The 62413-nt window shown below is 50.3% G+C and overlaps 1 protein-coding gene across 1 annotated transcript; it reads right to left on the bottom strand.

Annotated features, from left to right (window-relative positions):
* Positions 1 to 19503: 19503 nt before the first annotated feature.
* On the bottom strand, positions 19504 to 59878 carry LOC138814504 (BOS complex subunit NOMO1). The gene is made up of 31 exons (XM_070003403.1): positions 59599 to 59878; positions 55184 to 55273; positions 54032 to 54077; positions 53022 to 53122; positions 51583 to 51689; positions 49511 to 49583; positions 48215 to 48367; positions 46919 to 47056; positions 45897 to 45986; positions 44750 to 44855; positions 44452 to 44602; positions 41316 to 41490; positions 39997 to 40138; positions 38725 to 38856; positions 37719 to 37855; positions 36566 to 36653; positions 34945 to 35008; positions 34367 to 34462; positions 31240 to 31458; positions 31077 to 31159; positions 30588 to 30747; positions 30339 to 30465; positions 30000 to 30113; positions 29181 to 29308; positions 28338 to 28479; positions 25893 to 25976; positions 24648 to 24758; positions 22984 to 23085; positions 22171 to 22290; positions 20381 to 20473; positions 19504 to 20101 (listed from the first exon to the last, which is right to left on the bottom strand). Exons 1-31 carry the CDS (start codon positions 59773 to 59775, stop codon positions 19970 to 19972), a joined length of 3681 nt encoding a protein of 1226 aa, XP_069859504.1. The 5' UTR covers positions 59776 to 59878; the 3' UTR covers positions 19504 to 19969.
* Between the last annotated feature and the right edge of the window lie 2535 nt (positions 59879 to 62413).

Consider the following 62413-nt stretch of genomic DNA (forward strand, 5'->3'; position numbering starts at 1 on the left):
CAGAGTGAAGTAAACCCATAGCACACAGCCTGGGAGTCATAAACACAGCATGGAGAGCATCACGGATGGAGGAGGAGACCCAGAGACAGGCAGCCGGAGAGCAGTGGGTCCTGGATGTACATTAATCCAGAGCCACACGGAAGCCACAGGGACACACAGTTCCATAAAAGCATCTTGTGTCAGGCAATGGTGGCTCACTCCTATAATCCTAGCTACCCAGAAGTCTGAGATCTGAGGATCATGGTTCAAAGGATCTCAGGCAGGAAAGTCCCTGAGATGCCAATAAACTTCTCAGAAAAAGTCAGACATGGCACTGTAGCTCAAGTAGAGGAGTGTAGAGTGCTAGCCTTGGGCAAAAATAAGCTCAGGGACAGAGCTCAGGCACACACACACACACACACACACACACACACACACACACACACACACACACACACACCATCCTGTTTGCAAGGTATAGCCCAGGCACACACACACACACACACACACACACACACACACACACACACACACACACGCACACACACACACACACACCATCCTGTTTGCAAGGTATAGCCCACATTTAAATCATAGCAAGACGCTTTATCTAACCTCAGTCAGCAACTGCAGTTAGAAAATGGCACACTGTCATCAATCTGCTTTGATTTAGGGCAGAGATGGAGGTGAAAAGAGAGACGAGACACTTCACTCACTTTTTAATAAATGTGTCGTGGGGAGACAGTTGGCCTGCGCTGACCGTCCCCCCTAGGTCTAAGCTGTGCACTAGGAGTGGCTGCGAGAACAGGACTCAGAATAACAAGCAAAATAACAAGTCACATCTCAACAAGCCACAGGAGTTATTTTTTCCTTCCTTGTTGACTCGGGCCCTGGAGAAATGCCACAATGATTTATGGAAAGAGCAGTTTGAAGTAGACAGAGCCTAGATATTATTTCTGCCAGCTCCTTTTACTTTGTGTGGTGAGCGCTTTGCATTGGCAAACCGACACCATTTAATAACAACTGTCGATGTCAATAAGAAACACTGTGGTGATGGTACAAATGCCCTTCTGGCTTAGGGGTAGGGGTAGGCTGGGGCTAGATGCCCCCCCCACCATATCTCCTGTCAGTCATTATTAATGATCAGGGTAATCGCTCACCTTTGTAGAGCTCTGTGATTTCAGAGCTTTCAGCTTTACAATAGCTGTATCTACATAGAAGTGTTTCTGTCCCTCTGAGGGGCCAAAAGGTTTGTAAGGTCAGGAAAGGCCACATAGTTCTGGGGTCTTTATAAAACAGGAGCCCACAGAATACAGGCAAGCCACAGAAATGAAGAAAGGATAGGTAAGAAATAACAGAGATGGTAGGGTCTGTAGCAAATTGAATGTATGCCTACTGAAGGGTTGAGGCTAACAAGCTTACTTTTGAAGGTTTGGAGTAACAGGATAAAATCACAATGGGAAAAAAACTAAACTTAACACTTGAAATCTTATATTCTTATATAAGAATTGATATATACCTCTGTGTGTGTGTGTGTGTGTGTATGTATATAAACACATGTTCAGTCTGTAGCAGGAGCCAAAACTTGGAAGAATGGGTCCAGGCTACCACGAGAAAAAAATAGTAGAGGTCTTAGAGACTTAAGAGACCACAGGGTTGAAGGGAGGGAGTCTTGGGTTCAAATTCCCAGCATACCGTTAATTGTCCACGATATGGCCTTGAGTAAGTTCTCTGACATCAGTTTCTTCAGGTGAAGAAAGTATATGAGCCAGGTACTGGTGGCTCACACCTGTAATCCTAGCTACTCAGGAGGTTAAGATCTGAGGAGCGTAGGTCAAAGCTAGCCCCCCACACCTACCCCCCACAGGAAAGTCTGTGAGACTCTTATCTCCAATTAACCACCAGAAAACTGGAAGTGGCGCTGTGGCTCAAGAGGTAGAGTGCTCACTTTGAGCTGAAGAGCTCAAGGACAGCACCTAGGCCCAGAGTTCAAGCACCACAACTGACAACAAAAAAAAAAAAAAAATGTAGATAATAATGAAAGAACCACTTAGAGTGAATTGAAGCCTCTTCCCTTAACATTGTGGAGCTGTAAAAGTTGGTCTTGCTTACACCTCACAAAATACTGCTTTTTCTCATAACCTCACATGCTACTAAAGCACCAGCTACAGGCTAATTAAGAGCCAGCAGGTTAAAAATAATGAGCCAGGTGCTGGTTGCTCACACCTGTTAACCTACTCAGAAGGCTGAGATCTGAGGATTGTGGTTCAAAGCCAGCCTGGGCAGGAAAGTCCGTGACACTCTTATCTCCAATAAACCGCCAGAAAACTGGAAGTGGTGCTGTGGCTCAAGTGGTAGAGCACTAGCCTTGAGCTGAAGAGCTGAGAGACAGCACCCAGGCCCAGAGTTCAAGTCCCACAACTAACAAAAAATAATAATAATTATTATTATTATAAATAATTATAAAATTATAAAATATTTATATAAAATTATTGTAATTATAAAATATAAAACAACACATAAAATATGTATTATAAAATTATAATATAACTATTATAAAATTATAAATAATTATAGATCATAAAATATATTATTATAAAATAATTACTAATCATTGAAAGTCACCCCTGTTCCCAGGAAACAACTTGTTTGAGTTGCCTGGAGGTCAAGACTCCAGAGCCCAGGACTTCTCTTTGGCTGATGCCAGGCTTTGTCTCTTAGGGAAAACAGTTTGCTACAAGAAAGAACTATCAGTATCTTTTCCACGGGCCACTTGTGTGTTTCCACAAAGAACAGAGCAATGGAGAGTTGTGAGAAATGTCCTCACTTGTTAGTTCATCTGTTCACAAGTGAGCAGACTCAGGTCCATGTGTGGTGTATACCTATAAAATGCCAGCTGTATGTGAGGCAGAGGTAGGAGGATTACAGCCTAGGAAAAAGCATGAGATCCTATTTGAGAGGACCGGGTATGTGGCTCCCATGGCAAAATGCCTGCCTACCCACCAAGTGTGAGGCCCTGAATTTAGTTCCAGTACTGCCAACAGACAAATTAGAAGAAAAGCTAAAAGAGAAGGAAGTAAACAAGTGATAAGAAAGAGTAATAGAAGAGGTATGATCATAGCACATTAATGTATATATAGGAAGACCACAGTAAAACTCTCACTTGGTATAATTAATATATACTAATAAAGTGATTTTTTTAAACTAGTTTGAGTTGGATACTAGTAGCTCATGCCTATAATCCTAGCTACTCAGGACACTGAGATCTGTAGGATTGTGATTCAAAGCCAGGTGGAGAGAAAAGTATTTGAGACTCTATCTCCAAAGTAACTAGCAAAAAGCCAGGCTGTAGACATGGCTCAAGTGGTAAAGCACCATCTATGAGTGAGCAAGCTGAGCAAGCATAAGGTACCTGAGTTTAAGTCTCAGTACCAGTGTGGGGGAGTGGAAGAGAACCAAATCGGAGTGTTAATTTTCTTCATGTAAGCAGAGCATTCAGTCTTTCTCAGGACATGATAGACACCTGATGGCTGAGGAAGGACCTAGGACTATGTTCAGGGCAGGTATTCCCTGCTCCCCCGGCCCTGGACCACTGCTAACAATAACAACTGGCACTTGTCAGATACTCAGCAATCCCAGAAACTATCTTCACCTATATCATCTCATCTGCTCAAGAAACACAGGTGAAGGCTGGGCACTGGTGGCTCACACCTGTAATCCTACTTACTCAGGAAGCTGAGATTTGAGGATTGTAGTTCAAAGCCAGCCAAGGCAGGAAAGTTCATGAAACTCTTATGTCCAATTAACCACCAGAAAACCAGAAGTGGCACTGTGGCTCAAAGTGGTAAAGTGTTAGCCTTAAGTAAAAAGAGCTCAGGGACAGCGCCCAGGCCCTGAGTTCAAACCCCACGACCGACCAAAAAAAAAAAGAAAGAAAGAAAGAAAAAAGAAATGCCAGTGAAGTGGCTGGCCCAGGCTCACACAGCCTGTAAGTACAAAGACAGGATCTAACTCAGACACGTGCTCAAGAACCCACACGTGTGATTTGTACATGGTAAGGTCAGGCTAACAGAAGGCAAGCCAGGTCCTAACCCTACATCAGGGGCTAACTCTAACTCTAACGTGCCCTTGCTGTTCTCTTACCCTATCATGCAACTTAAAAAAAGAGGTGAGAACATGGCGTCCACTTCCCCAAGCTTGCCAGCTCCGGCTGGTCAGCCAGAGCGAAGCAGGTGTAAGCATGGAGGGAAGCATTTGAAGACCATTTCCACATGTGAACTATCAGACTGTGCCCTGGAGAGCCAGTGCTACCACAGGACCTTGTGTAAGAGCCCATGCTGGCTCTGCCTGTCACAGGCCGCAGCCCTGCCACTTGCCAGCTCCCATGCCTGGCTGAGCTCCCCATTCCCACCCACCCCCACTTCCAGGTGTCTAAGGGAGGCTCTGTTTGCCTTGTCCCTCTGGAGGGCAGGCAGAGGCAGAGGAACGGGCAGCAACGCCAGAGCCATCAGCACTGCTGGCTGAAACCAAACATGACAGATTTACCATTGGGCAGGCTGTTCCATTTATTATTTAACACTCGTGATAAATATTTGCATGACCCGGTGCTGGAGGGAAAACTGTGATAACTCACCACGATTCCCTGCCAAACAAACTCGTGACTGGATCCGAAGGCTGCGGCAGAGAATATTTTCTGCCACTCTCAGGACCTACGTGAACAGCTCTTGGGTTGAAAACCGCTTCTCGTCCATCCTCAAAGTGGCAGCTAGAGGAGAAAGAGAGGGGGAAGATGACGCTGACTAATGTCTACCTTGTCATTACCTACTAGGTACCAGCATCTATGCCCAGGGCTCCCCTGAAGGGCCACCTGGGGAGCGGAGGAACCCATGGCAGGAGGAAGCTATACACAATTCATGGTCATAATAAAGAATCCAGATGTTATTATATGTTGAAGAGAAGCCATTGGTGAAGGGGGATCTGTCCTGCTGCACTGATTTCTGGATCCAGACATTGACACTGACACTGGGAGAAGAAGAAAGGGAGAACAAGAAAGTAAGAAATTGCATCAGAAGAGAACTGGCCAGGAGTCATCAGAAAGTTCACACAAAAACAAAGCAATGCCTGCAATAGAAATGCACACGTTCTCCCCACGCCGTCCCCAGCCAGCCTGACAGCCAGGCAGAGGGAGTGGGCTGCAGCAGCAACTCTATCAATTTCTGCTTTGCTCTTGCCAAGTACAGCAAAGGACACGTCAAAGACATTTAAAAGTAACTTCTAGCCAGACGCTGGTGGCTCAGGCCTGTCATCCTAAATACTCAGGAAACAGATCTGAGGATCACGGTTCCAAGCCAGCCAGAGCAGGAAAGTCCCTGAGACTCTGAGACTCTTATCGCCAATTCACTAACCAGAAAACTGGAAGTAGAGCTGTGACTCAAAGTGGTAGACCACTACCCTTGAGCAAAAGAGCTCAAGGACAATGCCTAAGCTTCTAGTTCCGGCCCCATGCTAAAAAAAAAAAAAAGTAAAAGTAACTTCCAAACAATTCATGGATGGGAAAACAAAGAGAAGTTGTGATCAGCATGCCAAGAACCATGAAGACAATTAGTAATACTATACTAATGGCCTCACTGTGTATCTACACAATCATTAGTTCATCCAGGCCCTGGGAAGGAGGTAGGGTGAAGTATGGCAACCCCATAGTGCAGCAAGATGACAGGTTACCCTGCCTGGTGTTGTAGGTTCTTCTTGGACTTTTAAAATTCATTGTACTTTATTTACTCACCTACTCTCTGAGAGCTTAGAGTAGACTCCAAGAAGTACATATGACAATATTTTAAACTGGGACTAGAGAAAAGTAATTTAGAATAAGAGGTAAAAACTGAAGGACAGAGAAGAATTACAGATTAAAAAAAAAAAAAAAAAAAAAAAAAAAACAGATAAGCCTGGGCTGGCTGTGACAATTGATGCCTATAATATCTTGTGGTCCAAGGCTGGCCTAGGCAAAAGCCAGAGATGGTATCTGAAAAACAAATTAAAGGTAAATGAGAGTGTAGTTTAAGTGGTAGGCCACTTGGTTAGCAAGCAAAAGTCCTGAATTCAAACCCCAGTACTTCCAAGATATAGATAGATAGATAGATAGACAGACAGACCAACAGACAGAGAGACAAACAGATGAGAGTCTGAATACATGAGTTTCTGAAAACCCTGGTAGCCAAGTCAAAAAGGGCAGCAAAGATATTCTCATGGTCCAACAGGAGAAAAACTTAACTTTCTAGTACCAGCAATGCTATGCCACATGAAGCACCACTACCACCACCCCCCCAAAAAAATAAACGATTTAGTCTCCAAAAGGGATAAGAAACCATTGAATCTTTGTGGTTACCACTTTAGATTTTAAATTGTTACAAAAGTCAGACACCAATGGCTCATGCCTGTAATCCTAGCTACTCAGGAGGAGGTATGAGGATTGCGGTTCAAAGCCAGTGGGACAGCAAAGTCTGTGAGACTATTTTCTCCAATTAACCACCAGAAAAATGGAAGTGGACCTGTGGCTCAAAGTGACAGAGCACTAGCTTTGAGCAAAAACAGTTCAGGGACAGCACTCAAGCAAAATCCAACAGAAAACTAGTCTTCTAGCGTGGACTGAAATAAGAATCCCAACCTAAGGAATGTGTACAGGCACCAGTCAGTAAAAATGAGGAAGAAGTGGGTGTGAGGCATGGAGAGTAGTGCAGAGGGTGGCAAACTGCAGAACCACGCTCTGTCTTACAGGGGGCAGCAGCGGCTTCTTGCCCAAAAGGAACATGGGTAAATTTACCCATCTTCTGATTTTTAAGAGGAGCTAAATGTAGGATTTTTAATGTGAACTCTTCTAAGTCTAAACACTGGATTTTTGTTCACATTTACTTAAAATAATGTGTATGTTCAGCATGGTCCCACCTGTAGTTTAATTTCAGGAAGAAATAGCAAATCTCTGTAGCAGCCTTTCACTGCAGTCCCCTGTTCCCGTGTATTCCACATCCACGGATTCAACCAACCCATATATAACATATATAATTCAGCTGGGCACCAGTGGCTCATGCCTATAATCCCAGCTACTTGGTGGGGGGGGGGGGGGGGGTTAGGACTGGGAAGACCAGCCCAGGCAGAGAAGATCACAAGACTCCTCTTTAACCCCATAGCTGGATACAATGGTGTTCTTCCAGCTATTATTTGAAGCTTAATAAGTGGATCTTGGCCCAAGTGCATGCCAGAGCAGGAAGTGAGACAGTAAGGCTGGACATCAGTGGCTCACACTCATAATCCTAGCTACTTTGGGAGGCTGAGAGCAGAAGGATCAAGGATCAAGGCTATCCCAAGCAGAAAAGTTCATGAAATCCTATCTCAAAAGTAAGCAGGGCTAAAGGCATAGCTCAAGTAATAGAGCACCAGCCTACCAAGCAAGGCGCCTTGAGTTAAATTAATATCCAGCACCAAAAGTCGGGAGAAGGGCTTGGATGTATAAAGTGGTGAGCACAAGAGCCAGAGTCTCAAACCCCCATACCACCCAAAACAAAACTATGTCTATACTGTGCGTGCGCAGTTTTTCTTTGTTGATGCTCTCTGAAGACAGCATTGTATGTAATTTCATGGTATTTCTGCAGCATACAGTGCAGAAGTAAGATAGACAAGATGTAAAGTAGGCAGAAAGGGGTATTTATACAAACTCCACACCACCTTTTTTTTTTTTTTCCATCTGAGACCAGTACTCAAATTCATTACCTGGTGCTTTTGCTCAATGGCTAGTGCTCCACCAATTGAACCACACTTCCAGCCCCATCCACATTCCCTTATATAAGAGGCTTGAGCATGTGTAGATTTGGTATCCTTGGGGAGAAGGGTCCCCCAAACCCAGGTCCTGTGCTAAGTAAGACCTGGGGGCATGGAGGGAATGTACATGCAGAGCACTATTAAATCCAAGATGTGACTGACTACTGTACTGACCCAAGAGAGGGGTTTTTTTTTGAAGGGGGGGGTTTGTTGGTCATGGGGCTTGAACTCAGGGCCTGGGCACTGTCACTGAGCAACTTTTTGCTCAAGGCTAGCATTCTATCACTTTGAGCCACAGCTCAACTTCCAGTTTTCTGGTTGCAAACTGGAGATAAAGAGTCTCACAGACTTTCCTTCCCCTGGCTGGCTTTGAACTATGATCCTCAGATCTCAGCCTCCTGAGTAGCTAAGATTATAGGTGTGAGCTACCAGTGAGTGAGTGCCCAGCTCTCAGAAGGTTTTAATTCAGAGGGCTAAGTCAGATGACAGAGAATGCATTAACTGGACTCATCTAGCTCAAGTGAGAGTTCTCCCACCCAATAGCTGTGTAACCTTGGGCAACTCACTCGCCCTCTCTGTGCCCATCCACTCATCTATAGAAAAAAAGTGGGACTATAACAACACCATCTAACTTGCCATTTGTTGGGAACAGGACTGACCTGTGGGATGCGGGGATGCTGTTGAAACAGATTGTAATGTAAATGGTTACCCTAGAGTTAGACAGTTCCCAACGTGGGCAGTTGAACAGGGCAGCACTGGATGCCACATATGACAGAAATAAACAGAGTACATGCCTGTGAGTGTTCAAATGAAACTTGCTAGTACAGAAAGTCACTGGAGAATAAAACCAGTTGGTCTTCTTACCTCGTTTTCCTCCATCTTCTCAAGGAGAACCTTGCTAAATAAAGCAAAGCACTCAGGGTCCCTCAGATTCAACCAAGCCTTCTCATCCATCAGTCCTGGATTGCACCCCGTTCCTGCCTCCAAGGAAACTCCTGCCAGCCCTGGGGCCTTGATTTATAGCCCTGCCAACTCCTGCCTGTCAGTCTGCAGGAGCTGCCCTCCTTCCATGCCTGGCCCAGCCCTGCCTCTGCATGGAGGCTGCCAATGCAGCTCGGCAGTCCACCCTCTGCCTTGGATCCAGAAAGACCCTGAGGGCAACAAGTGCTCTGTGACTTTTCCTTCCAAGCCTCAAACGGATTACCCCTTCCAGGTTTAAATATAACTGGCCACCTAGCTCTCCCCGATTATTTTGCAGATGCCATTGACCAGATCTCTTGCTGTCAAAATAAAAACAAAATTAAACGAATAGTGAATTCATTAGTTCACCTACCTAAAGAATCCAAGAGCAGATGTCGTTCGGGTCGGGCAGGATTTGGGCGTGCAAGTCTGGAATCAATTCCCCCTCTCTGGAGTCTTCTATCCTCCCTGCCGATGCTGCCACCGAAGCAGCTCTACTTTGGATGGCTGTTGCAAGCAGGCAAAGGCGGCTTCCTCAGGGTTGGTGGCTCTGGGCCCTGACAGGACCAAGGACCCATGGCTGGACTGACGCCCCAGGGCCCTGTGGCTCCAACCTGCACACTAGGCCTCTCTGGGCCTTGACTGTCGGTGGCCCTGTGCCCGCTTGGCAATTCACCACTCATAGCAGCCAGGCTCTCAAGCCTTGGGTGCCAGGAGCCCTTAAGCTCACTCTATGGGTGGCACAGGTGAAATAACCACTGAGGAAAAACACCACCACTATTGGGGCCTGACTGTCCAACACGTTCACGTCCCTCCTGAGGAGCTCCCGGCGGTCTGCGGAGACCTGAGGTGGCCGCTTGGTGTTTATAGCCAGAAAAAGCGCGAGATGGGTGTGGTATGCAAATGAGCTTGTCCCTCCCACCAGTCACAGACCTGCTTCCAGTATTCAGACCAATCGCAGCCAATCACAGCACGACACTCCCACCTGTCGATCACAAGCTTTCCACTCTTTTTTTTGCTGAGTCACTAAGGGGCGTGCTCTTCCTCCTGAGGCCGGTGAGCTGTGAGGGAAAGAAAGTGGAAACTGGCGCCCATGGCGTCCGCTGAGGATCAGGGTTCAAAGCCAGCCCGAAGTAGAAAAGTTCAAAGACTCCATCTCCAATTAACAGGCAAAAAGCTGAGCTGGAGGCGTGACTTGAGTGATAAGGGAGCCAATCATAAGCAACCAAGCCAGGTGAGAGGTTATGAGGCCCTGAGTTCAAGCCTGGGTATCCCCCCCCCCAAAAAAAAATATTCTGAAGTCAGCCCCCTCCCTCAGTTTCCCAGTCACACCTGGAGAAGCACTGGTAACTGCTATCCATCCCCCCAATACCCTAAGTTCTATCTATCCTCCTTGTGGGTAACTTGTGGTCCCCCTGGGCAGCGAACCTTGTGTGTGTGTGTGTGTGTGTCCTTAGCTTGACTTTTCCAGAAAAAAATAATAACTTATTAATTAAGGCTTCATGCATCTGGGTCACACCTCACACAGAAGATTATTCTGCACCTGGGCCGATCCCGTCACAAAATACCTGCGACTTCCACATCCCTGTTTCCCTAGAGCCAGCCCACTCCCATTACCACAGACTCCTCCCGAATTCTCTGTTACATTCCTTGTGTTGCTGCCTTCCTTTTGTGTGTCCCCATTCAGTTCCCTATTGGAACTTCTAGGATCTTCCCTTTGAAAACCACCCACAGGTAACAGTCCTTTGGATCTGATTGAGGCCTGGATCTGTACCAGGCCTGGAGCTCTCTGGAGTAACTAGCTGCAGGCAGGTTCATCTCATGCTCCCTAGGCTGGAGCCTACAAGGGGCCTGAAGCAACCATGGTTGGAGCAGGGTGTCTGGGGGTGGAGAGGGGCAGTCAGCCTGGCTTCACTTGTGGGGGCCTCCTACTAGTCTAAGGGTTCCTCAGAGTGGTGGTGGAGAACTCCCCACCAGAGATATGAACCCAGGATGCCGTCTGAATTCAGGCTTGCATCCTGCACTGTAGATCAGGATGGTCTTCCCCTTGCCTATAGTCTCTGGACGCAAACCAAAGGACATGTGATCAGAAGAGCTGAAGTAGAAAACTGTCACCAAAGTACTTGAATCTCAACAGGACTTTATTCTGCATTTCTGCTTCTGTCAGCTTTTTCCTTCCCTCTTAATGGAGGAGAGGCGGCTCCCGACAGCCCCCAGCCTTGTATTTCTCATAACCTCCACTTTACAGAAGGACTGGTTTGTAGACTCTCGGACTCATAAGCTCAAAACTTCCAAAGAAGGATGCTGATTGGTTTTCCTTGGGTCATATGACCTAAGTCTGAGCCAATCACCAGTGGCCAAAGAACCAAGGCCCAGGGAACCATAGCTTCAGAGCTCAACACATAGCAAGTGGAGTCAGGACTTCACTATGGGCTCAAAATGGCAGGGAAAGAGAATGCAAGCAAAGGCAGTTCCTGTAAGAAGGCAAGCCAACTGGAGGTGTAGCATTGATTACACTTGATAGTGGAGGAAACTTGCCAGGAGGCATCACTGAAGAAGCCTGTTGGCTGAGGATGAAGGGCCCTCCCAACTGTGGCCTTCGGACATCTGGTCCAGATGCGGGAAGAACACATGCAGCTTTAATAAGGGACCAAAGCCAGCGGTCTGCCAGGGCTCCTGCGAGGGATATTAGCATGCATTAGCATGTGGCTCAGCCTGCCTGGATGAAATATGAGGCGGACTTTGAAGACACATCCAAAGTGTTTAACAAATGCTCTGGAACCACTAGTCTGAAAACATTCCACGCTCAGGACACAGGTCTTGTGTCATCTGTCACATTTCCCAGTCACAGCTTTGGCAGGAGGTGGGCTAAATCCACATTTATTTCCATTTCATCCTGTTTGTCAACTTTGCTACTTTCTCTCTCCACCCCTCCATCCTAATTTATACCTCACAATTCCTCCACAGTAGGGCGGGGGGCAAGGAAAGACAGCAAGTTCTGAGACCAGTCAGAACTGGGTATGAATCTTAGATTTGCTCTTTCCAAGCTGGGTGCCCTTGGGGAAGTTATTGCCCCTCTCTGAAGCTTGCAATTTGCACCTCAGTGGAAATACACATACTTACATTAGAAGGTAGTGAAGAACATTCCAGACAATACTAGCAAAGTTCTCCATCACTCAGGATGGGATGACATATCACATGCTCAAACTTCTATGGCTTTGTGCAAGACCATTTCTTCCTCTCTCTTTCTCTCTCTCTTTTTCTCTCTCTCTCTTTCCTAGTTCCCTGTCACCTGCAAGTAGCTGTTCTGTAGATCAAAATGAAGCCAAGTCACCAAGAGGCTGGCATTAACAGAGGTGACAGATGGAAACCCACATACATATCTTGGTATGGGGTTCAGTTAGGTCCCACAAAGCAACTCCCTTCATTCCATTAGCAACTAAGTCAGCCTTAGTTTACAGGTGTTTGACGTGGAAGGACATCAGGTCTGCTTTGGCATATGAAGTACTTGACCCAAAAGGAATCAATTGCCTCAATCAGCTTAGCGGAAGGACAAATGCTCCCTACAGACAAGGTACTGTCAAGCTTGTTTTCCAAGCACATCCAGGGTGCTGTGTTGGGTATTTTCATTAGACCCAGTCTCTATTCAGGATCACTGATGCATTTCCAATGTGCCAGGTTCAACCAACATCTCCCCAACAGGCTGCTGTGGGACCCCAGCTATAAGACAGACAACACAGGCTCCCAGAAGACAGACAGACATGAGGCAAGGATTTGAGGACAAGGATTCAAATTCACATAGTTTAGTTGGGAGGGACAGAAAATAGTTCTGGAGAAATGGAATGGGAGAGTAGAGAGAGAAGGTATCTCATACAGCCTGCCCTCTGGGTGGCTAGGAGCCAGCCTGAGACCTCCTAGCCCAGTGATAATCAGCATCTCTGATTAAGGCCAGAGGCCCAGGGTGCTAGAAAATATTGAGGATGCTGAACCTTGCTTTTGACTTGTAATGTTTGCTGATTCCGATGGTGTAACTACAATCCAGGTGGTATGGGCGGAACAACCATATCTGCTCCCTGGCCCAGGATTTCATGGCTATTGAGTAGGGTCCCTCAACACAGTGGGCCAGGAGTCTGAACTCCAAGGTCTAGAGCAGGAGAAAGGAAGGACCGTGCAGGGCAGGAGAAAGGGGAAACAGAAGAGGGGTAGATGTGGATATTGAGAGAAACCTTCAGAATCTTCCAGCGGGAGGCCAGGTTGAATGCCAGCCTCCTCCTGGGGCATCCCCATCAAATGCACATGCCAGCCTCTCCTTGCACACACCCGTGACAAGGAGCTCACACTCTCTTACCCTCAGCATACCAATTCTCTAAGTGTCTCACCTCGCTGGGCCCACATGGGACCTAAACAGCCGACTGCCTAGAAGGAGGAGTCATTTCACTGTGTGCCCCAGCAATGGATGGCTTCGGCGCGGGAGGCAGGCACTTGAGGAATGAGCGAGCCTCTGCATCGGACATGTACGACGGATGAAGTGTCTGGTCCCCGACCAACTGAAGCAATGGCTCCTTTTGTCAAAGCCACTCACCAAAAGCGAGAGGATGACATGATAAATGCTCGGCTGCGTCAGGCCGATGAAGCATCATCGCACACGAGGCTCTCTCCCTCGCAGGGATCGGTGACTTCCCCCTCCCCTACCCCGGGGCTGAAGGACTAGGACAGAGAGAGCTGAACTCTGCCTCTCATCCCACCCCTCCAATTTCCAAAGCCCCGCAATGGGGAGCTAAAGTCAGGCCTGAGAGTCTGCTGACCAAAGCAGGACCAGCTTGGAGGACACAGGCCATGCACGGTCGTAGTACATCCTGTGTGTTATATTCTCAATGTGTCAGCAAGAGGCACTGCTTTTGCATTTTGCATTTTGCAAAGTCCTCATCTGATCTGGTCAGTCGTGAAGCAATGGGGGGAAGAAGAAGCAGGTAAGAATGATCTTACACAGCCAAGCTTCTCACACACCTCAAATCCTTCACCTTTCATTTGCTGAGTACCTGGTGTGCCCCACATGGAACCAGCCACTGGAGGAATAGAATACAACAGTCCAACAGCTGCCATCCAGGAGTTCAGGGGCAAATGGAAGGCCATCCAGTTTGTGTGCTTAGTCCCTCCAGCCTGCCTGGCAGCGTGCTAGAGCTCTGTTCCCGGAAAGCAGGAAGGCTCAGAGAAGATTCTCGTACCACCTCCCCGAAGTGGGATGGGAAGGGGAATCAAAAGGTAGCAATAGCAATACCAGCGGAATGCCTCGGGGATCACAGCAAAGATATTCCTGAACTTGGAGAGAGGTTCTCTAAGATGGAAGGGAAGAAGATGAAACTGTAGGCAGGAAGGTTGGACCACTCTAAAGAGAGGCAATGCTGAAGGATTCTTCACATGGAGCCCCAGCTCTCTGTTGACTCCAGATTCCAGATGAGGAGGAAACTGAGGCTCCGAGACAGCAGATTCCTGTCTCTGAGCACACAGCCAGGAAGTGGTGGAGTTCAAGGTTGTCGCTCCTCTAAACCCACTCTGTCACTACTAAGCCTTGTTTTAATATCAGGAGATATCTTGAGAAAGAAGGAGGAGGAGATTCCTACCATGTACCACCACATCCAGCTATTGATTGATATGAGGTCTCATGAGTTCTTGTGAAGGTTTTTTGGGCCAGGACTAGTTTGCAACTGCTTCTCAGGTTTACTTCCCAAGGAACTGGGATTACAAGTATGAGCTACTGCATCCGGCCTATGTTTCTAACTTGCAAGCAAGAATGTTAATGTAACAATGCTCCAAACATTAGTATCTTCCTCCTAACCCATCACCCAGGCAGCAGTGGTCTAGCCTGGGCAAACCCCCTGGGGAGGGAAAAGAGGAGGGGGCAAAGTCTAGCTCTCACCAGAGGCTAGTAACTGACTCAGTATTCTGCACATCTCAATGGCAAAAACAAGGTCCAGGAGCCAACTTGACCCCACAGCCCATCTTTCCCAAGAGATATGGTGTACCTCATCGTGGCATCCACACAAGGCGGGTCAGGCTGGACCAATATGTCACAGAGCAATAGGCAATGGTCGAAGGGTGGGAGGTGGTGCCCAGGCTGAGACATTCCCAGATTGGATGGTGCTGCTGGAAGACTTTCAAAGCCAGCAGAGGCCAGGAGGCCCAGTAATGGCGGGGACAGGCCAGCGTCCTGATGCATAAGCCTCCCAGAGGCTCTCTTCATCTGCAGCAGTCAGCTGCCTGAAGGGTCCTGAGCAGCAGGAGGGAGACGTGAGCTCAGGTGAGGCCACAGAACCAGAGGTGCAGCTTGTGGTCTCCTCTTACACACACACACAGTCTCACACACTCTGCTGATCATACCACAGCCTACAGGGTCCCATGGAGCATGCAGGCGCCTGGAGTCTATGTGCATCCTGTTGGTGTGTGTCAGAGAAAAAACGTGTGTGACAAAGTCCTTGGGTCACCTGCCTGCAGACCCCACAGAGAGTGACCACAGTCTGAGATGTCGCAGGAAGATGACATTCTATAAATCAGACACTGGTGGTCTTGAGCACCCTTCCCAGGGGCAAAGCTAGAACTGGGGACTTGAGAGACGATGTAACGTTGAAGGATGGCGTCTAAGAGAAGTGAGGAAGGCAGGCCAATGAAAATATGGTCCCTCATGTCCAGCCTCAGCCTGATCCAGGAGGAGCTGTGAAGTATGGGCTGCACCATCCATCCATCCGTCCATCCATCCTGGCTGGTCATGCTGGACTGGTCATTCCATAGGACCACATAAATGAGTCATTGAGATAATGGCTCCCTTCCTTCCAGGTGAGGTGGCTTCCCCCGTGGGTGATTCCCAGAGAAGGGGACAGCTGGGAGCTGTTAGCCAGCCAGCACTTACAGCAGCTAGGACAGGTGTGGACAAGCTGGGGACAGCTGGCCAAATAGAAGGATCCAGGCAGGGCTGTGGTGATGACCTGTCATCTAGCTTTCCCTGGGGATGATTTTCAAAATACCGAACACCTGACATGACACAAGTACTGTCCAATCTGACCTGGGCCCACTGCCCACAAGAGCCATTCACTAATTCTCATGCTGGCCCTGTAGAGCTGCTATTGTCCCCTATTGTTGCTGCTGGTCAGCCCGAGGCTGAGGAACACTAGACAGCTCCCCCGTGAAGGCAGGGCTCGAACTCACATCTGACTGGTTCCTAGGCCAGGAAATGTATTTCCCATTCTGCCTTACCCACTGACCTGAAAGAGCTGAAAAAGGAAACCAAGTCAGAGATGTTCCGCTTCCAAGAGACGCAGGGGTTCCTGGGTGACGCCAGGTCACAGTTTTATCATGTTCACCAGATGGAAAGGAACAGAAAACAAGCAATGTGTGATCTCTCCTGTCACGTCAGGGAATGCTCTTTTCAGAAAGATGAACATCTCACAGAATCAATACACTCCGGGGCTTCAGAAAACAGAAAGACCTTCAGCCTCGACCCTTGAACGTAGACGTCCGTGACCAGAGACAGTAGAAATTAAATTGAATCAACTGGAGCGAGCGAGTTGTAAACATTCAATATTAATGATCCGTTTAGGTCCCAAAGAAGTGCACCTTGGGCTGTGTCCAGCCAGGCTCTGTTGGGAAAAAGACTGACATGGCCCTCACAATGGGGGCGCCTCCTACATCCTGCTGCCATGGGGGCAACAGAACCTCTCTCTGCCCTGTGCCAGGACTTGGCAAACCTTGGTCAGTAACAAACCAGACAGTGAATATTTTGTGGGCCATACAATCTCCATGGCAACTTCTCAACTCTGCTATTGTCCATCCAAAGTAGCTATCAGTGACACATAATGAATAACGTGTTGCAATAAAACTTTATTGACAAAAATTCTTTGGTCACAGTCTGAATGCTGGGCTATTTTATGTTCATAGAGGAGCAGGGAAGGGATGGGGTGGGGAACATAGTAAAACAATCTTGCTGTGTAGCCCAAGCTAACCTCAAACTCACAATCCTCCTGCCTTGGTCTCCTGAGTGCTGAGATTACAGGCATGATCTGCTGTACCCAGCTCTTGGATGGTCACAGGCACTGTGTGTCATAGGTCATAGATCATGGGTGTGGGCAGCTTGTCCAATGGTCCTTCGCCTTTGCTGGGGTTGACCTAGGGTATTACAAGCTGGAAGTTCTTTTGTAGGGTCTACAAACTGTGGTGATTCAGGCACTTCCTCAGGCAGAACAAATTGGCAAAAGCCACTTTCCCAAGACTTCTCTCAGCTGCCTGTCGCCTGCACTTTGGGCCCTGCCACTAGTGGTGATGGAGCCCCGCATGTTGCACCTGCACTAAAGGATGTGCTCGGCCGGTGCTGGCAGAGTGGTCTCTCGGAGCCTCGAGGGCAGGCAGTACAACGTCCACACACAGGAAGCAGAGCCAGAATGACGGAAACCCTGGACCCGACTGCTCATGAATGCTGACACTCCTGCGCTGCTCCACTGAATAAAGGAAAATGCCCCATTTTGCTCAAGCTAGTTGGAGCTGGGTTTCTGAAACCAAGAGTCTTTCTGTTGGAAGTCTCCTCTCCACTGTCTATTTGTGTGCTGGGTATTTGCTGAGCAGTGTCCGAGTTAACATTGCATCATTTACTCCAAATTAAAGAGTGCAATCATATATCCTTGTTACAGATTCCTTAGGTAAAGAATTAGGGGAGAAGCCAGTCACTGGTAGTTCACGCCAAGATCTCAGGATCATGGTTCACAGCCAGCCCGGGCAAGAAAGTCTGTTAGACTCTTATCTCCAACTAACTGCTTTAAAAAAAAAGTTGGAAGTATAGCTCAAGTGGTAAAGAACTAGCTTTAGGGGGTGGGGATTTTGCTCAGTGGAAAAGTACTTGCTGGCAAGTGTAAGGCCCTGACTTCAGTCCTCAGCTCTGCAAAAGAAAAAAGAAGAAAAAAAAAAGAGCTAGCCTTGAGCAAAAAACCTTAGGGACAGCACCCAGACACTGAGTTCAAACTCCAGGACCAGCATTTAAAAAAAAAAAATAGGGAAGAGCCAGATGTGGTGGTGATCATGTCATCCTAGCCAAAAGGGAGGCCTAAGTAGGAGATGCCTGCCTAGGCAAAAGATCCTAAGCAAAGAAAAAAAAAATATGCAAGGCAACAAGGGCTGGAGTGCGCTCAAGTGGTAGAGCTTCTGCCTAGCAAGTGTGAGGCCCTGAATCCAAACCCCAGGACTACCAAGAAACAAGAAAGTGGCAGCCATCAGATGTCAACCAGAGCTGTGTTCTCTGCCTGGGCTGCAGACACCACTTGCAAGCTGGGCTGGCTGCTTCCAGAGCCTGTCCCTCCCAACAGGCCATCCTGTGTCCCCTTGGCAACCACACCCCACACTGAGAGCCGGTTGGGGTCAGAAGGCCGTAGAGAAGCATGGGGAAGCCGCTGCCTGGTAATGACTGCCTTGAAGCCCCTTGGGGTGTCCACGTTAAAGTTTGTGGGTAGTTCTGTTTTGGGTTTACAGTCCTGAAGAGTGAACTCAGACTCAGCAATGGCTACCAGTGGGGCCACACCCTCAGGCTCTTTGCCTTTAGTTTAGTTTCCAGATGGGATTTTGCACCTTTGCCCAGGCTGGTCTTAAAACCATCAAGCTTTTTACCTATGCTTATTAACTGAGTAGATGGGATCACAGGTGTACACTACTTTGGGCCATTTTTATGGCCATTTTAATAAGCAGAAGTGTAATACAAGATGTTCCAGTAAGTTGCCACTTCCAGAGTCTCCGGGACAGTTGATCTTTATAACCTCTGCTCCTTTCTTAAGAATTCTGTCCAGAGAGTGCCAGAAAATGCAAGAAAAACTACACAACGGGCAAAGCCCAGCTTGCAGATGGATGCAGAAACGCTGCCGGAAGTCCCCGCTGGACACAGTGGAGGACGTGTCCCACAGCAATGGGGACAAGCTACTGCTTCATGACAGCACTAGGAACTGGCCGGAGCATGGTGACATTTGCTTGTCTTTCACAAGCTTTTAACCTTTATACAGCATTGATAAAAAGCATCATTAACATTTAAAGGGATGGTTCGGGCTGTCCACTAGGAATAGGAAGTAGACACATGATATGGATTCTGTCTCACATCTGTCCCCAACTGCACACAGTTCCCCTTCCTCATGCAGTAACAAAGCAAACCATGAAAGAGGCCAGGGCTGAGCTGCCAGACACACAGCAGCTCCTTGGGCGGCTCAGGAGCCAGGGCTTCTCCCAGGGAGCCTGTGTACTGGCCTGTCCACCTAGGCCTCTGTGCACAGGTGTTAGCTTGCTCTTCCTGCCACAGGCACCAGTCCACGAGGCTGTCAGCGCACACTGGGCAGAGGGCCTGGCCCTCCCTCCTCGCCCTTACTTTTTCTTTCTTACCAGGACTTCCTACCCACTGCCAGGATCAATGGATACCCGCAGATCTTACACAAAGCAGAGCCTTTCCCAGTCACCCACTCTACACAATCGTGCTACATGTCCTTAAAATTTGGGGGACTCACCCCAAACTTCATCTTTCTGGCCTCTCTGGCCAACAGAGTGCATGCTCCTGTAGGGTGATGGTGCACCTGAGCTAAGCCATGTGCCTCCTTTAGATGCGGAGCCCTTTGATTTGCGACATCCCACGGTCTGCTGTCCCCATCCCTAGGGCCACAGGGGTCACAGTCCCACCTGCTCCACGCAGGGCTCCACCTGTGCACCTGTGTGTGTCACACCCATGTCACCCGAGAAACAAGCTACCACACAAATGAATGGGACTTTATTGATCTGCCCTCCTCACAGTGCCTCCTGGCGGTGGGCGGAGGCTGCTGCGTTTCTTGCAAAGGGGAGGGAGGTGGGGAAGCTGGGGGGGGGGGGAGGGGCCCTCCACAGAGCCGCAGCCCACCCTGGCCGGAGCGCCTCCCACCAACGAGTACGCACGGGGAAGAATTACATTCTCACGCCACAAGCATGGCTTAAATACTTCTCTGACAAAAATAATAATAATAAATTATCTTCAACTCAGAAAATAAATTGTGCTCAGCAGAGTGACAGGAGGGTCCATTCATTGCATTGCACCACGGGAGCCACACAAGGAAAGGGTGTTTTCCGGTCACCGTGTCCACAGAAGGGACACAGGGGACAGGAGGGACAAGGGGCCACAGGAGGGACAGGGTCACAGGAGGGACGTGGGCAGGACTCAGGCTACATGGGCTTCTTCTCCTCACGTGCGCCTGGTCTTCTGTTTCTTGGCCTGTCTCTTTACGTCCTCCAGGCCACTGCTGTCTGAGGCTGTCTGGCCCAGGGCTCGGACGCCCTGCAGCCGACTGCTCAGCTGCAGCAGCAAGGGGATGAGCTGGAAAGAGAGGGGGTGTGAGAGAGGCCAGGACAGGGCCCTTCTGTGGCAGTGCCTGGTCTCCAGACGCAGTCAGTATCCCAGGGAGGCTGGCCTTCCCATCCTACGAGCAACATAACCCTCCACACGTTCTGGCTTGAGAAGTCACTAGAGGCTGTGCCTGTGGATGGGGACTGGGGACAGCGATGAGGACTTTATGGTCTCCAACACGCTGTCACTTCTGGGCTGCTGCATCCTCCCCCAGGTCCCCTGGCCACCTGGAGGCCTCTGCCCTCCTACCTTATCGTGGTTGTAACCGGCCAGCAAAACCAGCAGCGTCAGTGGCAGGGCAATATATGATCCTTGTGCAACATCCTGCTCCGGCAGCTTCCTCTGCAAACACAGGAGCACTGGTTCTCCTCGGGAGGGAGGCCTCGCGCTTCCCTCTTGCCTGCCATTGTCCACTCCCACAGCCCGCCCAGCCATCCACACCGACTCCCCACAGGCACTCAGATCCTGCCAGAACCAAACTCTTGTATCCAGTGGAGAAATGCAAGCATGTGGACCAGCGCTCATGGGTCCTTCACCATGGTGACCTCCATGAAGAATATCTGCAGCTCAGCCACAGAGGCCCCATCAAGGGTACACTTCCTCCACCCGTCCACTGCCCCTGAGGAAGCCAGACTCAGACAATAAAAATCCTTGCAGCTAAGAAGTAAACAGGTCCTAGCTATATTCAGGTCTTTGTGTAGCAAGGACACAATGGGAGCCACTATTCTAGGCCCAGTGATACTAAAAAGGCTGGTCCCAGACACTGCAGCCTAAAGAGGAAATAAAATCAAGACGATTGCATCTTTTCCAGGGGCTGTTCTCTTTCTTCTAATTGTTATCTGGGTCAGTAGAATAGATCTTGCTTCCCAGATTCTCTTGCAGCTAGGTGCAGCCACAGGACCCAATGCCAGCCAAGAGCACACGGATGGAAGTGGCCAACACCTTGTGAAAAATGCCGAGCCCTCCCTCTGCCTGGCCAGTCAGCATTTGGCCAGGTGCTCCATACTAGAGAAGAGCGATGTTTAGAACAGAGCAACTAGAGAGAAAGAGCAAGGACCCCCACACCATGGGGTAATGGGGCAATCGCAGACTGCTTCTGGACACTGACGTGACACAAGAAGTACCATCCTGCTACAGCCCCAGAAATCTCATGTCACATGCACAAACCTCCCAAGAAGCCCTCATACTGCAAAGGAAACAAAAGCTATTGGACAACTATGAAAACAGGCTCATGAACCAGGGTGGAGGGTATCAAAGCAGTACAGGGAGGTTCACGAGGCCAAAACCATTCTCAGAACAAGACTGAGGAGTCTCTGCTTTTCCACTGTCATTCTCTCACAGGACAGTGGCTTTTCCTGAGACCACTGAACACTGAACTGCTAAGGGCTGCCAGCTGATGGATTCTCAAGTTTCCGAATTCTGTGGTTTTTCAGCCACATGACATAGAGACAGGTACAGCCCATATACACCCAGGTTCTTGGAGCTCCTCAACCATCTTAAAGTGTAGAGGCATCCTGAGACCAAAACATCTGATGACCATGAGGCTACAGCGTGCCTAGGTCCACTATTTAATAAAGAGGAGAATGAGCAGATTTCCACCATGCAACTGACTCAACTGCTGACCAAGTGTGTTTTCACCCAGAGTACTCTGTCCATCTGTTTGCACTTATTGTTTGTCAAATAGAGCATGTTCCACACTGTTGTCCTGTACCTTAGAGGCATTTACAATGCTCTTGTGTCCTCTGTAGTTCCTGGAAGGTGGCAGTTGTTTTACAGGTTTGGGTGAGTCAGGTACTAGGTGCCTCATTAGCCACAGGAGTTGGGAGGGTAGTGGTTCCAGAGCCCCTGATATGAGCAATTCTACCCTGGTTACTATTTCCCAACAGTACCCAGCAGTATCAGGAAGGAGAAAGGCATTCTGGGAAATCCAGATGTGGAATACAGAACCCAGGTTGGAGAGACTCGGTGCTGAGGGTCTGAGAGGGGAGGACTGTCCTCTCACCACCATCAAGTTGTTCTCAGCTCCCTGCTCTACTTACCGTGGGATTAAAAATCAAGGTGATGTGCTTATGGTAGCCCACAGCGGTGAAAGACACTTGAGGCAGGACATAGTCGTACTGGGACCGGGGGAGCGTGGAGTCCAGAAGCACAACGTAATTCTGTGCACATGGAAGGAAATGACGGCTTTGAGACAAGTTTACTGGAAAACACAGGCTACAAAATGATGTACAAAGTAACCCCAGCTTTGAGTTACTGCAGAAGTAACTTTTTAATATTCACACACACACACACAAAGCCTAAAAAGGCCCAAGCAATGGCAATCAACGTATTAGTAGAAGAAATTTCTGGATGATGGATTGTTTGTTTTGTTCTTTTTTCCAAACTCTCCTCCATGAATATGTACTAATTTTATAAAGCAACAGTGCTTAAAACGTAACTATGTAGAGCCGATTCCTTTGACCAGAGACCAACCCTTTTAATCAGCAGTATATCAAGAGGACAAGAAGCAGCCTGCGGCTCTTGCCTATAATCCCAGCTACTCAAGAGGTTGAGATCTGAGAACTGTGATTTGAAGCCAACCTGGGAAGACAAACCCAAGAGATTTCTCTCCATTTAGGCAGCAAAAGGCAGGAAGTAGAGGTATGACTCAAGTGGCAGAATGCCAGCCTTGTGCAGAAAAAAAAAAAAACCAAGCCAGAGTGCCAGGCTCTCAGTTCAAGTCCCAGGACCAGCACAAAAACAAACAAAAGAGGAGGATGAGAGAAGAGCTCTTCCCAAACTGAACAGTCCAGTGGGTCACTGAAAGGAAAGGAGCAGCCGCCCTTCCCGCCTTCCCTCACCCCCAGTGTTACCTCCCCATCTCTGAGCAGTGGCGGGAAGTGGAAGAAGAGAGACTGGCCGAGCGACACTGTCTGGATGGGGTTGTCCAGGTTCTCGCTTTTGTACAGCTTCACCTGAGGAGGAGAAATGACGAGGCCAGAGCTAGGAAAGTGAAATGCTGCAAATACTCAGTGCAGGTATCGCAGAACAGCTGCTCCTGGGAGAGGATCTCTGCAAGGACAGACTAGGGAGGAGCCTCCTCTCGCAGCAGGCTGTGGGTGCATGCCGCGCAGAGATGTGAGGTTCTGGAATAACCAGGATGACCTTTGTTGCTCAAAATAGCAAACCACAGCCTAATTATGGAGAACAGTGCAAAGCAGTTTCTAACCTTTCCCAAATGTCTCTAATGCGCCGAGCATGCAACAGGCGCTTTAAAAGTCATCAATACTGACAACAAAATAGGCCCCTGGGGAGAGTTGGAGAGCTTGCCCCATAAAACACACAGCCTACACGCGGGGAGTCAGGGCTTTGGCCTCATCACAAGGGGTCTTGCCAGCCTCCTATTTCACGTGCTCTTAACTCTGAAGGAATTTTTAAGACTCAGAGTTGCTCAGCTGTATTTGGATTGCAGGCTGCTTGCAGAGGCACCTGGGGGCTTCGGGTTCTGGACCTGACCTCGGGATCTGAACTTGACCTCTGGATCTGGACTTGACCTCAAGATCTGAACTTGACCTCTGGATCTAGACTTGGCTGCTGGATTGCTTGCCTGTCCTCATACCATATTCAGTGGGACCAGAGGAAGCGGGAGGCCCAGCCCAGCCCAGGTCAAAGCTATGAGGGTCCTCCTTGCACTGGCCAGAGGCGGCCTCTGAGGGCCCAGGCGGGCACTTTTCTCTGTAACACACGTCAGGAGCCACACGCTAGAGCCTGTGGTCATGGCCATGACCTGGTATGTTCTCTGTTGCCCTCTACATCTACATTTGACTTTGCTAGCTCCATTTAAAAATTATGTGAAACCAGCTGGACACAGTAGCTCGCATCTATAATCCTAGCTACTCAGAAGATAGAGATGGGTTTGAGGCTAATCTAGGCACAAAAAGCTTACAAGACCCCATCTCAACCAGTAAAAGCTGGACATGGTGGTAATGTGCTGTATGAGAGGCTGCAGTCCAGGCAAACTGGGTATGAGCATGAGACCCTACTCAAAAATTAACTAAAAGCAAAAAGGGCTAGGGCCGGGCACCGGTGGCTCACACCTGTAATCCTAGCTACTCAGGAGGCTGAGATCTGAGGATCGAGGTTCCAAGCCAGCCTTGGCAGGAAAGTCTGTGAAACTCTTATCTCCAATAAACTACTATCAATCCGGAAGTGGCACTGTGGCTCAAGCAGTAGAGCACTCGCCTTGAGCTGAAAAGCTGAGGGACAGTGCCCAAGCCTAGAGTTCAAGCCCCACGACTGACAAAAAAAAAGGGCGAGGGGCATGGTTCAACTGTTACAATACCAGCCTAAAGCACAAGGCTTTGAGGACTGAGTTCAATCTTTCAAATCCCTGTAAAACTAGGCCAAAGTTCTAAAGTTCCCCCTGGCACTGCTCACCCTCTTGGCTGGGTCTTAATCTCCACCCCAAGGACAGCTCTCTTGGAAAGCCAGCGCCAGGTGGGCACAAACAGACCACAAGCCATCATGCTGGGCTTACCCATAGCGTAGGCAGATACTCAGAGGGGGTGATCACATTTCCACTCAAGTCAAACTGGTTGATCTGCCGGAAGACGATGATGTTGACGTCATCGATGTCATTGTTCCCGACCTAGACACAAGGAAGGCTATACTGAGCCTGCCATGGAGGCTGTACTTGACCTCCAGCTCAGGACAGAGTGAGGGCCGCATGTGGCCTCCGGCTCAGGATGAAGCCAGGGCTGCCTCTGAAAGTGTCCAAGGCCACCCAGGGGCAGCGGAGATACTCCTGGCCACAGAAACATCATGCTGGACGGCAGTATTTATTTTCTAAGTTTTAATTATCTACCCACATGTTCAAGAAATGTCATTGCCAAAGCCAGATCTTGTAGCTTCTCTTGGAAATCAAGAGGAAGACGAACTTGGCAGCCATGGGGTTTGTGAGACCCCAGAGGGCTCTCTTGCTTTCATATTTACCCGCCACAGCCCTCATCTCTGCTCTCGACTCTGGCCTAACTCACCCACCAGAGAAAGAGGATATTGTAAGAGACACAGCCATTTAAGAAGGCATGTGTCACCAGGTGCCAATGGCTCATACTTGTAATCCTAGCTACTCGGGAGACTGAGATCTGGAGGATTGTGGTTCAAGGCCAGCCTGGGCAGAAGAGTTCACTAGACTCCCATCTTCAAAATAACTGACAAAAGGCAAGGTCGGAAGCATGGATCAGGTGGTAGAGCACCATCCAGGCAAGCAAGTCAAGTAAGACTGAGGCATGAGTTCAAACCCTGGTAATAGCAAAAATAATAATGACAATGCCATATATCAATTTCCCAGGTCAAAAAGCCCTAAATGGCCATCATCTCCCTTCCAAACACTTAGGCTCAAGGAAGCCCTATGGTCTGGCCACTGAGGTCCTCAGTGAGGCAGAGCATTAATTCAAATGAGGCCTGGCCACTTCTGGGGAGGTGGAGGTTGTTTGCTCTAGAGCTTGACTGAGCTGCATCCTCACCTTGAATTGGAGATGATGACCTACTCGATGGGGTCACCCGAATCTGACCATCGTTGGCCTGGCTCCCCACCACGCCCACACTCACTTCCTTGTCTCTCCTGATGTGAATGAAAATGCTCAGCCCACAGCTCGCTTTGCTGGACTTGCTAAGGGGTCGCTGGGACCCCCTGGGAGGCGGGCCACGCACAGGGAGGGTGCTCGGAGAAAGCTGAGTCCGTATGGAAGGGCAGGGAGCACCGAGGCGCTGCGGGCCTTACCTCGACAACGCGGTGGTGGGGCAGCGCCCGCTCGATGTGGTCGTTGCCTTCCGCCTTGAGCTGCACGTGGTACACACACCCGGGCTGCAAGGACACCCGCGGTCACTTCTCCAACCAAGCCCACCACACCCAGTCAGTTGCCACCTGTTCCATTGCACCTGCTCCCCAGGACAGGCGCGCTCCATCCCCACTTCCCACCTGTGCCTCTCACTCCCAAGATGCCAAGGGAACAAATGAGCCCAGGTGCTCATCTCAACTCAGTAAGGCCAGTGCCTCCAGGTCGGGGCAAGGACGGCACTCTCATCCCAAGCTCCTGACCAGGCAGGTCCAAGGGAGATAGGCATGCCTCACAGACTGTGGGCTGGACGTGGCCTGGCACAGAATGGATATGTGCTGTGCAGCGAGAGAACACTACTGATTAGCCGCCTGTGGTGGAGGTGGTGGCTGTGGGGATGCCAATTAAAAAGGAACGCTTGCCACAGAGAAGGAAACTATGGTGACTTTAATTTAAACTGTTCCAGCCTGCAGTTTAAAAGAACAGGGCAGCCAGCAGGACAATGAAGAGAACAAAGAAGCTGACGTACAATTCTAATGCCTGAAACCAGGTGAGTGGAGAGAGCAAATTGGGCAGAGTATCGGGACATGGTGGCAACACCTGTAATCATTGCTGCTCAGGAGTCTGAGATCTAGAGGATCCCAAATGAAGGCCTGTAGACTCCACCTCAACCTATAAAAAGCCAGGCGTGTGATTCCTGCCTGTCATCTGAGTTCCACAGAAGCAAAAACAGAAAGGTCATGGTGCAGGACAGCCACGTATAAGCATGAGACTTTTATTAAAAACAGACCCTAAAATCAAAATAAAGGGCTGGGGGAAATGACTCAAGTGGTAGAGCATCTCTCTAGCAAGTTCAAACTCTGATACACAGATCACCCCCAGGACAGGGAGGCTCAGGTAAGAGAACTGCAGGGTCCCCATGCCTCTTTTCTTCCTCTGACATTAGAATGAGAAAAGCTGCAAACGAAAGCAGCCAGCTCAGCTGGGCAGGGTGGTGCCTATCTATAATCCCAGCAGTAGGGAGGCTGATGCAGAACACTGGGATTTCCAGGTCATCTTGAGCTACATGGCAAGACCCTATCCTCCAAAAGGACTGGGGATTTAGCTAAGTGGCCAAGCACTTGCCTAGCATGCACAAGGTCCTCGGTTTGATCCTCAGCAGAGAGAGAAAGAGAGGGAGACAGACAGAAAGAGAGAGGACCATGAGGATAGTGGCTCTGTTTCTGTTTTGTTAACTAACCATGTACTGATTTAGGGCCAGACAACACTCCATGTTGGAACATGTCAGATGTTCTCATTTAATCTTCCCAGCCAGGCTGAGGGAGCTGGCTTCACACTCTCATTTCACAGACAGCAGAATAGACAGTCTGTTCAGGATGTCTGCAGGATGTACTTAGAAAACCAGTAAGGATCGCAAATCCTCAAAGTTCGCCTACCTGGCTTACACAAAGAAGTTGTAGTTTCTCTCTCCCTCTCTCTCTGTCTCCCTCTCTCTATTTTTTGTCAGTCATGGGGCTTGAACTCAGAGCCTGGCATTGTCCCTGAGCTTTTTTGCTCAAGGCTAGTGCCCTGTGAGCCACAGCTCCACTTCCAGTTTATCTAGTGGTTAATTGTTTTTGGTTTTTGGGTTTTTTTGTATCCAGTCATGGGACCTGGACGCTGTCCCTCAGCTCTTCAGCTCAAGGCTAGCGCTCTACCACTTGAGCCATAGCGCCACTTCCGGCTTTTTTCTTTTTGCTTATGTGGTGCTGAGGAATGGAACCCAGGGCCTCAGGCATGCAAGGCAAGCGCTCAACCACTGAGCCACCTTCCCAGCCCTCTAGTGGTTAATTGGAGGTAAGAGTCTCATGGACTGTCCTGCCTGGGCTGGCATTAAACCACGACCCTTAGATCTTAGCCTTCTGAGTAATTAGGATTACAGGTAAGCCACAGTGCCCGGCCCTCTCTTTCCTTTAAACTACTTGTTCACATCTAAAACATCAGGATCAGTTGCAAACAATTTCCTTCTACTTTCAAGCAATTCTCACCATCCAGCACGGCCAACTCTGTGTGGATAGATGGGGGAGCTGCCTCGCCGGCCCCACTTTACCTGGGCCACGCTCTCTCAGGTCCTCTCCACACCCCCACTCCCCTCAGGGGCTCAATGTTCCTCTAACCCCATGACTGCTGGCATTTGCAAGCTGGCAAAGGCAGTTAACGACTCAACCCCACGGTTTTCAAACTTCATTTCGCTACACAACCCTGATCTGGTATGTTGGCTGACCGAGAGGCTCAGAGCCCATTCTTAATTCCTGCTGCCACTCCCCCTCCCCCCAGCCCACTCCTGGCAGTCTTAGGGTCACCCTGGGACACCTGTGAATGCAGTGTCACTGAACCTGCCCGAAGCTCACCAGGAGGCCACGTAACCTGAACTTGCCCTCCTCATCCGTCACGGTGTCTTCCCCGTAGATGCTGCAGTCCTTCTGTCCCACGGCTTCCACAGCCACGCCCTGCTCTGGCTCTCCATTTAAAGATGACACAGTGCCATAGCAGCTAACATGACAAGAGAAGACACAGAACGTGGTGTTCCTGTGTTTACCAGGAGCAGGCAGTGTGACCCATTCACAAATGGCTCAGGTGGGGATGGGCTTGTTGTTGGTCCCTGGGCCATTCCCAAATCGAGCCTTCCGCCAGCAGGAGAAGCCATCATCAACTTCTCCAGACATTCTGGAGAATTAAGATTCACCTGATTCTACCTAATCTTCTAAATAATGAAGCACTCCGTTACATGAAAATAACCACAACCGATCTGATGAATCCTTGTCTCAAGCTTTTGTACGTGCATTATAAACATGTGGACACACGTTTATAAACGTGTGGACACATACATATACACATAGATCTAATCTATTCATCCACCATTATCCAGCTAGTGGACGGCTGCATACTTGCATAATCTGTCTCAACGTATCCAGAAAAAGTGGACACATTAGATACCCCTCAAAAGGTGGTAGATGAAGTCAGGAGAAAATCTTTACACTATATATTTTCTTTCAACATTTTGAAGACTACTCAAATAGAGACATTTCCTTCTTTTAAAAAAGTCCATCTAGTTTTTGTTTGTTTGTTAGTCATACGGCTTGAACTCAGGGCCTGGGACTGCAGGGAAGTGAAGGAAAGGGGAAGGGAGGGGCGGGGAAGAGAGGGGAGGGGAGAGAAGGGGACGGGAAGGGGAGGGAGGGGAGGAGACCCACCTGTAGGCCGTTCGGTACCCAGTGATGGTGATCCGCAGGCTCTGTCCCTCCTGCACCTCGATCATCTGCGAGGAGGGCTCAAAGCGGAACTCCTTCATCATGGGTTTGAAGTAGTACTGGCCCGGGCTCTGCGCAGAGACAAGTGCAGTCAGAGGCCGGCTGCACATTTGGGATGACTTGAAGGCATGATGGCCAGATCCCTACCGCAGAGCCGCAGAGCTTCCGGGGCAGACAGAGGAAGGGGAGCCCCATCTGTGTGGTGCTGGGCCGCAGGCACGGCTCTCACAGTGGCACTGTGGTACAACGATGGCAGCTCTCCAACCACTCCATGAGGCGAGAGCCACATGTGAATTTCATGAAAGGCCAAACAGAATCAGGGAGGCCAAGAAACCATCCTGATAGGGCTCAGCAGAGGGCTGATTGGAGGCTGGATGGCAGATCTGCCACGCTGGTGACCCTCACGATGCCCCACATCCTGTCTGTGCCAAATTCCCACAAGCCCCTCTGCCCCATCTCCCACCACCAAATCCAATGGGTCTGCAGTGAAACAAAGCCTCAGGAAGGGGCTGCTGTGGCCAGAGTGGTTAACGGCACTGCCCCGGTGACAAGTGGGTGACCAGACAGCAAGCACGCGTGGAAGAGAATGTGAATCAGCAGTGCCACCTTATAGGGAGAGCCAGACTCTCATTACACGTGGTGCCCAAAGACACCGAGCTGCTCCACGCAGCCTTCGTGTTCTCAGGTTGTCAAGTGGTGAAGCCCCCTGAGCCACGGCCCCAGCTCCCTCCTTGGGGAGATGTGAACCGCAGGACACCTTACCAGGTTTGAGAAAGTCAGGATGCCATTGTCCTGCGTCAGGAGGTTGGAGCGGAACACGCCACCACTGAGGGACAGGAGAACCCCAGGGAGGGGCTGGTCGTCTTCAGCCTTTATCTGGGGAAGCGAGAGTCAAGGGTTACTGCGGTAGGCAGGCCAGCTGCCCAATCTGGTTGTGCAAAAGGGACCCAACCCCATTGCCAGTAACATACACCTGCGTCTACCAAGTTCCCTCCATAGCCAACCCCTAGGAATTCTGGGAGAGGTGCAGTCCCAATTCAGAGAGATTCTCAAAGGGCAGGTCAAAGAGGAAGTGCCGCCCCTTTGGAAACACAGAGGTACCTCGAAGCTCACGCCTGCCAAGGCAAAAGCCTTGAAGTCCCCGACAGTTCCATCCACAGCAGTTAAGACATAGCCCTCCTTCTGGGAGGTCACGGTGTACTCCAGGTCACTGTGCAGAGGCCCAACACTAGGAGAAAGAAGGCAGAACGCTGGGAATGGCTGTTTCTGATAGCAGAGCAAGTGTGGCCTCACCAGGACGCCCCCTAGCGGCCAGGCTCAAGCAACAGCTTCTTCCTTACAGGCGCTTACCTGTAGGCCCCTTTGTCATCAGTAAAGACTGTGATCAGGGGTGAACTCGCCCCCTTCTCACTGATGACGATCTCTACTCCTTCCAGCTCCGGGTGGATCTGGCCCTCCAGGAACAAGCCTGCCTTCCCGTGGATCTCAATCAGCTTCCCGGGGCAGCTTTCTAGAAAGGAATGACATACACGTAAGAATAGGGCTGAGGTGAAAAGAGAGGAGTTTCCCATGAAAGAGCCCAGAACTAAAACACGAAAAATGAGAAGATGCAAGCTGTACATGAGGTCAGTACCCTCGATGTCTCCCCAGCCCTCCAGGGCTTTGCTCCGCTGCTGAGGGCTTTAGTAAGCAGACCTCACGATGCTGGATTCTCCTTCCCTCTTCCCCTCCTCCAACCTCACAGGCCACAGAGACGGGGAGAAGCCATTCAAATGGCTTACAGACAAGACCGTACTTTATTATCACACTAAACTGTTTCTAAGTGCAGTGGGCAGGTACCTCCACTGACGGTGGCTTCCATGGAGGGAGGGTAGAAGAGCAGCTCTTTAGATGAGGGCGTAACTGTGATTTTCTCTCCGGACCTAGAGGAGTTACAGGACTTCAGCAGGGCCAGTTGTGTCCCTGCAGGACCGAGACGCTGTGGAGGAACACGGGTGCTTACCGGGCCCAATAAGAGAAGTCGTAAGAGAAGGGACCTTGTAACTCATCCACCATCTCCTGACCGGGGGGCTTGGCCCTTCCCTCCTCGCCTTCCTCTTTGCCGTTCTTCTCCCTCTCCTGCCTACGGGTCTCGATCTCTGCCAGCTGCTGTTCTCGGCGCAGCTCCTGCGCAGACTTCAGAGGGCCCAAGACCAAGGCCGGCTCGCTGTCGATGGAAGACCTGGGAGGGGTGGGGAGGGGAGATGTGCCTGTCCCTGTGGTCAGCACAAATGTCCCTGACATTTCCCCAAGGGGACACTCGGGGGCAAACCCCAAATACCTTACAATGATACCAGGGGGCTGTTTTTTATTTTTAATGGGGCTTGAACTCAGAGTCTGGGTGCTGCCCCTTAGCTTTTTCCCCTCAAGGGTGGCACACTACTATTTGAACCACAACTCTACTTTTGGCTTTTCGCTGACTCATTGGAGATAAAAAAAAAAATCCCAGAGACTTTCCTATCTGGCCTGGCTTTGAACCGTGATCCTCAGATCTCAGCCTCCTGAGTAGCTAGGATGACAGGCGTGAGCCACCAGTGCCTGGTTTACCCTGTGTTTTTCCTCCTCCATGTTTTATAAACACTAAGAGTTTAATAAAAACTGCATTTGTCAGTGCTAGAGGCGGGAGCTGCTAGACCTGGGCTGCTTCTCACATGGGACTGGGAGTTCTCAGGGCCTCCAGCCTGGCCTTCACCCCTGGGCTGGAGGGCTAGAGATCCAGCAATGAAGGAAGCAGATTATGTCCCCTGACCCAACAGAAAATAAAGTCAGACGTCAATCATGATGGAGAAAAACAGTGCAGCGTGGAAAGGGGGGGAGACACAAAAGACTGCTTTCTACAACAGTAGGTCAAGGCCTTGCTGGCAAGGTGACACTGAGCGAAGACCTGCAGGGAATGGGGAGCCAGACCTGAGGAATCAGGACAGGGAGAGGAGAGAGCAGCAGACAGCAGCCTTCAGGGACAGCACGGAGAACAAAGCAGCCTGGGGCAGAGAGCTTCAAGAAGAGTCCAGAGAGGCTGGGAAGGTGGCTCAGTGGTAGAGCGCTTGCCTTGCATGCATGAGGCCCTGGGTTCGATTCCTCAGCACCACATAACCAAAAAGAAAAAAGCCAGAAGTGGCGCTGTGGCTCAAGTGGTAGAGCGCTAGCCTTGAGCTGAAGAGCTGAGGGACAGTGCCCAGGCCCAGAGTTCAGGCCCCATGACTGGACCCAAAAAAAGGCCACCCAAAAAAAGAGGCCACCCAAAAAAAGAGGCCACCCAAAAAAAGAGGCCACCCAAAAAAAGAGGCCAGAGAGACTCATAGGGCTACAGGGGTCAAACTATGCTTCATAGGCCTTGGGCCTGTGACCCTAGATAGAAATCTGGGGGGCAAAGGGGGCAGGAACCACTGGAGCTTTAAGTAGAGAAGGAGATGATCGCCAACAAAACAGATCGCTCTGGCTTTCACATGGAGGACATGGCGCCAAGATAACAGCTACGAGGCCAGACCAGAGGCTGTTGTGAAGACTCAGGAAAGAAACAGACAGATCGGACCAAAGTGCTAAGAAGAGAAAACAAATCCAGGCATAAGGGGCACTCCCACAAACCCAGCACCCAGAAGGAGCACAGCTTGACTAAATAGCAAAAGTCTAGGTCTGGGAAGGTGGCTCAGTGGTAGAGGGCTTGCCTTGCATGCTCGAGGCCCTCTGTTCAATTCCTCAGCACCACATAAACAGGAAAAAAAAAAAAAGCCAGAAGTGGCACTATGGCTCAAGTGACAGAGCGCTAGCCTTGAGCTGAAGAGCTGAGAGACAGTGCCCAGGCCCAGAGTTCAAGCCCCACGGCCTACCAAAAAAAAAAAAAAAAAAGCAAAAGTCTAGGGGAAAAAATAAAAGGCAAATGTGGTGGCTCACACCTGTAATTCTAGCTACCTAGAGATCAGGAAGAGCAAGATTCGAGGCCAGCTCAGACAAAAAAGTTCCCAAGATTCTATCCTAACCAATAGAAAATTGGGCACAGTGGTGTGTGCCTGTTATTTGAGGGGGTACAAGAGAAAAAGAATAAAGCAACAGGAGCCGGGAGCTGGTGGCTCACGCCTGTAATTCTAGCTACTCAGGAGGCTGAGATCTGAGGACTGCAGTTCAAAGCCAGCCCGGGCAGGAGAGACCGTGAGACTCCTATCTCCAATAAACCACCAGAAAACCAGAAGAGGCGCTGTAGCTCAAGTGGTAGAGTGGTAGAGTGCTCACCTTGAGCTGAAGAGCTGAGGGACAGCGCCCAGGCCCAGAGTTCAAGCCCCACGGCTGACCAATAAATAAATAAATAAATAAAGCAACAGGAGAACGAGCCAGCAAGTTACTCTGAGTTCTTCTCCCTTCTCTTTCGTGTGTGTGTGGGGGGGGGGGGTGAGGGATGGTTACAAGGTTTGCCAGGCAAGGGCTCTACAACTTGAACCCCTCAGAGTTCCTTTCTATGTGACAGTCACTTCTGAGAAAACTGGGGCACTAGAAAAATCTGAGAGGTGGACAGTCCGTGAGTGTGACCTTCGTGAGGGCTGGCCAGCCTTTCAAACACGCTTCTCTCTTGGGACCTCCTCTATTCCCAAGCCAAAGAAAAAGGGGCAAAGGGCCAAAGAAAAAGGGCCAAAGGGCCAAAGAAAAAGGGCCAAAGGGCCAAAGAAAAAGGGGCAAAGGGCCAAAGAAAAAGGGGCACAGGGCCAAAAAAAAAGGGGCAAAGGGCCAAAGAAAAAGGGGCAAGTTTTTTTTTTGAAGCTGCTAAAATACTTGATGAAGTATTTTATGAAGAAATGAAGAAAATCCAGTTGATTTTTTTTTTTCTCCTTAGCAAAGAAGTACAAGGAGTTCAAACAGAAGCTTGGGACAGAACAAGGCCACCAAGACCCTTGCCACCACCAACTCCTAAATCGTTAAGAGAAGACACACAGGCTGCGGTGCATTTAAGGCTCTATTGTATGAGAGGGAGGCCACTTGGTCCACATCTGGAAATGAGCATTATTATACCCTCAGAGCCTTGTCCCCACCCTATACCCTGTGGCCCCCCTCCCCCCACCCTCCACCCCCCTCCCCTCGGTCACCACAGGACACCCTCTTACTTGATAGTCACGGTGACATCCATCATCTTGTCCGTGGTGATCGTCCCTAGGACATGGTGGCGAATGGCTGTCAACGTCAAGATGCTGGGTGAAGACCTATGAACGGGAGAAGGGAGGAAGCCGCTGGCAGTGTCGCCTGGCCTGTCGCACAGGGGCAGACAGGGCCCAGCCAAGAAGCAGACGACACAATGCGACTCTTAGTTTGGGACTAAGTAACTCATAATCAAAAAGTCTTTCAAAACAATAAACCAATTCTACCTTCCCAGTTCCCAGCCACACGTCTGTAAATGTCCAAACGTGGCAGATGTGAGCTGGGGGACTGGCCATCAACAAGGAGGGAAGATGTGACAAAGACTACACATGACCCCCGGACACATGGCTTCACCCTGACGGCCAGAATTTGGGGAAAGAAAACTGTCTCCTTCCCCTAGGTGAGTTATGTAGGCATCTGAACACCCTTTTCTAGAAACCAAGATATGCCTGGCCTTGCCGCTCCCTCAAAAATCACAGAAACATAAAAAAGAGAGCACGTGCTGCCCTCCTCCCACGGCAGAGTGCCCCCCGCAACCCGGGCTTACGTGTCGTAGGTGTAGAAGGCCTGCTCAAAACGGTGGCAGGAACGAGGGGTCACTTTGTACACACCTGCAGGCAGGAAACTGGGAGTCATTTTCAGAGAATGACGCTGATTACATGGAGCAATTGCAACACGAGAAATGCAGAGTTAGCTCGTCTCTTGAAAAACTGAAACAAGCCGGGCACTGGTGGCTCACACCTGTAATCCTACTCATGAAGCTGAAATCTGAGGAGCCAGCCTTAGGAGAAAGTCTGTGAGACTCCTGTCTCCAATCAACCATCAAAACCGCCAGAAACAGAGGAATGGCTCAAATGGCACAGTGCTAGCCTTAAGCAAAAAAGCTTAGAGACAGTGCTCAGGCCGTGGGTTCAAGCCCTAGGCCCAGGACAAAAAAAAAAAAAAATCAATCAATAGACAAATAAAATTTATAAAATTAAAAACGAAAGACTTGCTTGGGGAAGGAGGAAGACCTCAATAACTTGGAGAAGTACCCTCCATGGGAAAGGGGCATCCACCAAGAACTAGGGGTGAAGAGGGACAACCAGGTGCAGCGCAGGCGGAGGCCGGGCGGGTGCTGGCTGGGGAACAGCTCCTGCAGCCCCGCTGCTTACCTACTTTCCCACCACGGAAGGTCATCGGGGCCCAGTGGTCTACACCTGTGATTACAACTAAAGCTACTCAGGAGGTTGAAATCTGAGGTAGATGGCGAAGTCAGCCCTGGCAGGCAAGTCCACGAGATTCTTATCTCTACTAAACTACTCAGAAAAAGCCAGAAGTGGCACTGTGGCTCAAGGAATAAGAGTGCTAGCCTTGAGCAAAAAGAAGCTCAGGGATGGTGCCCAGGCCCTGAGTTCAAGCCTTAGGATTGGCAAAAATAAAAATAAAAAATAAGTGCAACTGTCCCAGAGCCACACAATGGAATATGATACAGCGAGAAAAAAAAGGACACAACCCACTGGTACATGCCACCATGCAGATGAGCCTCAGCAACACTGTATTACATGGGAAGAGCCAGACCCAACAGGAGCACTGAGTGGAAGACAAGAGGAGAAGTCAGCTACTGCTGAGAACTGAAATGGACTCAACTATCATCAGGCACAAAGGACTATACTTAGGGGGCCTTGAAAATGTCCTAAGGCTAGGTCTGCTCAACACAGCAGGACTTGGGAAATGTACTGAAAATCACTGCATTGTATTGCTTACTTGAGTGATTATTTTGCTTGGTGTTGCCCTGGCAACTGGGGTTGAACCCAGGTCTCCAGCGTGCCAGGCTGGCGTTCTGCCACTGAGAGATGCCCCAGTCCCCAAATGAGTGAATTTTCATATGGTGTGCAAAGTCTCTCTCAATAAAGTAAAAAGAGAGAGAAGCCACGGGAGGTTTTTGGCCAAGTGGGAGATGATTTGATTTCTGTAAGACCACTAAGGTCCTATGTCTCTACCCAGCTCAACCTCAAGCCAACAGAACACCCTGCCTGCACGGGAAGAGATGGAAAAGCAAGAGAACACCAAACCAACCAAAGCTGACAAAACCACCTGCTGCTTAGAGAACCAAGGCAGGAAAACCAACCTGGGGACCTTCCCCACCTCATTCCCCTACTCACGGCCCACCAACCCTCGGGACCTACCGGGCTTGGACAGGCAGAAGCGGTTCACTCCTTTTGAGAGGTTGTAAATCCCCACGTTCTCAGGTCCATTTCCATCCTGATAAAACTCCTGAGGGACCAGAGCCGGCACAGTGACTTACAGGCAAGATGCGGATACCACGATGATTAATCATATTTCTGTTCCTAACCACTCATCTGTTTTGTCCATTAATCATCTGAGCTGTTGGGTGCCACAGGAAAATTAAAACCTTCAAAAATGTCCCACAAATACGTGCTCTTTCCAGCCAATCCACTCCTGTTTACTGAGCGCTGCTATTAGACAAGTACCAGGCAGGGTCTCAAGAGAAGGCCTGGGGGGGCGGGATGTGGGGAGGCAGGGTCTCAGGGGAGGTCTTAGGAGCCGGGGCAGGGGAGTCAAGATGTCAAGGGGAAGGGCCTGGGGATGGCCCTTGGAAGAGGAGCCCGGATGGAGGGGGGCTTACCTTTCAATTTGAGAAATAAGAAAATCAACATGTCAATAAATGACTTAGTGACTTCAGCTAGGAAGCACTAGAGCTCAGAAAAACATAGAATGGAGCACGGGAGGGATGGCCCTTGGCAGTCCCTAGGCTGTCCTGCGTGGGGAACTTGGGGATTACAGTCTGTACCAGGAGAAAAAGCTTCCTGCCTTTGCAGAGAAGATGCACCCTCCAGCAGAGAGACGAGCAGGTGCCCAGGCACAGTGGAGGGAAAGAGCATGGGCTGGAACTGGAGAAGGCGCCTGTGGCCGGGGCCCACCACCAGCAGAGCGTGGAGGGTGGGCAACTCCTGGGCAGGGGATACAGCTGCTCCCTCCCCCCAGGATCCGTATGAGGGCTGCCATCAGGCCAAGCCAGCCAATAAGAGAACAGCTCAGCCCTCCACACTTCTTAAGAAACAGTAGCGTTCGCCAAGGAAACGCTGAACACTAAGAGATTCACTGAGGACGTGAGAAGCGGAGGTTTCGATCAGAGGAAAAAGGAAGTGAACTTGCTCAAAGTGCTGGATGCCAGCACGCTTGGCTCTACACCCATGGCCTCCGGACAGGATGAAGAAGGTAGGCCGAACAGGTAGGCCACCAAAGAAGCTTAATTCCACCACAGCCACGACATCCCAGTGTCCACCAGCCCAGCCCCCTGCTCCAGGCAGCACATACCAGTGTGATGGCGTGAGACAGGGAGCACCTCAGCATGTAGCCCGTCTGCCGAAACTCCACAGCCAACACGTCGTCCTCCAGAACCTCCACCTCCAGGCTCTTGTTCTTCCAGCACCAGTCCTCGTGCATTATGCTGGCTGCAAAGCAACCAGAGATGCATGGGCCTCGAGCGGCCATACTGCATGCAGCCCCCAGGGGCAATGTCAGGTGCTACCTAACTGTAATAGAGTGTGTGTGTGTTTGTGCCTGAGCCACGTGTGGTAGCGCATACTTGGAATCCCGGCCCTTGGGAGGCTGAGGCAGGAGGATTGAGAGTTCAAAGGCAGCTAAAATGGTGTGTGTACATGTATACATACATACATACATGTACAAATACACACAGGTATTGATGCTCAGAACAGATTAAGGCTAAAGCAAAATAGACCAACAGCCACAAACACCAGCAAAGAAATCCTACTGGGCTGAAGAGTTGGGCTGTAAGAAAGAAATGCAGGGGACCTGGAGACGTTCTTGTTTTTGTTTGGAGGTCGGGGCAGAGCAAGGTCTCACTGCAATTGTCCAGGCTGTCCTACAACTGCTGAACTCCAGTGATCCTGCCTCAGCGCTGAGCAGCAGGGACTACAGATGCTGGACACCATACCTGGCTTCTTTTCAGCTTTGTAGGGCTCAGCTATGGCTTCTGCCATGGTAGCTTGACACAAGAACTAACGGTGTGGCCACTTTCTACACAAACAGGCAGCCAGTCTTCAGGGTTGTGCCCAGAATCGCAAATCTACTTTAGAAGCTATTTATGCCAGGGAAAGGCTGTGCTGTGGCCATTTTTCAGAGGGACAAGCGGGCTGGGGAGGCCTGATCAACCAGCCCCAATCATGCCTGAGTGGATCTGCATCACGCCCTCCGCTCTGGCATTTAGAAAGAAAATGGCCTGACTGGGGCACCTTCCCCGCAGCAGACAGGAGGCTGGGGGCAGTTCACAAACACAGGAGGCGGCCCCTGCGCTGCTCACCTTTGTATTTCCCTGGCAGGACGTTGTCAAACGTGAAAGTCATGGAGTTGACCTTGCCCGAGAGCTGCAGGCTCCGCTTCTCGCCCTGGCGGCTCAAGGACTGCAGCGTCACCAGCAGGTCGCCACAGGTGTCTGCAGAGGAAAGACAAAGAGGGCTGGGTGTGCTGCCATGCGCGAACTGTGGAGATTCAACCTGCACCGCTCACACACGCAGCCCACGGCCTCCTGGAGCCGCGCTCCAGCAAAGCCAGTGTCTCTGAACGCCAAGGTCAGCGGCGAGCAGTGAAGGCGCCAATGGTGGGGGGCCCACACTCACCGAGAGGCCTGTCAGGGTCAGGAGAAAAGGGGGGAGCGAGAGCCACATTACAGGACACTTACTGAGACAGGATGGGTTGGGGAGACATCTATGCAACAACAACAGGAGTGAAGAGCAGAGGGGAGGGAGGGAGGGCGGAGGGGAAGGAGGGGAGAGGGGAGGGGAGGGCAGATGATGTGACTCAAAGTGGTAGAGCTCTAGCCTTGAATCCAAAATAGCTCAGGGACAGTGCCCAGGCCCAGAATTCAGCCCCAGGACCGACAAAAGAAAGGAAAGAAAGGCAAGGGAAGGGAGGGAGGGAGAGAGGGAGGGAGGAAAAAAAGAAAGGTAGGAAGGGAGGGAAAAGGGAAGGGAGGAAAGAAGGAAGGAAAAAAGGAAGGAAGGAAGGAAGGGAGGGAAGGAGGAAGGAAGAAAGGGAAGAAGGGAGGAAAAAAGGAAGGAAGGAAGGGAGGGAAGGAAGGAGGAAGGAAGAAAGGGAAGAAGGGAGGAAAAAAGGAAGGAAGGAAGGGAGGGAAGGAAGGAGGAAGGAAGAAAGGGAAGAAGGGAGGAGCCGGGTGCAGGTGGCTCATGCCTGTAATCCTAGCTACTCAGGAGGCTGAGATCTGAGGATCTCGGTTCAAAGCCCAGGCAGGAAAGATGGTGAGATTCCTATCTCCAATAAACCACTAGAAAACCGGACGTGGCGCTGTAGCTCAAGTGGTAGAGCGCTTGCCTTGAGCTGAAGAGCTGAGGGACAGCGCCCAGACCCAGAGTTCAAGCCCCACGACCGACAAAAAAAAAAAAGAAGGGAGGGAACAAGGGAGGGAGGGAGGGAAGAACACCATGCAAGATGGAGTCCAAACCCCTGGGTTTAAAAGCAGCCACTGCCATTAATAACACCTACAATTCCCACTTCTGTACCCCTTCTCCTCCCCTGCCACCCTGTCGCCTGTTCTGGCCTTCAGTTGACATCTTACCCAAACAAGAGACTTTCCCAGAAACAGATGCCAGAAACTGCACGAAGGCCACGTCCATCACGGGCCTGTCGGTCACCGTGAGAGGAAACATCTGGGGCTTCAGCATCAGCCCGGCTCTGGTCTCAGCCTCGGGCACCACCACCTGTGGGAACCCAGGGAGCCACGTCAGCGGCTGCGGGGCTCCTCTGCCCCTAGTGCACAGGGCACCACAACATTCCCCGGGGGCACAGAGCTGAGTGGATCTGGAAGGACAAGCGCTCATCTCTCGGCCTAGTTTTATAATCACAACAAACCCGGGAGTCATCTGGTTGAAGGAAACATGTTTCTATTCAAAATCAACTCTCACCAGAGGTATGCAGCCCTGACAGCTATCACTGGGCTCTGGCTGGAATCTTATCATGCCGGCCCCTTCCCCTGACTTCCTGTCACATAGAACACACGCTAGGAATGGGTTTCCCTTTTCCTGGGGAGGGGGCAGTGACCATCTTTTTTACCCCCAGTAATGATGACAGCTCCGAATCACCCTTCCTGGTTGGTTCTCGGGCCTCCAAAGGCTGTCACTGTGGCCTCTTCCTAAGGCCATTAGCCTGCTCGTCCCTGCCGGGCTGAGGGCATGGTGGATGACCTCTGCGTGTCTGGTCATTTGCTTTCTTGGCCTCACTACACTCAGGCCTACGTACAAAACAGGCTAGAGGCTGCCCAGCTGCTCTGCCTGCCTGGAAGGACAAATCCCACAGGGCCTGCCCACCTGGACCTGAGACAGAGTGAGGAGGGACAAGACCTGGACTCCCAGAAGCCAGGTGCCATGCTCAAGAAGCAGCCATGAAGAGCTCATGTGCCTCTTCTCTTGGACTTCCAGCAGGAAGCCTGGGATCAGGCAGTGCAATGGGTAACCGGACCCCCTAACTCCCAGCACATATCATGAGGAGAGACCTCCCACATCATTTCTCAGCTGGACATCTGCAGGCTCTACCAAGCAAGGATGAGAAGGCTTAAAGGCGTGTCCGATGCAGTGGCTCATGCCTATAATCCTAGCAGCTCAGGAGGTTGAGATCTGCGGATCATAGTTGAAAGCCAGCCTGGGAAAGTAAAGCCCATGAGACTTATCTCCAATTGACTACCAGATAAGCCAGAAGTGGAGCTGTGGCTCAAGTGGTAGAGCGCTAGCCTTGAGCACAAAAGCTACAGGGACAGCACTCAGGCCCCAAACAGGCACTACATAAATTAAATAAGAAAGAGCCAGAAACAAAAATGCTCTTTCTTGAGCCTCCTTTTGAGCTCATAAACTCTTCTGCCAACTATTTTTGACAATACTTCACCTGGACTTTGTAAGCCCCTGGTTTTGCTTTAAAGCAAAATGAGCCGTGAGCATCCGCCTCCGCGGTGACCAGCGCCTTGTCCTTGTCCTGGGACGACAGCACCACCTTGTATTTACTCATCTGCTTGACGGCATCGGGGAAGCGCGCAATTGATATGTGGCCGCAGACACTGAACCTGCAAGGAGACCGCAGAACTCAGTTATGGCTGAAAGGGAGAGTGGCTCTGAGCAGCTCCTATATACATCCCTCTTCTGGCCGGCAGGCCTCAGACTGTGTGGACTGAAGGCAGAGACAGACAGAGTGCACCCATGAGGCTCTGCTTTTCTGAGCTACTCACAGGAAGTAGAGCAGCCTCCCTTGGCAGGAGCCTGTGGCAGTTCAGGTAATGTCTGACAACCTCTCACTGCAGAAGTGATTTTCAGAAAATCCTCCGATATGAAAGTGTGAAACTGAATTATTGGCAATCAGACAGGGACTAACGTGAGCTAACCCTAAACGCTAAAGAGCTACAAAGCCTCCCAAGAAATACTGCCACTGGCCAGCATACAAGCTAAGGCCAGGCCATCAGAGGCCTCCCTGTGTTCAGATGCAATCCAGGGACAAAAGCAAGCGGAGAGACTTGCACACAAAGGAAAACTGAATGAAGAGCACAAAGCTAAGCCAGGTACAGTGGCTCGTGCCTGTCATCTCAGCTACTTAGAAAGCAGAAAGAGGATTGAGGTTTGAAGCCACCAAGGGCACAGAGTTGGTGAGACTCTATGTCAACCAATAGCTGAAGGGAGGGGGGAGTGTGCCTGTTACCCCAGCTACTTGGGAAGCATAAACAGGAGGATCTCAGTCCAGGCCCAACCAGGGAAAAACATAAGATCTATCCAAATATTAACTACAACAAAAAATGTAAGCATAAACAGGAGTTGGAGGCAAAGTGCAGTTGGTAGGGAGCTAGCCAATGAGTGCAAGTTCCAGTCTCAGAGCTAAAAAGAAAAGCACGAAGGACTGGAGATCTGGGGATGGCTCATGTATAGAGAGCCTGCCCAGCAAGCATAAGGCTCTACCTTCACCCCTCAGGACCAGAAAACAAACTTGCAAAGCTTAAACTGAACTTCTTAGTATAGCTGAGAATCACAAAAAAACAACTTGTAATTTGTAAAGCTGCATTAAGATGGAGGGCTGGGGATTTAATTCAGTGGAAGAGTGTTTGCCTAGCAAGGCCTGGAGTTTGGTCCTCAGCATAGCAAAAAAAAAAAAAAAGAGGAAAGAAAAACCCGAAGAGCCAGGTGTGATGGTGGTGCACACATTTTTAATGTTCACACTGGAAACTGAGGCAGAAGGATGGAAGATTCCAGGCCTGTCTGGGCTGTATAGGGAGACACTGTCTCAAAATCAAAAGAAGGAACAACTCAGATTAGAACCTACAAGTGAATGATGTGTAAGAAATATAGGAGCCAGGCACCAGTGGCTCACACCTGTAATCCAGCTACTCAGGAGGCTGAGATCGGAGGATCACAGTTCAAAGCCAGGAAGGCATGTCCATGAGACTCTTATCTCCAATAAACTACTCAGAAAAAGCTAGAAGTGGTGCTGTGCTTCAAGTGGTAGAGCACTAGCCTCGAGCAAAAGAAGCTCATAGACAGCACCTAGGTCCTGAGTTCAAGCCCTAAGACCAGCAAAAGACAAAACACAAAAAACCAGAGGAAGGCACATCTGCTCACTGGCAGCAACCAACATAATGGTGCCAGGAGGGACAGTCACCATTCTCTATTTAGCTGATGTGGCACACGCCATGTACCCCACATGGAGGCAAGCAAGGACTCCGCAGATTTGATCATCAGTGGGCCTGAGCAGTGGGCTAGAAGAGCCCAGAGCTCTGAGCAGAGCAGCGGGGTAGGTCAGGGGCCTAGAAGGCCTCTGGATTGCCAAGACCTAGGGAAAATCAAGGTCAGAAAGTAAACAGCTTCCTGAGCAGGGGAGAAAAGGAACTGAGCTAGTGGAAGTGACTGGAGGCAGGTGACAGGCATAGCAGAGAGCCAGCCCTGTGACTGGCTTGGGGGATGGGAGGAAGAGGACAGCTTTCTCTCCTGATCCCTTGGAGACCCTTGGGTGTTGTCAATGGGGTGCAACAGGACTCTTTCTGGCTTCTGCTGTCTGCCGGGTGGAGCCTGGATTGGAAGGAAGCCAGGGGTAAATGGGGCCCAGACAGCGACCTGCAGCTGTGTGGAGGAGATACTGCTTATCAGAGCAAATGGGTGCATGGTGGCGATGGGAGATATGTTTATGTTTTTTTCCTTTGCACTAAAGAAAGAAAAATGATCTGTGCTCAGTGGTGGCACACTGGCCTAGCACACGAACTCATCACCAACAGGGAAGAAAGGTTGGGAGTCATGGAAGGATGGCTTAAAGGCAGCCTGTATTTTTTGAGGGTGATTTGTTTCCTCATCTCTGGTTCACCCCAGATCCTGACACCCCTCCCGTCACGCCCCCCCAACCTGCCCATAGTTTCCATGGTTCCTTCGTGACCACACCAGTGGATGATTTTTTCTAGTAGTAAACGTCCTTTCTCCTGCCCTAGACCACCCCCTCCAGAGCACTACACTTTCTCACTGGTATTCTTCCGGTTCTCCCTGCTCTAACCTACCTGAAGTTCCCACAACCACCTGTAGCCCAATCAGGACGTTCAGATATCCAGCATCTATTGCAGGGCGCCATCTAGTGGTCCTTCAGACCCATGTGGTCCCATCACCTAACCGTCCCCAGCTGGAGACCCACAGGACCCCTAGGTATCTTCCCAATGTGTCCCTGATGTCCCCTGCCAGCTGTGGACAGGCCTTCCCCGACTAGCCTCCACCCTGCAGAGCTAGCCTGCAGCTTCAAGGCCTCCAACTATGGTTTGGAATGGTATAGGCTCATGCCCACCATTCAGGTACTGAGGAGGCTACAGGCAGAAGGCTCACAGTCTAAAGGCTGGGACTGGGCAAAAACATGAGACCCTATCAAAAGTAAAGCAAAAATGGCTGGGGTGTGGCTCAAATGGTAACCTAGGTTGGGGGGGATTGGGGGCAAAGAAAGCCGACTGAATGTCCTAACAGGTGCTGACACTGGATATGGACCCCAAATCGTTAGGTCATCCATCACCTACCCTGTGGCGATGATGTCAGCCAGCTGCGGGGTGTTGGGGGCGATCTTGATGGTGATGGTCTCGAAGTGCAGATGCTCCTTCTGGGCATGGATGGTGTACGTCCCCGTCGTTATGTTCTCCAGGCGGAAAGAGCCATCGGCCTTTGTTCTGACTGGAACAGAACACATTTGAAAACCCACTGTGCACCCCACCTACATAGGAATCGGTGAGACCCAAGCCCACCACTCATTCCCTTCTGCTCCTCTCCATGGGCCAAGAGCAGTGCTTGAGCAGGCCAGGAGCCAGCATGTCTGCCCACCTTTGATTTGGTTGTTCAGAGTAACCACGGCCTCCGGGACACCTTCTCCTTCTGGTCCATTCAGGACCCTCCCAGTGACAGAGAATCCCATGACATGGAACACAGGCTAGACAATGAAGATGGGAGAAAGGGGTCAGGGATCTGGGCCACCAAGGCCGCCTCTTGCCCAGCACATCGTGTCTCCCAGCCCTGCGGCCAGCATCCGTCTTCATTCCCAACACAAGGACAAAGCTGCAGACTCACCTCCAACAGCCAGGCCACTGCCTCCCAACTCCAGCATCGCCTTGGACCCCGCCCCATCTCTCCAGTGTCAGCCCACCTCATGATTACCACCACCACCACCACCACCACCACCACCCCCACCCCGCCAGGTCAAAGGCCCTCACCTGACTTTCTCCCAAGCCAGAATCTCAGCCCTGCCAGGCTCTAGAGCCAGTTCACCCCTGCCAACCCCAGGGCAGCGCCTAGCATGTGGTCCTGCACTATGTCTGATCGTCTGCCCCGTGGGAACTCCCCTCACTCAGCACTGTCTGCAGGTGCAGCACAGCTGACCCTACTCTGCTTGCCTCCAGTTTACCATCAACCTAGTTCTCTTGTGACTCGCCAGGACCCCAACTGTCCTGTCTGTCCATACAGTCTGTCTCCCTGCCTCTAGATTGTATGCTGGTGAGGACAGGGACCTTTCTTGCCCTAGCCACCTGGACCATACCAAGCACTGAACAAATGACTGCTGAATGAAGGAGAGCTCTAAAACGGCTTCTGGTTCATCCAGGAGGCCCTGATCCTTTCAAAAACATGTGTATGTGTATTCGTGTGTGTGTGTGTGTGTGTGTGTGTGTGTGTGTGTGTGTGTGGGCAATTGCTCTATCACAGAGCTATACTCCTAAGGCATTTGCCCACTTATTCATACAGATAGGCACCATCAAAGGTTTTTGTTAGAAGCTAGATGTGTGCAGACCCTAACCTAACAGATGACTCCAACCTGATGGATCTGTAGACTGTATTCTTCACTTTCCTGCCCAGGCTGGCTTTGAACCACAATCCCCAGATCTCAGCCTCCTGAGTTGCTAGGATTACAGGCGTGAGCCGCTGAGCCACTGGCAACTTGGCCTGAGTCCAGGATGGGACAGAGCAGAGGGCGTCTCACCTCGATCCTCAGGCTGTCGTGCTCCACTGTGAAGTCAAGCCTGGAAGGGGCCACATCAAAGGTGATCCTCTCACCTCTGTAGAAAGGAACCTGGAAGGAATGGCGCGCTGGTTACCACGATGGACAGTGTTAACCAGTGATCGGGCAGTCATAGATGACAAGGGGCTCAAGGGGCTAGGAAAAACATTAGCTGCAGCTGGCGGCTGTGGCTGATTTGAGCTCAGAAAGCCCTGTACTTCCTGCAGCGCTCCCTGAGCAGCCCATGTCCAGGGAAAGCGCGGCCCGGGCATGGCATGTTCAGAACTCTTGGGATCAGGAGTGCTCTGCACTGCGGGATATTTCAAGTGCTTGAATCTGTGTGTCTATCTTAAAAGGAGATCTCTGGGGGAGGGAACTGAGGTCTAAACATGAATTCATTTATGTTACACACACAACTTACTTATGACATTGGCCAAAGGTAACTTTATGCTACATTTTTATGATCAAGACATGAAATTCACAACATGGAATTTTCCCTTGTGGCATCAGGCTGGTGCTTAAAGCATTCTGCATTTTGGAGCATGTCAGATTTCAGAATTGCAGAGTAGAGAGGTTCATCCTCGCCTGCTGAACAGTGTCCACGAGATAGCAAACAAACCCCTTGATTCTTTGAGACTGGATCTGAAATGTCTCCAAAGGCCTAGGTCTAAATGCCTGATCACCAGTCCTGGGCTGAGCCTTGGGGGAGGGGTTGGGGAAGGAAGTGAGGTGACTGGGGGTGTGTTGGAAGGGAATGTTGGGATCCAGGCCTTGCTTCTGGCCTTCTGTGCTTCCTGGCCATTACCAGGTGAACAGGTGTCCTCCAACACCTGCTCCCGCCATGATAATTTGCCTTGCCACAGGCCCAAAGGTCAATTGGCCATGTGTAGAAGCATGAACTGAAATCCTGTCACCGTGAAGGAAAGCTAACACCACCCATCTGGCTTGGGTTTGTACCAGGTTGTAAGCATCCCAAACAGAGACAGAGCAGAACTGCTTCTCACCACGGCATAACCCCCACTGGGCAGGGAATAGAAGGAGAAGGAGCCATCTTCTTTCGAGACTGCATAGCAGAGATATACCAGGCTCTCATCTTGGGGCTGGAACCCAGGTACTGGAGACACATTGCAGCCCAGGACATCCTATGCCGTGGGAAAGGAATGTTCTAGTTACCACACAAGAGAACAGAGCAAATTCTCCAAGTTTCAAGGCAGTACATGTATATCTATGCTCTACAGGATGTTCATACACATGAAGAGACCAAGTATCTTTACGCTCAGGTGGAAAGCTAAAATCGGCTGTACTTAGAATGACAAGACTGTCCTTCCTGACAATGGGTCACTATTCTCCAGGGAAAGGGACAGTGGCTCAGAGGGCAGAGTGACTAGCCCAAGGCCTAGCAGCTGGAAAGACGCATTTATACACACCTGGTCCAAAACCTGAAGACTGGCTTAGATGCCACCACACCAGCTACTTAGAAGGCAGAAATGGAATGAATGATTGCCATTCAAAGCCAGTCCAAGCAGAAACATGACCCTCTGTCTCAAAAATAACTAAAACAAACCAGGTGCTGGTGGCTCACACCTGTAAAACTAGCTTCTCAGAAGGCTGAGATCTGAGGATCATGGTTCAAAGCCAGCCTAGGCAGGAAAGCCCATCAGACTCTTATCTCCAATAAACCACCAGAAAACTGGAGGTGGAGCTGTGGCTCAAGGTGGTAGAGGGGGTTAGCCTTGAGCACAAAAGCTCAGGCACAGAGCCCAGGCCCTGAGTTCAAGTCCTATAATTGATTTTTTTAAAAAGTAGGTAATTTATTTTAAAAAGTAAAACAGAAAGTAAAAAAGGGATATGACTCCCCTGCTTAGCAATCACTAGGCCCTGAGTCCAAACTCCAATACCTCCAAGAAAAGAAAAGAAAACAAGCTAAACTCCACACCCCCCAGTGTAGATATTCAACTTCTGCAAGTCCACAGAGACCACAGTATTATTATTATTTTTTTTTTTTGTAGGTCATGGGGCTCACACTCTGGGCCTGAGTGCTGTCTCTGAGACTCTTGACTCAAGACTCATTAGCGCTCTACCACTTTAGAGCTATAGTGCCACTTCCGGTGGATTTTCCTGCCTGGGCTGGCTTTGAACTGTAATCCTCAGATCTCAACCTCCTGAGTAACACGGAGTACAGGCGTGAGCTACTGGCACCTGGCTCATCCAGCATTTCCAGCATGACACTACTCTCCTCTCCCGTCTCCCTCCTCACCGACACGCACAATTTGGTTTGTTCTTCACTTTCCTGTGCTTACCTCTTTGGTCACTGAAGAAGAAAAGAGAAGAAACTTCACCCCTTTCATGGGCTCGCCGTCGCTCCGCACGGAGCCAGACACATTGTAGCCAGCGACTATGAGGGGCCCGGCAGCGTTGGCATTGGAGTTTGTTACGCGCACTGTGGTGCTCGCCTAGAGAAGCAAATCAAAGGGGTTAGCTTCCAGAAACCAAGCCCCAGCTAAGTGTCTAACAGTACAACAACATGCTTAAGCTAAATAGGAACTGGGAGGAGACATACACAGACGGTAAAATTCCACATGTGGTCCTCCCTCTGAGAGTATGCACGGGAGACAGGTTCCAGGACCCCCATCCAAACCCACAGATACACAAGCCGGCTCAGTGTCTGCGGGCAACCTCCTTACACCAGCCCCGCTCCCCGCATATGCCTCAGTCATCTCTATGCTACTTAGAATCATGGATATGCTGTGAGCATCATAGAAAGAATCATACTGCAAAAAAACAAGTCCACGTGTGCAATTTCTTTTCAAATGCTTTCAGTGTGCAGTTGGGTGACCCCGAGGCTGGTTCCATCGATGGGTGTAGAAATCGCAGCTGGGAACTCCAACTCTACTGTGTAGTTGCAATCACTCTTAAGGGTATTTTTTGAGACAGGGTCTGGCTATGTAGCCCAGGCTGGGCTCCAACTCACCATCTCCCTCCTCAGCCTCCCAAGTGCCAGAAAGATGGACATGCCATGGCAACCAGGTTTTCATGCCCAAGGGAGTACCGTCAAACCCCCTTCCTCACCTCTATATTACAAATGTAGTGTTTGCTAGTCCCAAGCATATCTTTGTAACTATTCTACATAAGCCATACCTGTAAGTGGCATTAGCACAAATGTTTACAACTCCATTTCCTTCCGCTTTGTTCTGAAATGTGGTTACCCTGTGCTACGCGTGGCTGTGGCTCACGGGTCCTTCTCTTAGTGGGACCTGAGCTGGTTCCCCAGTTTGCTATTAATGGCAATAAACATTCTGTGCCGTTTGTCTCTCTGGAGTTCTATCTCAGAGAGGACAACACATCTCCCCAGGTGTTCCCAGTGTTGATTTAGATCAAAAGAGCCACAGCTCTCCAGCAGGAAGACAACACTGTCATGTGCCATAAAAACCAACACCAGAGCCCCCGCTAGCGCCAGACATCTGCCTTGTAAACATCAGGGCTCTTCATCCACATCTGGAAAACCGCCAATTCTCTTCATATGCACACTGGAAGCCCCACATGTGTCCCAGACTCACACGTTACGGGCGTGGCGAAGAGACACTTCAAACACCCACCTCTTTCAATGCCCAAGTCGGATGAGTCGCAAGGATTTCGTAATCGCCAGGAAGAACTTTAAAAAATGCAAACCTAAGAAACAGAAAACACAACTTAACTATCTCCACACCACCAGAGTAGTTCTCATTATAGGATGAATGTGGGCAGCATGAGAAAGTAATGTTGGAATTCTCGCAACTTCCTGTTAAGGAGCTCAATGATCATAAAGGCCTGGGCGCCTGCTGAGTGCCCCCTGGGCTCAGGAGGGGAAGGCCTTTCCTTTCCCCTGCGCAGGTGCAGGGAACATCCAGTGAGGCCTTGAGAAGGGGGCTGGCGGGGGAGGGGAGAGGTGGTTGTAAAGAGGCCAGGTCAGCAGACATTGACACAAGACACTGAGGATATGGAGACAACAAATGGTGACAAGCTTTGAATCCTAGTTGGAACTGCTCTCTGGGCAAATTCCATCAGCTGCTGGTCTCGGTAAGCATTAGCCTCCACTTCATTTCCAGAGCAACCCTGCACCACAAGTCCCTGTCCCAGGTTCAGTTAGCACCAGGCATAGTTCACAACCAGCTGCAGGTTAATCTGACCACCTGAAGTCCAAAATGTCCCCAAATCCAAAATATTTGGTATGCCAATATACTGCCACAAGAAAATTCTGCACAAAGTTTGCTCCATGGTTATACAAAATTTTTACTAAAAATACTGTGTTAAGATTACCTTCCATCTATGTGAATAAGGCATATGTGAAATGTTAGATCTGGGTCCCCTCCCCAAGACTTCAGTATAGTCTGGATCTGGAATGCCCCTCCAAAGGCCCAGTTGTTGAAGGCTCAGTACCCAATGTATGCTCAAAGGTGGGGCTTGGGAATTAACTGTCCTGAGGGCTCTGACTTTATGAATGGATTAATCCGTTGATGGATTCACAAGTGGACCACTGGGAGATGGTAGAAACTGGGGAAGGTGGAGCCTGATAGCAGGAAGTGGGTTACTGGGGTAGGGACTTGGGGGAGGGTAGATCTTGTCCCCAGCCTCTTCCTGTCTCTGTTTCTCTCCGCTTCATGGCTGCCAGGAGGTGAGCAGCTCAGCTCTTCCAAACCCTCCTACCATAAATCTCTACCTCACTTCCGGCCCAGAAGCAATGGAGCCAAGAGATCACTGACTGATTCTGTGATTCACAATAAATTCTCCCTTAAAGCATTCACACCAGGTATTTTGTGAGCGGTGAGAAACTAACTACACTATGTATGAAAATACCCCAAACCTGAAAATTTTCCATAGTCCAAATTAGTTCTGGTCCCAAGTATTTTGAAATCTATACGAGTGCAGGAGAAAAAAAAAAATCTCAGTTCTTTCTTCCTCCTACAAATGGAGAGGCATCAATGGGTATAATGAAACATTACTGAAAAAACGAACACTAATTTCAACCATAATCATTTTAAATTGGATAACTTACTGACAAACTCATTCTAAATTTCTATTCTGCCATTTCATTAGTTTGGTGTACTGAAGGAGTTAGTAATGATTTGAATGTTTTCAAACTCGGCAGTTACAACCACTCGTATTAATCTTAGCACATCTGTTAACATTTACAACTCAACGATATACATCCACTAAATAAGTGTTTGAATTTCTACTCAGCAAGGTTAATTAAGTAATCATCAGTTCTGACAACAAACGGTTTTGATGGTAATGGTGATAAAAGGGTGTGTTTAAATCATAACGAGCTAACCTATGTTGAGCAAACATTTATTAAACATGTACTTCTGAAGTGACACCAACTCCGTCTTCCCAGCAATCTTAGAGGTGAGTTCCACGGTTCCCTCATTTACAGATGAGGAAAGTGAGGCTCAAACAGAAAATAAAGGAGCCCAGATTTAAACTGGGGTAGGCACAAGGCTCCAGAGTCCCAGAGCTAAGGGAAAGCCTAGTGCCCGGCCTACTGCAGGTCCTTCACTGGAATAAACAAATCAGGGTCTGAAGGCAGGATCCCTAAACCCCAAATGTCCCCAATCTGCCTCAGCCCAGCCCGGCTCCGGCTTCACAGCTGGGCTCTGTGTGCCCCCAGCCCCCCACCTTTGGTCCCACTCACTTTCCACCAGGCTGCGTGACGGTGGACTGGATCTTCCCCTCAGTGCCCGTGCCCCTCAGGGACACCTGAACCCCTGCAGGGCCCAGGGGCTGCCCTCTGCTGAGGACCTGCATGGAGAAGGAGGTAAAGAGGAGGAGGTTATGAGGAGGAGGTTAGGGTGGCAGGGCAGAAGCCTCCCCCTCCCAACGTCCCCACTCCTGCATGTGGCTCCTAGAACTTGTCTAGGTGCAGGACTCCTTTGAAAAGGCTACAGAAAACCCTAGAACATTTTCCAAGAAGGGGACGGAGAAGACAGTAGAATCACAGCTGACTGTAAGATGCCATTGGTTTAAGGTGCCATGATATTTCACAAATCACTGGAAGAATTACCCAAGATCCCACCAAACCCACTCCCAGAGTGAGGACTGGGGGCTTCACAGCTGGCACAAAAGGGCAGACGCCCACTGAGGAGCCCATGAAGACAGGACACCTGCTCCTCTCAACCCTGAGCGCAGGTGGAAGAAAAAAAGAAATGCTGTGCTGAGGGCGGTGCCAGTGGCTCACGCCTGTAATCCTAGCTGCTCAGGAGGCTGAGATCTGAGGACTGCGGTTTGAAGCCAGCCCAGGCAGAAAAGTCCCTGAGAGACTCTTAACTCCACCGAACCACTCCAAAACCGGAAGTGGTGCTGTGGCTTAAGTGATAGAGTGCTAGCCTTGAGCACAGAGAGGCTCAAGGACAGCGCCCAGGCTCTGAGTTCAAGCTCCACAACTGACAGAAAAAGAAAAAGAAGAAGAAATGCTATGCTGAGAATCTTGGCCTGGAACAGGAGTTTGCATGGGCCAGCACCCCAAATTCAGTCTTCCCAGGTGTATGAGGACCCCGGAGAGAGCTCAGCTGCCCTCTGAAGCTTCTCTGAGTGAAGGGAGAAGCTCCCTCTTTGGTCCCCCACAGTGGAGACAATGGACGGTGTTGAGAGCACTTCCTCAATTCCACATCCCTGCCGTATCTCAGGCCCAGGGACAGCCAGCACCCCAAATCTGACTCCTAAAACCTCAGTTCTGCACAACACGGTGCAGAGCCTATCAACACCCCCAACTCCAAGTTTGTCTGTGGTCTCTGTGGGGTCCAGCCCCTTGCTTTTCCAAAGATAAGGAGAATTTTTTGTTTGTTTTGTTGTGGGGCTTACACTCAGGGCCTGGGGGCTGTCCCTTAGCTCTTCAGCTTGAGGCTAGCACTGTACCTCTTTGAGCCACAGTGCTACTTCTGGTTTTCTGGTGGTTAATTGGAGATAAGAGTCTTACAGACTTTCCTGCCTGGGCTGGCTTTGAACCACGATTCTCAGATCTCAGCCTGCTGAGTAGCTAGGATTATGGGCGTGAGCCACCAGTGCTGGGCTGGTAAGGATACTTAGTGTCTGTCACAGAGCTGCTATGAGAGGAGCAAAGATTGGAAGCAGAACCTTTCCATTCACAGAGAAGCCGGTGAACACAAAGTTGATGTCGCCACCCTTGGTGCAGATGTCACTCACACCATCCACGTACAACTCCACACTCGTGGGCTCTGAGGAAAGAGGCAGGGACAAGAGGGACAGGGTGAGAAACTAAGGTCAGCTTTAGGTCTGGGGCACAGTGAGATTCAGCCACCGTTCATGCCAGGCAACTTCATTTACGCTCAAATACTTAACATGTTCTCATGATTCAAACTCTGAAAGTACAAGGAAAGTTCCCCTCACTGCCCCGCCCCCCAGCCACTGGTGCCAAGCCCTTGAAGAAGCCAGTGTCAAGCACAGACAGCCTAAAAAGTCTTTTGGCTGGGTACTGGGAGCTCATGCCTGTCAGCTACTCAGGAGGCTGAGATCTGAGGATGAAGGTTCAAAGCCAGCCCAGGCAGAAAAGTCCATGAAAACGCTTATCTCTCAAGTGACCAACCTTAAACACAAAAGCTCAAGGACAGTGTCTGTGCTGAATTCAAGCCCCAGGAACAGCACGCACGCACACGCGCACACACACACACACACACGTGCACACACACACACACACACACTTTCAAGGATGGGTGGAAGTGGTGGTATATGCCTGTAATCCCAGCACCTGGGAGGCTGACACAGAAGGATTAGGAATTCAAGGCAGCCTGGGATGTGTAGGGAGATCCTGCCTCCAAAACTAACAACCACCCCTGGGACAAAAAAAAAACAAAAAAACAAACAAAAAAAAAAAAAACCTGAGTCCTAGGCTATTGGGCCTGTATAATGAGTAAAAGCACATAGGCAGAGTTTTCAAAGGGAGGCTCAGCACACACTTTAGAAAAGATGACAGGCAGCCTACAGGAGAGCTAAGTAAATTCAAACTCAAGTCACGGCAGAAATGAAGCCTGCGTGTGTTACTAGTCCCGGCACACAGCCAGCCCAAAGAACATTCAGCACGGAGCGTGGCCCTTTACCAACTGCAGCAGGCTACTCAGCAAGCTTACCGAAACTCCACCCCAGGGGAGGCTCGATCTTCAGAATGAAATCCCCCTGGAAGGGAAAAAAGAGAGAAACTCAGAGGAGCAAGAGCTCATGGTCCTGATTAACGTATTTCCACGGTATCATCTAAACTAAAACTTGCTCCTGAAAACAAAATTTTTGTTCTTTTGTTGTTGTTGTTGTTGGTCGTGGGGCTTGAACTCTGGGCTTGGGCGCTGTCCCTGTGCTCTCCAGCACAAGGTGGGCGCTCTACTGCTTGAGCCACAGCGCTACTTCCGGTTTTCTAGTGGTTTATTGGAGATAAGAGTCTCACAGACTTTCTTGCCCCGGCTGGTTTTGAACCGAGATCCTCAGATCTCAGCCTCCTGGGTAGCTAGGATTACAGGCATGAACCACTGATGCCCAGCTGAAAATAAAATTCTATGTGGAAGTGCTGTTCAAAATGTGGTAGTTCCTGCATTCCAGGCAGGCACTGACAGCTGACAAATTTCCATCTAGCCATCAGAAGAGGCTGCACTGAAGGCCACTTATGAATTCTATTGGTCAGATGCAATGGCTCATGCCTATAATCCCAGCTACTGGGGACTGTGAGATCTGAGGATGGAAATTTGAAGATAATCTGGGCAGACAAGTCCTAGGGAGAGTCTTAAGCCAAAATGGAGGCGTGGCTTAGGTGGTAGAGCACCAGCTGTAAGCAAAAAAGCCAAGTAGGAGCTCAAGGCCCTGAATGGAAGCTCCAAAAAATGAATTAATTAATGATAAAAAGGAAAGGGAAAGAGGAGGAAGGAGGGGGGAGAGGGGAGGGGAAGGAAAAGAAGAAAGGGGAAAGCTGGGCACAGTGGTACATGCCTGTCATCCCAGCTACACAGGAAGTAAAAACTGGAGGATCACAGGCCGTTCAGGCCAGCCCATGCATAAACATGAGACCCTGTTCAAAAAGCACTTAAAACATAAAGTGCTCGGGGCATGGCTCCATTGGTAGAGCTCCTGCCTTGCCAGGCCTGAGGTCCTGAGTTCAAATCCCAGTACTGCCAAAAATTAAAAAAAGAAGGAAGGAGTATTTCCTGGTGTGGGGAAGGCCTGGCTGCCTAGATCACGTGATTCTCGTTCCCGGTCATAAAGACACGTCAGGGGACTAAGGAGGCCGCTCCTCTTACCTTATCATACAAGGGGATCATAAAATAGCCGTTGTTAGGGGCGCAGTCTGTCTGGTATTTCAAAGTCCCATGCTTGGTGTACAACTTTATCTGGAAAGGAAAGAAAGGAAGCAGAAGTTGAGATAACACCCCTTTGAGAGCTAAGTGCATTCCATCAACATGTGTTTGTGTTCACTGCTGGACGTACACTGCCGTCAGCTCCCTCCCTCCCCCCCCCCCAGGAAAACACTGGCGCTCAAAGGCATCACAAGCCTACCCCTCTCTAAAGGACTCGCTTTGCAGTCTGCCTCAGTGGCCACCTCTTTTGCTCACTAGTGGTTCTGGATCTAAGACAAATTTGCAGACGGCACTGTTTGTAAGGTGCTTGGGCTGAGTTCCTGACCTGCCTCATCTTCTCAACCAGAGGGTCTGGGATAAGAGCTGCAGCGGGGGGTTGTGGGGGAGGCTCTGCATTATCTGCCCCCAGTGATTCCATATGCTTGATGAGACATTCACTTCAAAACTCAATTTCCTCTCCACTGCCATCGGACCCTGCCATCCGAAAGCTATGTGTCAACTCTTTGTCCTGAGCATTTGAGACACAATCTATCCACACAACAGACACAATATCTAGCCTTCTCCATGCTAGGGGCCCCCCAACATGTCATTTCAGGCTCAGTTTCTTTTCTTTATTTTTTGTCAGTCATGGAGCTTGAACTCTCGGCCTGAGTGCTGTCCCTCTTGATCTCTTTAAAGCTCAAAGCAAGTGCTCTACCACTTGAGCCACAGCACCATTTCCGGTTTTCTGGTAGTTCATTGGAGATGAGTCTCATAGACTTTCCTGCCTAGCCTGGCTTTGAACTGTGATCCTCAGATCTCAGCCTCCTGAGTAGCTAGGATGAGAGGTGTGAGCCAGTAGCTCAGTTTCTTTGTGGAAGAAGCAGCAGGGCCCTCCCCTCCTCCGTGGTTCAAGAGCTTCACGTCAGCGCATACACAGTAGTTGGTGTCTCTCAGAAGAAAAGAATGAACCTTGGCGTGGGCTGTAGGGCACAGATGCAAATTCCCTAACCTCGCACAGGAGCTCAACACGTGCCCCTCAGTCGCTGTGACTGTAAAAGCAATATGGCTGGGTCTGAGGGCCTCCAAGATAGGTTGTTCTGGGACCAAGTCAGAGGAATGGCAGAGTGGAATCTCACCAGCTCTGAAATGGGAAAAGCGACACACTTACACCAGCACACTGGAGGAAAGACCAGCGTGGAATAATCTTTATGGGCAGTGACCACGGCTGTCACTCCACACAGCCTGGTCTAGTTGGGGAACCCGGGGCGGGGAAAGCCAAAGGAATCATTTGGAGCATGGCCCAAAAGACACGTGTGCTTCTCCTGCGCTTTTCGCTGGCTGCCCTTCTTTGTCTGTCTGCTTGCATCAACAATTTTACCATAAATATCCAAATGGCCCCCCCATGGCCCAAGCCACACTCTGCAACCTAAGAATCAGTGGATTTTCCTGAGAAATGCAGTCTTCAGTTTTTGTGAGATCTGATTGTAAAAGTGTTCACAACCAGCAGGATTACTGCTTTCAACAATATGAGGCAGAATGTCAGTTTCCTCTAATCGCATCTATCCACTGTACTGCTCTACTCCCAGCTGGAACAAGGCTTCAAGATATACTAACACTGGGTAAGTAGTTGGTGATTGAATGAATCCATTGCAAAAACAAAAAACAAAAAAACAGAAGGCAAGAAGGCTGGAGAGAATGATTAGTTAAGTTGGAACACAAAAACCACAATCAAATGACTGTTGCTGGGAAGTTGGCTCAGTGGTAGAGTGGTTGCTTTGCATGCCTGAGGCCCTGGGTTCGATTCCTCAGCACCACATAAGCAAAAAGAAAAAACCCAGAAGTGGCGCTCTTGCTCAAGTGGTAGAGCGCTAGCCTTGAGCTGAAGAGCTGAGGGACAGCACCCAGGCCTAGAGTTCAGGCCCCACGAGCCGACCCCCCCTAAAAAAAAAAAAAAAGAAAGAAATGACTGTTGCCAGGGGCCAGTGGCTCAGGCCTGTAATCAATCCTAGCTACTCAGGAGGCTGAGATATGAGAATTGTGGTTCAAAGCCAGCCCTGGCAGGAAAGTCCATGAGACTCTTATCTCCCAATAAACCACCAGAAAACCAGAAGTAGCACTGTGGCTCAAGTGGTAGAGTGCTAGCCTTGAGCTGAAGAGCTGAAAGACAGTGTCCAGGCTCAGCATTCAACCACAACTGACAAAAAGAGATGACTGTGAGGTTAGGCACAGTGGCTTATGCCTGTAATTCCAGTTTTTGCAGAGGTAGAGACTGGGAAGATTTCAGTTCAAGGCCAACCAAAAGTTACAGAGATTCCATCTCAACACATAAATCAGGTATGGTGACATGCACCTGTCATCCAAGCTAAGCAGGTCACAGGTAGGAGGATCATAATCTAAGGTTCACCCTGGGCAGAAATCCCAAGACCTGACTTGAAAATAATATAAAGCAAAAAAAAAGGGGGTGGGGGTGGGGGTTGAGGGGTATGTAGTTCCAATGGTAGAGTTCAGAAAGAAAGAAAGAAAGAAAGAAAGAAAGAAAGAAAGAAAGAGAAAGAAAGAAGGAGAGAAGGAGGGAGAGAGGGAAGGAAGGAGGGAGGGAGAGGAAGAAGGAAGGAAGGAAGGAAGGAAGGAAGGAAGGAAGGAAGGAAGGAAGGAAGGAGAAGAAAGGAAGAAAGAAAGGGGAAAGTCCGTGAAGTATTCTGGGTTTTTTTTTTAACATATTTCATAAAGTACAGGTTAGGACATAGGATAGCAACGTAAGTCTACATCAAGATTACACATATAAAACGTCTGCTTTCATAATCAGAAACTATGAAACAATGAGAATGTCTCCAGCCTTCTGGACAGGCAGTTCCCTAGGGGGCAAGAAACACAGCTCATCCCAGATCACAAAACCTGCTCTCTGCTCTCACGGACACCGTGCCAACTAGTGGGTGGAGATGAGAGGGAATCTCTGGACTGCCTTGCCCCTCTTCCCACAGCCCCAGGAAGCAAGCTGTCAGAAGCCTTTCCAGGCAGCTTCTGAAAGGCCCTGTGCCTGAAAGCCTAGGGCACCAGGAGCAGGTGTCTAGCACCTTCTTAGCAGCCTTGAAGCCTGACGCAGGTAGAAGGGTGGAGGACACAGGGGCCTGAAATGACAAGAAGCTCTCTTTGAGAAACCACGTGTTGGGTTTGCTAACTTCTCTCCCAACACCATCCCTTAAAACTTAGCCAAGCACGGGTGGCACACGCCTGTAATCCTAGCTCCTCAGGAGGCTGAGATTTATTTCTAATGAACCACCAAAAAAAAAAAAAAAAGAGCTGGAGAGTGGAGCCGTGGCTCAAGTGGTGGAGAGCTAGCCTTGAGCAAAAGAAGTTCAGGGACAGCGCCAAAGGCCTGAGGTTCAAGCCCCAGGATGAACACATGGACACACACGGAGCCTTAAACTTGAGGGGGTGAGGTTGATGAAGATACACCCATGAACCCATCTCCTCCATGCAACAAATGTATGCTAAGAGCAAAGCAGATGGAACAAATAGAGGGGTGTGGAACAGACTCCACCCTTCTCCACAAACCCCAGCAAGGTGCCTGGCTGAGCGGCCTGGTTTAACAGTTCAACCAGTTCATCGCCCATGGGGACAGCTCAAAGCTGCTCCAGATGGCCTTTGGGGGGGGGGGGGGGCGGGGGGGGGGGAGGGGGGGGTGTTCCTTTCTCCAGAATTCTCTTTAAAGCCTATCCTGGCTCTTGAATCTTCTCGGGACCCGTTTCCTTGGCCTCTTCCCTTCCCATCGCCCATCTCCAGGTCCCTCTGGAGAATGAGGTCAGCTCTCCCTCGGGGGCTCCCAGCTCGCCTGACAAGGAGACCCCTGCCCCCCGGTCCTCCCTCCCTCCCTCCACCCCCCCCCGGGCCCAGTCTCCTCTCAGGTTTTCTGGGTCACCGTACCCCTGGGCTGACCATCCCACTTCCATCTCCAGTGTCATTGCAATGGCCACCCAGGCCTCAGGACAGCTGCAAACTCTTTTTGGAGGGGGCTGGGGGGGGGGGAGAAAGGAAGTAAATGGCCAGCCTCGGGGGCCCCAAGGCCGATCGCGGAGTCGGGGTCACGGGGCGGGGGGGGGGGGCCGAGCTTTGGACCGTGGGGACGCGGGCGCGTGGGTCCCAGCTCCACCATATGGGTGCGGGGTGGGGGGGGACCCGCGTTCCGGGGAGGGGGAGGGGGCCCCGGGTCTGAGGGGTGACGGCCTGGGGTCTGGAGAAGCGGGGGGGGGGTCTGGGGTTTGGAGATCCGGGGGGGGGGTCGGGCGGTCCCACTGGCGGCTGACCCCACCCCCCACCCGGGCACTTGGGGCGAGGCCGGGCCCCACGGCGGCCCCGCGCCGCGGCGAGGCCCTCACCTCGATGAGCGAGTAGTTGATCTCCACGTCCGACTTGACGAAGCCCCCGCAGCCCACCACGATGTCCTCGGAGCCCCGCGCCGGCCCCGCGCCGCTCAGCAGCAGCGGGAGCAGCAGCAGCGTGGGCGCGGCGACCCCCCGGGGGCCCGGCGGCCCCGCAGCCCGGCCCCACCGCATGGCCCGGCCTGGCCCCGGCCTGCCTCCAGCCGCCGACCCTCCGCAGGCCGCCCGGTCCCGCCCCTCACACCGCACGCTGCCCGGCTCCTTCCTCCACGGGCGCCGGGTGACAGCCCAGACCCCGCCCACCTGCCCGCAGCGCGCAGGCGCGCCACGGCAACCACGCCCCCTTCACCAAAGAGCGCCACCGCGCATGCTCTACAAAAAGCCAAAAGTCCCGCGGGCGCCCCCTCGGGACACGGAGGACTCCATGCACCTGCTGACAGGTGTGCACGTAACTCCCGAAGCTGAATTGTGTTTTAGGCGCTGGTAGCTCACGCCTGTCCTTTCTTCAAACGATCCATGCCCTTCTTTCTTTTTGCTCCTTAAAAATAAAAACAAGTGCTTTGTTTTGATACTTTTTTATATATTGTTTCCAAATGATGAAGTGAGAAAGATTTTTCCACTACACTCTGCCATCAGGATTAAAGCATACAGCTAAGAACCATCAGTTACCCAACCTTTTGTTGTTGTTGTTGATGATCATGGGACTTGAACTCAGGGCCTGGGTCCCTGAGCTTTTTCGCTCAAAGCTGGTGCTCTACCACTTGAGCCACAGTTCTACTTCCTTGGTTTTGGTGCTCAATAGGACATAAAGAGTCCCACCTTTTTCCCTGCCCCGTCTAGCTTCAAACAGACATCCTCAGATCTCCGTCTCCTGAGTAGCTAGAATTGCAGGCATGAGCCACTAGCGCCGGGTCCAAACCTTCTCATCATGATCAGAGCCTCTGCCTTCTGCTACAAGGGTTCCAATCGTGGGTGCATCTGATTTGCTTGTTCCTCTACATTCTTCCTGGAATATACTTACATTAAATAGAATGCACATTTATCTAATAGAATATAGGTTGAGTGTCTAGATAGACGTCTATTTAATATAGTTGAAACTCAACTACTCTGTTATTCAGAGAAACTATTTAAATGGTTTGGGGAGTGGGTTATTACTTGTAACCACAACTGAAGGCAGATGCTTGGATTTTATTTTTGATGGTACTGGGGTTTGAACTCAGGGCCTTGCATGACTAAGGCAGGGGCTCTACTACTTGGGTCCCCCCCCCATCTCTCTACCCTTAGCTACTTTTCTGATACAATGTCACATTTATGTTACACTTTCCTGTAGCAGGCTTAACAGGCATGCTCTGCCCACATCCAGTTTTCATTCTACCCCTGCTGATGTCAAGACATGGTCTCTACTCCCTAAATGGCCAAGATTAACAGCTGTGCACCATGGTGCCTGGCATCTGCCTACCCTCCTTCACGTGAAGCAGGAGTTTGTCGTAGAAAATCATTAGAGTGTAGACTTAAAGAGGACAATTTGCAGAGTCCATCCCAATCTTCCCATCTCACAGAGGGTAGGCTGAGGCCTATGGTTTTCCAGCTCTGACTGCTGGAAGAGAGGAGTTGGGGCTCTTCAGCCCAGCTGATGGTGGCTGCCATGTTCTCCTGACTTCTTGGCTGTTCCCTCAACTCCATCTTCAAATAGATCAATAAAGGAAACATCAGGGGTGTGACAAGGCTGGGGGGGGGTGTCAGATGGCTGGGAGAGGGGGCTCTGGCTTCTCCATGATGTCTTTCAGTCTGTACCAGTTGCCAGTGTTAATGGTAAACCTGACTCATTCATGATTCCTTTGAGGGAGGGGGTGGCTTAGGCGGTTGAGCTCCACCCAGTGAGCAAAAGCGTCAGACAATGACTTCAAGTCCCAGTTGCAAAGAAAAGAATCCTGGGTACTTTTGGACCCAGCTTTTCCCAAACACTTGGCAGGACAATGAAAAGGCACTGCCCAGATCCCATCCCACAGCAGAAACGGGGAGACTCATAAAAGGAAGGGGACATTGGGCCCGGTGGCTCACACATGGCCCAGAGTCCTGAAGCATCGAGATTTCAAAGCTAGCTGCAGAAAGGAAAGTCTGCAGGTTAATTGGAGAGGGAGTCTCCCAATTCACCTGCAGGTTGCTGGACTGGAGACGTGGCCCAAGTGGTAGAGTACCAGCCATGGGCTGAGGTCTTGAGTTCAATCCCCAGAACTTTCCAAAAGAAAAAAGAAGAAGAAAGAGGGGTGAACACGGCTGGGGAAAGCCCCTCCCTGGAGGAGCTGCAGGAGGGGAGGGCGGAGGATGAGAATGAGACACCCCCAGAAGCAAGACAGCTTTGGTTTAGGCATGACACCCCACCTCCTAGCTCCTGGCTGGCTAGGTGGAGCGCTACATTTGAGCCACAGCCCCCAAGTCCTAGGCACATTATTTTTTTTTCTTTTAGATGACACATCCTGTTCTATACTATAATCTTTTCTTTTTGGTACTCAGAAGCCATCTTCCCGTAGGAACAGAGTGTGTGTGTGTGTGTGTGTGTGTGTGTGTGTGTGTGTGTGTGTGTGTGTGTGTGTGTGTGTGTGTGTGTGTGTGTGTGTCTCCATACTGGGGCTTTAAGCCCAGAGGCTGGGCATTGTCCCTGAGCTTTTATGCTCCAGCCTAGCGCTCTACCACTTGAGCCACAGCTCCACTTCTGGCTTTTGGGTAGTTCGTGGGAGAGAAGAGTCTCAAGGTTGTGCTTGCAACCGTGATCCTCAGATCTCAGCCTCCTGAGCGGCTGGGATTACAGGCG

This window comes from Dipodomys merriami, unplaced genomic scaffold, assembly GCF_024711535.1.
Source record: "Dipodomys merriami isolate MVZ:Mamm:240054 unplaced genomic scaffold, mDipMer1.0.p SCAF_60, whole genome shotgun sequence".
NCBI classification, from domain to species: Eukaryota; Metazoa; Chordata; class Mammalia; order Rodentia; family Heteromyidae; genus Dipodomys; species Dipodomys merriami.

Coding starts and splice junctions, on each gene's coding strand:
- LOC138814504 (XM_070003403.1), bottom strand. CDS start 59,775: ATGCGGTGGGGCCGGGCTGCGGGGCCGCCGGGCCCCCGGGGGGTCGCC. Junction 44,603..44,749: donor TCTGAACAACCAAATCAAAG/GTGGGCAGACAT, acceptor GTTCTGTTCCAG/TCAGAACAAAGGCCGATGGC. Junction 38,857..39,996: donor TGGGAAAGTCTCTTGTTTGG/GTAAGATGTCAA, acceptor TTTCCTCTGCAG/ACACCTGTGGCGACCTGCTG.